Source organism: Taudactylus pleione, unplaced genomic scaffold, assembly GCF_031769625.1.
Source record: "Taudactylus pleione unplaced genomic scaffold, aTauple2 ptg000918l, whole genome shotgun sequence".
Taxonomy (NCBI): Eukaryota; Metazoa; Chordata; class Amphibia; order Anura; family Myobatrachidae; genus Taudactylus; species Taudactylus pleione.
Window position 1 is genome coordinate 4,891,201 of NW_028285319.1, and position 72,089 is coordinate 4,963,289.

Below are 72,089 nucleotides of genomic sequence, written 5' to 3' on the forward strand. Positions count from 1 at the left end.
TAAGGGGCACTACTGTGTAACATAACAGGATATTGTGGGCACTACTGTGTAGCTTATTTTTAATTGGCGGAATTACTGTAGTGGGTGAGATATAATATATCTAGCCCTCCATGTTTCAGTTTGATACTGCCCCTAATGTTAATTTTTATTTCCCTTTAATTTGTCTCTACATGCTATCTGGCACACTTGGGGGTTGGGGGCGTGGCAGCACACACATGCTCTGGGCACCATGGCAACACACTGCACCACTGCATATATCATAGGAGAGCTCCAATAAACTTAGCCAGAAAAAAACAAAGATACTGTATATAGGTCACTCTTAATCTGTGCTGAATAAAATGGTGCAACTTGGCAACATCAACCTAACTCTTTCAAGCTTCCTATAGAACACCTATCCAATGGGAATTATCCAATGTTAATCAATCCCAGCAGAGTACCTTTCCCAGCAGATAAACATTCTGCTATAGTGGCCTGCAGTTTCTCTACCTTGTCAGAATGTAGTTAACAGCAACAGTCAAAATTATCTAATTTAATGTCAAATTATGAAAGTCTGTGGTTTGGATCATGCACAGTGGAAACCCAGAAGACAATAACAAAGTCTACAAAGAAAGAAGAAGCTCAGAGCAGTGGGTGGAATTGCTGATGCAAAGGAAATCATCAAGATAATGAGAAATATCAAGAGGTCTGGACCCAGCAGCAACACACCAATAAAGGAAGGTGCTAAAACATAAAAAAATGTACAGGACACTGAAAACTTCATAGGCAAGCACTTCTCTATGTACAGTATTATTCATCACCCAGGTAAAATCCAATGTACCTGAAAGAGTTATGATGCAAGGAAAGCAGACACAAAGCCAATTCAATGTCCTATTTAGCCAGAAGGAAGACCACATACTGGGTCCTTACAAATCCAGCACTTCATCAAAGTACTGAAAAGTGACCTTACAACACTGCACTATAATGGCATCTTTAGCAGATGACTCCACCGGACAAAATCAGCATGAATTTCCGATGCATCTTTTTGGGAACAACAAAGACTGATAATAATTTGACCCAGCTAAAATTCCTTGTCCTTCACATCTCACATTTCCACATCCTTACCCACTAAATCCATAAACATACCACCATCTTGCTTATAGCAAAAGTCTTCATCATAAGGATACCAAACCATAATCTTGTGGGATTAACACATGCCATGTATCTAATGTAGAAGAGCAAGACTAGCAGCGTCTAACCCTGAAACAGACAAAACAAATAATAATAATAATAATTTACAATATGAAAAAAAACACAATTTATTATATGCCAATGTAGGTGATTATATGCTTTTTGCACATAGACACAGTCTACTGTAAAAATGTAAAATTACGAATAATATATAATGGCTTAATTGGACAAGGTATAAAGGTTCTATGTAAATTATAAATTATGTGCTTAGTAGAACCAACATCAGATTTATTTTAAAAAAGGCCAATATAGAGCAAACCTCTACTAATGTTTTTTCAATTATATAACTATGCTGTATCTAAAGATGTTAGTGCTAAAAGTCTATGAACACTGATCAACCACAGCAAAATTAGAGTATAAAGTATGAGGCATACCTGTGATCGATGCTGGTGCTTTATTGATGACTGTAAGGCCGTTAAGAGCAGGCTAGGGCCTCATTACTGGTGGGATGTGTGGCTTAATTGTGGGCAGGTGTTGCCATGTCCCTGGGGAGAGGGCATCATGAGCCCCTCAGCCTGGTGCAAATCCAGGGGGGTGCAATCAGTGTGATCGCTCCCCCTGACAGGCAGAGGAGACTGCTGCTGCTCAAGGGCAGCAGCAGTCTCCCTGGTCTCCCACTGCAGCCCAGCATAGAGCAGCATGTGCTGGGATGCTGACAGGTAAGAGGGGAGGTGTTAGACTCGAACCCCCATCAGGCCCATACAACAAGCCTGGGCTCGGGTAATTAGTACCCGCTCCCCAAACTCTCGGCAACCCTGGATGACTGATGTAAGAGGTGGAGAGGCAGATAATATGCCACTTGTAGCCGCACTCACTAGGGTGTTATCTCTCACCTATATTTATGTTTTTAGGGTGTTGGCAGACCCCTAGGTTAGCAGCCTCTCAAGTAAATATCCTTACTTAGAGGGCACTCTTGATTGTTCTTACTTCAATATGAAATGCAAATGCTTGATAACATTGGTATGCTAAGTCGGGCACATCTTCAAGAAGCAAATATGCAAAACCTGCCAAGCCAATTGGAATGTGAACTAAAAGACTCAAATCAAACACCTTACACTATGCCACTTTCATCTCCATCTTTGCCCTATCTGTAAGATCAAGCACATCTAGGAATTTGCCCTTCCTAATACTAACACACAATTTGGGCCACAATCTATGCAACACAGCTACGTTGTCACAGCGCATGACCTCCAACAGTAGTATTGCCACTAACTCCTGCTCCTGCTGTTATGCAACCTGCAAGAATTATGTTCGCTTCAGCATTATGTGAAGAGTCATAAGAATAGGAAATACCAAAATTACTCATACTCAACAAGGAATATGAAAGGGTCTCAATTTATATACCTGGATGCTTTCCAATAGACATCTTTGCTGAGTTACCAGACACAAAAGTCAAGACTTTAGAATCTGAATCTGAGAAAGAGGACACAGAGGATCTGTAGCAGAAATGGTCTCCAACCAGACAAACTGGAGGCATAGCAACTAGAGCAGTCATTGCAAATGTACCCATATATGAAGATGGTAAATGCTGCAAAGGTGAAATCCCAAATATACTGTATCTAAGGCCTGTAGGAACTGGTCTGCGAATGGGGCTAACTGTGGCTGAATAAGGGTTAAGGAAGGCAACATGTGAAGCGCAGGAGCAGCAGTAACTGATTCTGTAACAGCTGCCACTGAAGTTAATAATAAAGGGTACCAGCAGACTTGTAAGGGAAAACAAACCCCAGTCAGTGCAGACAAATTGACAACCTGTAAACACTGGAATGAAAATTATAGAATTATGTCAGAGGAGCAGTATGAACATCAGGGTTAGAGGTAGCTGGTGAGCAGCTGACTACATGCTAAACTGAACTACTATATGCACACTCATTTTAACCTGAACCAGGGAGCTCCATTATAACAGATGTGCATACCTGCACTAACTTTGGTCTGAACATGGGTGTACAGTAGATATGCCATGAGCCCCAGAGGCATCAGACATTGGCCCCTAGACTAAAACTAAGGGGGTTACTTTATCTGGCTATAATTTTTTATTAAGACACAACAGCATTTCATCCTCATTTAAATTTCTACAGTACACTTACCTGCATTTTAAATACTATCAATTCTTATAATAAACACCATACTCTGAACATAAAGATACAATCATTGTATTAGGTTTATGCAAAAAATAATCTCTTTATTCAGGAGTCCAAAGCAAAACTTTACTATTATCTTTAATATTAATACTCTCTATAATAAACACCACACCCTAAACACAGAAATACTATTATTGTACTAGATTTATCCATAAAATAAGCTTTTTACTCAATGAGTCCGAAACTTTATTTCTAATTAAGCCTCAATGTGTCTATGCCATTTGAGCCACAGTGTGTTTTAAACTATGTTTTACATCCAGTAATATGGGTTATAATCTGTTGTGCTTTTTAGGATTGATCCAAGTTGCATACTATTTCTCAGTGGGCTGTCTAAAGTATCAGGTATCAACCACTTGCTTAGACCAGCCCACCACTGCCTTATAGGAAGCTTTGTGCCCAGTGTTTCACAGGCTCTGATGTGATCAAGCTTCCTGAGAAAAGCATGCAATCTTTGAGCTGGATGTCCAGGGTTTCCGTATGGCTCCCATGTAACCCAGCACCTGGAGACTGCAGAATATTACAAAGCTATAAGCACACTGCCTCCATGCCATCCACCTCTCCTCTCCAACCACTAGGTACTCTAGCTGGTATTCTCATCTGGCAAGCACTGCTATCTGTACCTTGCAATGTGATTTCACTCAAAGTGGAGAACCAGAGATTGCAGGAACAGCAGAAGACAACACTCTACTCCTTGCTTTCTTCCTGTGCTGGGGGGGGTCTCATTCTCTCATTTCCCCGCTCACTACCTTGGGTAAACATGTCAACAGTAGAAGGGTTTCCCTTTATATAGCACAGGATTTCTTCTCTTTCTCTTTACTGCACTGCATACCAATTATTGTGCACACCAACAATGTTATATTATTATGCACAATACAAGCTTTGAATCTCTCAGGAATACCAGATACCTCATGCTATCAAAATAAATGTGTGCATCACTAAATTCCCTTCATGTGCAGGAGTTTGCAAACAGAGGAATTGCTATTTGTGCATTTTACACCAACAATATTATATCATTATGTATAGCACAAGTTTGGAATTCAGAATGTTTTTTATACTAGAAAATTGGGTGCAAAGAATAAATAAAGTTTCCTGTATGACCCCTGAGCAGCAGAGAAATAATAGAAGAATTAACTTTGTTTAACTCCTAAGAATGGTTTCATGCTAGCTAATTGCAAGATGCTGTATCTACTCATAATGTTGCCTTTTTGTGTCCTGTCATTTCAAGTGATTTAGGAAATTGATGTAAAACTTGGCTTATGACACCTCTGTTGAATCCATATACTCCAGCGCAACATAGATATAATGAGGTGCACATTTTCAATAGGAGTGTTATAGAATGCTCCTCTGGCCAATAAAATAGCAGATTAAGGTGTCTAGATGAATCCAGAGGTATACTCCTTTATGCTCCCAATAAGGTTGGAGACATTGTAAATGTATGTTATATACTTCACAAAATTTCGTTAACAAAAAGATAGGGCTGACCTTGGCAATATTGAAACATACAGTGATAAGCCAGGTGTCCCTTTAACATCTGAATATATGAAGTAAAAAGGAGGGAAATGAGGTTAGACACAGGCTTATCAGTACAACTTCAATTCATGTAGGTGAATTCTCAAGTCCTAAAAATAGCGCAATTTTTTTGTGGTGCAAATTTTATAATTGTTTTTTAAATCATCTTACAATTATGGAGGTTCTAAGGGGGGGGACTGGACTGCACACCCTAATATTAAACATAATAGTAAGTGCTGCCATGCTGAGACTTGTAGAACAATACAGGGGACACTGAATGCAGATGCACACTCTAGATACTAAAAACAATGATAGACAAAAAATCCTGATAAACTCTACAATTAACATGGAGTATAAGTAAGGTTCTTAGTACATGTTTTGCCAAAAATGTTTGCCCATTTACCTCATCAAGGTGAACCCCATAGTAGGATCCCTAACATCCCTAATACTAACACATTACATTAAATATATCCAGGACTTACCTGTAATTGTGCTCATTCTAATATGTAGATAGAAATGCAGGAACCTGGGCTGGTGATTAAAAACACCTGAGGGCAGATAGGTGGGGTGCAAATTCCAAATAAAAGGAGTCTCAACCTCCAAGTGTACAAAATATACACAAATATAGTAGTAAGGGGGGGGCTTGGACTGCACACCCTAATTTTAAACATAATAGGAAGTGCTGCCATGCTGAGACTTGTAGAACAATACAGGGGACATTGAATGCAGATGCACACTCTAGGTACTAAGAACAATGATAGACAAAAAAATCCTGATAAACTCTACAATTGACATGGAGTATAAGTGAGGTTCTTAGTACATGTTTGGCCAAAAATATTTGCCATTCACCTCGTCAAGGTGAACCCCATAAGATTGGTCCCTAACATCCCTAAAACTAACACATTACATTAAATATATCCAGGACTTACCTGTAATAGTGCCCATTCTAATATGTAGACATAAATGCAGGATCCTGGTCTGGTGATTAAAACCACCTGAGGGCAGATGGGTTGGGTGCAAATTCCAAATAAAATGAGTCTCTACCTCCAAGTATACAAAATATACACAAATATAGTAGTAAGGGGGGGGGGGCTTGGACTGCACACCCTAATTTTAAACATAATAGGAGGTGCTGCCATGCTGAGACTTGTAGTACAATACAGAGGACATAAAATACACACATTATGGAGGTTCTACTGTTCTTCCTAAGTGAGGTGCTGGCCTTATATAGTATCTCCTTTATGTTGGTAAGCATGAAAACTTTACTCCAAAAATGTTGCTCTAAGAATTATCTAAATTATCATTAAAACATGTTTGATAGGTTAACTTTGTTTTGAAAATTTTATGTTTTATTGTAAAGAATGTTATTTACTTGATATAATTTAAAGTCTTGCACAACATGTTTGCTTTTTATGAGTAATATGTGTTCTCTATAGTTTTTTGAATAATAAAGTATGTATTATTTGCCTAAACACAGAATTTTTACTTAATGGAAAATGGAATACACTAAACTATGGAAGTCATTATATCACACTAATATCTTTTCGGAATGTTTCCCAAGGTCAAATCCTCTATGCATTCCTTCCCTATATCCTCCTTGATCTTCACATTCCATCTTGGTAGACTACAGTAGTTAAAGTGGATGTTTATGGTGTCTCTGTTTGGCTGCTAGATGTAGATATATTTGGTCATGGAACAGAAAGTATTGTATTCACCCTGATTGTAGTCTTACAATTGCTGCACATATTTGATTGGTCATTAAATGCTGATTGCATTTTTTCTCACATATAGCTTGTGTCATGACAAGCATACATCTATCTATTCTTTTCAAAGTATTTGCAAGTCTTGATCTGGTGAACTGAGATGTATTTGCATCAATTTTCTGAGTAATGCTTTTAAAATTTCAGGTTTGCTTATGTATGAAGTCAAACTCTAATTTTCTAAAATCCCATACTTAGTGACCATCAAAGGTTATTTTTCTTGTTGCTGCTGAATAGGCTGTTGTCACTATGTGGCCTCATTATTTTATGGTTTAGTCTCCTCTGTAGGGTGTTGCTCCTCTGATGTAATGAAGATGTCCTCCTGTTACTCCTCAGGCTGTAATTGTGGTAGCCATGTTTGGATGGGATGTGCCGAGATTAACAAATGTATAAACATTACACTGTCCAAATTTTATTGAAGCAATGCAGAAATGTTACAAACAAGTATTATTAGATATAAAGTAACATACATATGTGTTGAAAACATGTAACTTTTACTATAATTACATATGTATAAGTACAACTTGATGTCAGATTTACAACAAGGTAAATGGTCATCAAGACACATCCAATGTCCAGTAGCAAGATACATTTAATCAATACTAATTACATTGGATGATCTCTATGATGAACACCCATAAAGCAGTACAAGCAGTTCTTTTCTTTTCTTTATGGAAAATCGGATCCACCTAACATATATGAAACACATGGAATAGTTCCTCTCTATTTAGTTTGAAAGTAGGTGGATGAAGTTGTATCCATATTTTTAAAACTGTTTTATAGCAGCCAATTTCAAGGTTAGGAGAAGCTTATGGCATCAATTGGATACATGAAGTTCCCATGATGCTATCTTGAAAATTGCCCATTCTGGTGTCGGGAACATAAGTAATTAAGTGTTGCACTTCATGTTTTTTGAGCTTTAGCCAGAAAATTCTTACTAGAGGACATTCCCAAAGGCATTGGCAAAGGTTTGCACCTGCAAGGTTGCACAAGGGGCATGCAGAATAGGATGAAAGACCCATATGAAATCTTCAACTAAGAGACAAATAAGTGCAATGTATAATATTTAAGAATAGTTCCATATAGGTACAGTAATAGCATTGAGAAGACAGCAGGAGTGATCACAGGTATTCAGGAAATATGGTAACCATTGAGTAACTCCAGTCTAAACCTTTGAGTGGTCAAATGTTTTCCTCAAGTGATAGTACTACTAATATAAAGTTGAGCTCATAGGAAGGCAATCAGGTAACCATTTATCATTTGATACAAATCAATAGCTTCCAAAAATATTAGTGGTCTCTTTAGATGCATACGGAGCAGGTCTTTGATAGTCAGCACTACATTAAGGTGCCGAACATTAAAGGGATGAGAAGCCATGCCATCTTGAAAATCTAATTTGTGAATAAAGGGTAAATGTAAATATTTATAAGGGTTCAGTCCTTCTTTGTCATGGTGGATCCACAAAAGTGGATTTGCGTTTACTTCCTCGGAAATCTCCTGGTCATGTTGGTGGGGGAAAAATGTCAGATCTGAGTTTGGAAACAATTCACGGTATATGGAAGTGTTTTCATAATTATCTTTGTTGTAGAGTCAGTCCCTAAGATATCTTTGTATTGCAGCATGGCTATAGTTATCAATGTTAAGAAGATTCTTTCTACAATTACTCTTAGGTTGGTATAACTTATGTGTGGCTATTTTATGCCTGACACCTCATCCTAAATTTGAAAAGGGAAGCTGATTCCAACCTCCAATCAACTGAGTTACATTTAAACCATATAAATTTGTGCTGGATGCCAAAATGTGTAAAGCAGAACCTGGACCACATTTCCCCAGCTGGAATGGTTGAGTCAGTCAGGAAATAAATAATAAAAACAGAGACTTGTTTTTATTGATTTGAAAACTAGAGATTTGGCCACAACTAATAAATGTATCCAGAATTTGTGTTAGAGAAGACTGTGGATTATTTACAGTATGTAAAGAAGAAGATCATCAGCAAATGCCATCAACGTAACTTTTTTGTGTAGTATGCATATGCACCAAAAAACAGACTAATTATGGAGTAGACAAAGAAGTGTATTGAGAGCCAGATTGAATTATAAGGATGAGAGTAGACACATCTGATGGGTGTTCCAGTGCATCTACAATTTCTTGTCTCTAAGACCATTCAGCAACAAACACAAAGATGTAGCTGTATAAAACCATCTGATCAGTCATATAAAGTTAGGGGCAAAGTCTCTATGTTCTAATACCATGAACAAGTGTCCCCAAAGAACCAAATTAAATGCATTGTAGGTTTCAAGACTAAACAGGATTGATTACGCCTTTGGGATTTGTGTCACTGCCAACACTGCTGAAATTGCCATATGTATCCTATTGTCATCCTCCACAGAAAAGATTATCTAGTGAAATATTTGGAAGAATTAAGTGCAATATAGTAGCCATTATTTTACAGTACCTTTTAATATAGCAATTTAATAAAGTAATGGGACAATAAGATTTAATCTCTTGTGGGTCTTGTTCAGCTTGGGAAGTAGCTTTATGTAAGATTCATTAAAAGAGGGAAAAGAGGGAGTATCTCTCTGTATCGTGGTACTGCATAGAGGTCTTTGAGGGTAGGGACCGATTTGAATTGGAGGATTTAATAATAGTCACTGGATAGTATGTCACCTCCAGTGACAGAACCCTCCAAAGTTTTCTCCTGGTAATGTGTCAATTTAGGGATATTAGCCTCTTAGAAAAGATGTGTCTACAGATCATAGTCTATTGTGGATCTAGAATATAAATATGTGTAAATTTAGTTAAACAAATCAAGAATGGTTTGTTATCAAGTTGTCAGCATTTGATTAGCTAGGTTTCAAATGGAAACAATGTGTTTATGTTTCCACCATAGTTTGGCATAATAGAAAATAAATATCCTGATGTGTTGTATATAGGAAAACTCCTCTTTTGTGAAACTGCATTAGAATATTCCTGAAATATCAGAATATTGTAATCAGAAACCTCAATGGATGCATTCTTATGGAATGTAATTAGATTGTTTTCCTTATCACAGACAAGAAATGTGGTGATCACTGGATGGAATTTACTGGTAATGCTACTCCTATCTGGTTCTAGCTTTACCAATGGGGATCAATTGACCACTGGCTTTTTCCTTCCATTGCTGACTCTTTTTCGATATTAAATAATGTTTTCAGCAACAGGTCTGTTAATGGTAACAATTGTGTTAGCCAGCTCCTTCTTTGCAGCAGTATGCAGGTGAAGCAGGAGCGGCTTTCACATGCGGTAAGTGTCCCCATAGTACATAAACCTCTGAGTGACTTGTAGAAAAAAACACAGTGCACTAACCTCAACAAGTTGTAAATTGCACGTGGCTGCACTTTTGTGGCTCAGTTCAGCCATGCCAGCGTGGTCTATCACTAAGCACCTTCAAAGAAATGCATTCAGTGCAGCAAAGTGGAAATTTGAACTCGTCAGCTCCACAGAGATTTTTTGAAAGCCAGAGAGTGAGTTATTCTCCTCCAGACATAATATATGGAATTGGAAACCAAATATGTGCAGCATGTGCAAGAAAGTAATTTCTTTTGGTAATGTATAAATGCAGATAAATGCTGAGTAATTGCATATGGAAGGCCTATTTTACCAAAAAAATATGATTTATCAGCATTAGACACAATATTAGGTTACAAAACAAACATCAACAAATGACATCATCAAATCTATCCATTGTTACTGCAACAAAACATAGAAGCAGTCATGGTAAAGTGAGGTAAAAAAACTACAATTTGATTTTCTAATGATTTTCAAAAAATTGTTTTATTACATTTTTATACTGTACAATTGCTCAAATTAGTAAAAGCCACAAAATGTAATAACTGTAAGTACCTAAACAACAGAGCAGCAATGGTTTAAAATTTGAAAAGGGTCAATTGACCACCCTCTATAAACCTAGTGTTAACTTAAATGGAATTGTGAGTTTATTCCAAAAATACATTCTCATCTTAATTTCATTATCTAATAATACTTGGCCTTTACTGATATTATGAGATTTTTTAGTCAATTAAGTATTACAATTACTTTAATGATATTGTTGATGTGTATGTTTTTTGTCAGGGGTGGGCAATAAGAGGACCTCCAGCTGTTGTTGAACTGCACATCCTAGCATGCCTTGCAACTGTTTTAGGATGGTCAAATAGCAAACCTGGGCCAGGGGATTCTGGGATGTGTAGTTCTACAACAGCTAGGGGGCCGCTAAATGCCCACCCCTATTTTATGTTCTACAATCACTCCAACCACTCTATTACATTCCCGCAACTGTGTAATTAATAGGGATGTGCAGGCTCGGATAGGTTCGAGTTTGCACGTGGAGTTCGGATTTTTCCCTCCAAAAAAACGGAACTCAGAACGAGGCAAAACGTCATCTTACATGGACGAACATCATCATTCCTGGTCTTTTGTCCAGGAATGATGATGTTCGTCCATGTAAGATGACGTTTTGCCTCGTTCTGAGTTCCGTTTTTTTGGAGGGAAAAATCCGAACTCCACGTGCAAACTCGAACCTATCCGAGCCTGCACATCCCTAGTAATTAACAAATTTAATTTAAAATAAATGATTAGTTGTGATATTATTTCTTTAGAAGTTGATGTTAAGATATTATAGGTACAGTGAGACAGTCATACAATGGAATCTAAATAGTAATATAACAGAACAAGTACTTAAGTAACATGTATACTTTTAGATTAAAAAGCATTCTTATCTAAAATCCTAATGTTTTTTTCATATAAAACTATGCATATTACTTAATTACTGGCCCTGTATATACTATTTTATCACACTGTGGGGCAGATACAGAGGTAACTCACACCCATTTCCTAAGCATGTTTTTGCATTTTGTATGTACTTCACATGTGTCAAAAAGGGCTGTGGCAAATACATACTTTGTAAAGTCATACACATTTCATTACATTTTATTGGGTAAATTTACTGTCCGTTTTGTTTTTTTTGGCGATTTTTCCATCCGTTTTGCAAGCTGACCATTTACTAAAAGCAAAATCCACAAAAAAAATGACAAAAAACTAACTTTGGAAAGATTTAAAACATTGGTTCGTTTATTATTATTTTACATAGTCAAGTTTAAAAACTGCAGATGTACTTTACTAAACATCAGTTTGCAAACTGACCAAAATGCATTGGCTAACCTGTCCATATAATAGACTACCACCTGACAGGTGTGTTTGAGTTCTAAAACATATTTTATTGAACAAAACTTCACCATGATGCTTATAAAAAGGGACAAAGCAATGTGGTGCGCTGTGCCTGTAGGAATTATAGCCTTTCAAGGTTACTCTATTCTTAACACTAACCTAAGATATACAACACACCACCATCTTACTGAGGTAAACCAAGAGGCAGAAACAGAGGACCAAGTGCAGCTTCATGAAGTACCATAGATTCTACACAGGCCTATGTTCTTCAGTGGCCAGTTAAATCTCAATTCCTGTGTCTGATTGCAAGGTCATATATTTGTTCCACCTCAACCATACTAACATAATGAACCTGTGGTACCTTATCAAGTATCATATTGATCCAGATACTACATGGTAATTTACTGTATCAGGCCTGTTCAAGCTTCTGTGTGCTCTGCATTTTTTTCCACTGACTCCTTCTAGTCAGTTACATCTAAACTGCTGGGCATATCACAGTCAATTTTCAGTAACCAACTCACCCAGATCATGGCAGCTACTAAAAAACCCTGTCCCATACCTAAATCTGTTTTCCCAGTCAGAATCACAGTGGCCTGAACTAAGGATAGCTTTTTGTATATTATTTAAGGCATGCCTAATGTCCTAAGAGCTGTAGATCGCAAACACATTGGGCTCAAACCACCTAAGAATAGGATGGAAACTTACATCAGTAGGCACTACACCTATTCCATGAATGTGCAGATGGTGTGTGATACAATATAAAAAAATAATGAGTGTAGTAACTGGTTATTCTGGTTTGTGCCTTGATGACTGTTACTTTAGACAATCATCCCTCTATGTGAAGTTAGAGGCAGAAGAAATGCCAGAGTAATGGTGACTGGATAAGTAAAATATTATGTTGGTTTTCAATTTAAAAAGGTATAAACAATATATGAATACACTCATTTTTTTTAATCATTCAGGCTATTGCTGTTGCTCCTGGCTTCTAACTCCATTGTCGCTTCTGGAGGCTCCTGTTAAGTATAAGTACAGTATAATGAGGCAAATAAAGAAAAATATATAGCAGATGAAAAAAGAGGCAAACCTTTTACTAAGACATGACTACACACAACAAAACTAGACAAATCACAACAATTCTCACCAAAATACTCTCCAAACTCAATTTTCCTACCATCAACAAACTCAAACCACATCAATAGATCCTAACAATGTGCTGGGGTGGTTTGGGGATTTTTTATGAGGGGTTTGTGATGTAGAAGTTGCATGCTATATTTTCTGGCCCATAGCAAAGCACAAGAAAGTGTTTGTCGGTTTTCGGTCAGTTTTCATTTCTAGCTTATGTTGGTTTCCATCATTACAAAACTGACAGACATAATGCCAGCAAAAACCTACAGGCCTTGCTGTCAGCTGTCTAAAGACACTGAAAACTAATTGATAGTAAATACACATTTTTAGACACAAACATGCCATCTATACCCTTCTGTTTCCACCAGTTTGGAAAACCAAGTAAAGCCAATGGTTAATAAATTTACCACTAAGAATCAGAAGTTGGTTGTGATGCATTCTTCCTAATTATTCTTCTTAATTATGTGGTAACTAGCTTTATTCTGTTTGCAAAATTTAAGAGTTAACATTTTTTTGAACTATAATAATATGACCAAAATAGTGGAAAACATTTCTTAAAGTTTAGACATTTTCACTGTATATTCCTGATGAGAACAATATATTAACGGCTCCAGTATCTAGTATGATAGGCAATAAAATCTATTTAGTTTTAAGCATCTAAGAAAAAAAAATATGCTGTGAGCCTTTTCTTAACAATTACTCTCAAATACAGGAAAACAATAAAATGTTGAATGCAAGTTTGAGCAGCTGGATTTATAGTTCTCTTTAGGTTGTTACTGAGTTCAAATGATTTTGTCAATTGAAAAGTGACTCTGTGATTCTGTATCTTGTTTCCAGTCCAACAACGGGAGGTAAGCAGAATTTAATAAGAAAATAAAAATCTGTCTATCCTTTAGGAAATTGAATCAAAGAATAAGGGTAATAGCTGGTAAATGTGCAGGTTAAAGTGATAGAAAATATATAAAAGGTTCATGATCAGGGCAAATGGCTTACACCTTTCATGTTTTCTTAGAATTGTTATAATGCTAAAGACAAAATACTGTAAAGTTTATAGATCTAATTAATATTTTATTTCATTTCCAAAAATCAGTTCATACTGTAACAAACAGACAAAAAATATATATATTGAAAAATTATCTCTTCTAATTTTCTGGGAGGAAAAATTGCAGAGAAAATATGGTGATAACAAAGCAAGGGCAATACTTTGTTGTGTCTCTCAAAACAGCAACTGATAAACGTCTATTAGGGGTATATTTACTTAAGTGCTGGTTTTTAGAAGTGTAGATGTTGCCCATAACAACCAGCTAGATTCTAGCTATTATCTTCTAGGTGCTAGATAAATGATAAGTAGAATCTGATTGATTGCTATGGGCAACATATCCACTTCTAAAAACCCACACTTTAGTAAATGTAACCCTTACTGTGCAGTTGCTATCTCAAGGTCTGTATGACAGAAAAAAAGGTTTTCCCTACTATTTCTCTACTAGAACTTATCAGAGACTTTTATTCACCAGCATATTGTGCTCTATTGGTTCAAACTTACACGATAATTGAGGAAAGACATACCTGTTTTTTCATATTAGCACTCTTAGGAGTTTGAATGCATCTAACTTGACTTATTATATGTGCAATTAGTCTAATGTGTTAATTTTAATATATGTCTATAGGATAAAAATTTATTTTTCATGTATGCTAAACTCCTGCATATCATGATTCCCACATTACAGACACAGATCAGTGCAATCCTTATTTTTCTGTATACAAGTTATGGAGAAGCCTGCCTAAAAGTTTTCATAACCAAACCAAAATCTCTATGGCATAATGCCCTCAGTCAAATGCATAGACAGAGACAGTCACAATGACTTGGATATCTTTCTAAGGATTTTTATGTTAGATAGCCAAAATGTTTGTGTGGAACTGTTGCTCTGGTCAGAATTTGATCACAACAATTATTACAATAATACAACTGATTTTGCTCCATTCTTTGTCTTATCCAGATGCCATATTCTTCTTCCCAAACTATCTGCCATCTTCCAAAATTCCACAATTTGAAAATAACCTCTTTACAGTTTTTGCAGATAACAAAAGACATCCTATCCCCAATTTACAAATAGGTGATAATCTACTCAAAGCCTATGCCTTCAAGTTCCCAACATAAAATTTGTACCTCGCTACATTGGTCCCTTCAAAATCTGCAAGTCACCAATCCAGTAACTTTTGAAATTCATTTACAGACTCATACACTAAGGGCCTGATTCAGAGCCGGACGCTATTTACGCTCACTCGTTCAGAAAAAGGGGCCGTCTATTTAAATTGAGCGCTCGCTCTTTGCGGTCTGTTGACACCTCTATGTTTGAGCGAGCGAACGAAACATGTGCTCGCTATTTTGTAAAGACGCCCCCTGGCCGCTCACATTCTACCTCATCTCCGCTAATTATTAGATTAATCGAGTACATCGAAAGGCATCTGAACTGCTCGCAGTGCTTGTGGTTGGATTTTCCTACTGCAATCATGCGAACAGTTCAGGCTAAGAGACAACCAAGTGACGTGGCCGATGACGCTGCTTTGGTAATTATGCACACCCTTAAAACACCCGTTTTGACCATTTGGCACGCCTGCGTTCGGATCACCACTCCCCGTTTTCAAGCACCTTCCCCTGTTACCACCCACAAACGCCTCATCCTGTCACTCAAATTAGCAGGCACTCGCTATTTTGCAAACACACGATTTCCAACCGCACTGACTGGTTGGCGCATGCGCATTACGATCCATACGCATGCGCAGATGTGCGAACATCGCTCGGAGCGAACGAGCGGCCGCTTATGAGCAGCTCTGAATCAGGCCCTAAGCCTCAATACACCATGTGACATGAGACGTATGTCAATAGTGAGCCGTGCCGAGCAGTGTAGCATAGCAAATTTTTATTTACATTTGCATCTTATTATCATTACAGATGCCACAAAACACCAATGATTCTGTACCAGAAACTCTGGGCTGCTACTTTGATTGCACATGAATTTGTTATAAATATGTACAAAGTCGCAGATGAAACACAAAGCAACTTGGTACATGATAAAAAGCCACAGACACTGCATTGTAGCACTTTGTATACAGATTCAGACTCATTCGCACATACGTGTACAAGTGCCACTTATCGAATTTAAACAGTGCAGTCTTAAGCGGTTTTGTTGCATCCGGTTGTTTAATTTGAGTGACTTAGATGCACATTCAAGTGAAAAAGACAGTCTCACATGACCTGGCACCTCAAGAAGAGCTGTATGGCACAACTGCAGTAATAGTATATGAGGACACATCTATACCAGGATTTTTATGGGTACTCAACTTATTCATGTATTCCTTTTTTTGAAGTATATTGTCATTAATTAGTTTCCCTCTAGAGTTTACCACTAGTCCTACTCTAGCACTAGATTTGCAAGCATGCTGAATTTGAAGTTATCTAAATTCTGGTCCGCTGGAATATTCTTTCGTGAAATCTACTGACATTCATGTTTATTGACTTATCAAGCTATTACATGAGAATTTTAATTTTACTAGGTATTTGGAGTACATGCTTAGAAGCACTGAATCGTGTGTACCGGCCATCTGATATGTTGGCCCATCGGTGTGGGGGTCACAGGTAACATTGCTGGGTACACGCATCGCTTAGTGTGTACCCAGCTTTAGTCTGCTCTCTCTGGTTATGGAGGGTAGAAATGTACCCCCCATTAGTAACAGCAGTCATGTGATTAATGATGTCAGGTTGCCTACTGATTCAAATCACACACTCTATTAAAACTGTGTGGGTGCTGAGAACATTGCCAGGGTATTAAGTCTCCTTTACTCCAGCATTTCTGTGTATAAGTACTTATCAGATTTCCCCTGTACCTTACCTTTGACTCTCATTCCTGAATCTTCACTTATGATCTTGATCTTGGATTATCCTGACTATTCTTTTCAATTCAATTAAAAAACATTATTGTCATTGTTCAAAACAACAAAATATTTTGACAATGAAATAAAATTTGTGATACTCCTGACATCCTAACACAGAAAACCTAACATAAAATCTAAATACAAGCATGCTAAGCATGCTTAGTTAGAATTCATTTTAACAATCATAGAAGGGAAGAACAAATACTGTATCTCAGCCTGGTTGTGACAATCTTAATGCATCTACAGTATAACGCTTCCTAGAGGGTGTCACAGTCCTGCGGCTTACCCTCCAGATACGCCACTATGAGAATTGTCACCCGTGACTTTACTGGTTACCTCAGCACATGTGGTTACTCAAACACAGTCACTGCCACTAGCAAGGGGAACTTTAGGGCTAAACACAAGATAAGCCTTTGCCATTACCTGCACACACAATTATGAACACTTAGGAAAATAGGTAACATGGGCAACACGAGGCCTTGTGTGTAATAACACAGAACCAGAACTAGAATTTTAAGTATTTAATTCCAAGAATATCTTCAAAGCTTATGTTACAAACAGTTACAAAGATGATAATAATTTTAAAAGGTTCCACCAGTTACTCACAATTTCAAGAAGCAAAAGAAAATAACAAAGAAATAAACACCATTCAGATCACCTGGACAGGGCCAAACAATGGCAGAAGTGAGGTATCTTCCTAAAGGCATGATTGCACCCTGGCATGTCTTCACTTCCTCATATCAAACACACATTTTTATGCCCTTTCACAGGCTGCTTTTGGTCAATCCCCCCTTGGGATAGTATTAATCCTTCCAAGATCAGAATTAATTGTTTAGGTGACTGTAATACAGGGTCTCCTGGTCACATGAGCAGGGGTTAGTTAATTACTTATTCCATCATGTTTGAATGTCAGAGACCAGGCCTTTGTCAACAGACGATTTGACACCTTGCTGGCCTGGATGTCTCTCCTTGGACTGTAGGCCTGACCCCCATGTTGTGTTATAAACAGACCCCAGTCCTTGATCAGTGTTCCAAGCCAGAAAACCACAGATATTAACAACTTGTACATTGAGGGCCTAGTGGCTATAAGTGAACACTAGCTATTCAATTACCTCCCAGCCATCTGTCAAACAATTTGAAAGACAATATTTTTCTACACAATATACAGGAATAGTTGCAGGGTATAAAGATGACATGTTCATAACCAGGATTATGCAACAGATAGCAATAAAGAAAACACACTATGGTTAGATTGGCTTCAGTCAGTGAAGATGCTGTTTGCCTCCTTTAGGAGGATACTTATGAAAGCTTGAAAAGAGCAAAAGAGGAGAGAGATAAAATACCAACCAATCAACTCCTAACTGTTGTTATTCAAATACAACATCTAAACTGAGTGTTACAGTAGGAGCTGATTGATTGGTACTTTATCTCTCTATGAGATTTGATACATCTCCCCCTAAGACTACATTTAAAATATATGTTGCCCAAGAAAAAACATATATGGTCTTTTATGTTTATTGATATTATAACTTATCTTCCTGTCCATTCTCTGAAACTACACATTGGTTTCAATATTATTATCTTGTAACACCAGGAACCTGAGTAGAGGTCAACAACCTGTGCTTTCACTGTAGCATAATCCCTCCTACAGGTGTCCTGGTAAAAATCAGAAGCACATTAGACTCCAAGGGGTAAATTTACTAAAGTGAGAACTTTTGGAATTGGGGATGTTGCCCATAGCAACCAATCGGATTCTAGCTATTATCTTCTAGAAGGTTCTAGATAAATGTTAAGTATAATCTAATTGGTTGCTATGGGCAACATCTCCACTTATAAAAATTCTCACTTTAGTAAATATACCCCCAGATCTCTGATACAGGTAGTGACAATCCTACTAATATTACAAAAGCCTCAACATTCCAGGATGAGAGAGTTACAATTGCAATTACAGTATTATGTTTTAGATTGAAAGAGCTAATTCATTTTCAATGATATCCATGCATTTTTGCACAACTTGATTTTATTTTAACATAGAACCATTTTTTTTATTTTTAAAATGTGCTATTCTGCCAATGCAAAATATGTCTTTTTGATCTAGAAATGTTACTGATATTTTGAATTTTCTATTGAAAAATACCATTTTACTCACATTATTTTTCAAACTATTATTTTGTTCCCTGTGAATGTGAAACAAAATCTAAATGTTACAAAGGATTACAATTATTATCAGATACAATAAAAATACCAATGATGAATCAAACATAAAGAAACACAATCAGTATAAATGCAATTTTATTTAATCATTATTATACTCTATAATACGTATGTGCTATGTTGTGGGAATTAACTATTTAAATATCAGCATTCAAGACAAGAAGCAAAGTCTGTTAGCACTTTTCATAGGTAATGCAAGGTCATGTTTGCCTCAAATGATGCATAATGCTAGTTTTCCTGATTCTCCCTGGAAATCATTTTTTTGGTCAAAGAAAAAGACTCACTCAATGGTTATGTGCTATCTATAAACTATAAAAATGACAGTAGAAGATTTGCAAGACATCTTGTCTGAAATCCCAGCAACAGATTCTTGTAACCTTGGACAAGTCACTTTGTCCCACAAAAATTAGATTCTAAGATCAAATGGACAGGGAAACAATTCATAAGCTTAGTCACCTGTCACCTGCTTTTAAAGTAGAGTTAAAGTATATAGAAACTGATTTTAAAATCCTATACCAAACTTTGGGCCTGATTCATCTTAGATTGCAATTGCTACAGCGTACGCAGGCTGGCCACGGTGCGCATGCGCAGGCTATCATTGCGATGGCACTGCGATCATGTTTGCAGATACAAAGCCATCGCAGACTGAGTGATGGAACATCAGCATTTGGGGGTGGTGATGTGGGAATGATCGGAGATACACAGGCATGCCTGTCCATTTGAACGCCATTTCCTGGGTGTGCATAAATTAGCCACTGCAACGGCATTCTCAACCTCAATACTCACTGCGTGCGACGAGAGTTGCAATTTCTGAAACATTTGAGACCTGCTGTATTTCAACATGAGGGTCCGATGTTACTCGATGTTACTGATGTATACGCATGAGTGCAAGGTCTTCGGATGTGAGAAAGTGGTAGTGGTCATCTCTATGCTGGCTGAGCAGTTGCAAACATTATCATAATTCCGCAGCAGAACTGCGTGCGTAATTGCAGCTGTGATCGCAATAGTGATCCATAATGAATCAGGCCATCTTACTGTTATCTTCTTTATCATTAAGATATTAAACAAAAGCCACAGTTCAATATGATTTTTCTCTTAAAAAGCTAGTACTTTTTAAAGTTTTGACTACAGTATATACCTTTAATCCTCTGCTATTCTCAATCTATATCACCTCTAATGGCAAACTAATCAGCTCTTTTTGTTTTCAGTGTCATCTGTATGTGGACAATATTCTCTACTTTACCTTACTGTCATATGTGCTGGTGCATGTCACTGAATGTCTTTCTGCCATTTCATCTTGTATAGCATCTCGCCTCCTCAAACTTAAGCCTGTATTCAATTTGAACCGAACCGCATTAATTTAACGCGGCTCGGACTTTCCGCCTGGCTTCGCCTGATTTGTAGGCGTTAAAGTATCTCGCGCGTGCAAGCGTATCCCCGTATTCAATTTGAAATTAGGCAAAAATGGCACCCGGCGATACTTGGACCAGCGAAAAGAAGCGGGAATTTTTGGGAAATAATTGAAGGACCCCCCTATAGATGTCCAGACCTCGGGGATCACAATGGGTACCCCCATTTTTGCCTGCAGAAGAAAGTTGGGGTTTTTAAATAGACATGGCTGGTGTTTTTTCCCGACTTTGAAGAAGTGATGCAGAAGAGCATTTACTTTTTTTTTTCATTTTTAAAAGTGGTCCCATCAAATTTGGGGTACATGAAAATGGGAACTAGCATATTTTAAGTCCCTAAAAGTAATTTTATAAATTCTGCAAAAATACACCTGCCGCTACTCTGCGCAATAAAAAAAACACCTGCCACATACTTGGGGACCCCACCAGTATTAATGTCGTTAATTTGGCTTTTTGTTTGACAAATTTTTTTGTCACCCCAAAATAGTTTTTTTTGTTATTTTTGGGGTGTCCCAATTTTTTTTTTTACATTTTTTTGGAACATTTCATTTTAAGGGGGCATTCCCAAAAGTACAGGCTATTTTTTATAAGCCTGCACCCCTAATCCCCAAATCTAAACTTTATTTCACTTGCTATAGTTAATTAAAAAATTATCCCTATTTTCTAAAAATGACCCTTGACCCATTTACGAAAAAAAACATAATTTTCAGGAGATATATGCCTGAGACCTCCTTAAAGATGTCCAGACATGGGGGATCACTATGTTACCCCTGTTTTTGCCTGCAAAAGAAAGTCAGGTTTTTAAATTGCTTTTTTGCTGCCGCGGTTATTAGAATTCTGGACTTCCTTCAGGAGATAAAAATGGGGATACCCATAGTGATCCCCCATGTCTACACATCTTTAGGGGGATCCCTGGAATATTTCCCAAAAATTCCCGTAGTGTTGTACCTATAAAAAAATGAATACAGGAATACAAGTTGAAAAAAAAAATGACATAGGGTTCCCCCCCAAATGCCAAACCAGCCCCAGGCTTGGCAGCCAGTGGTGGTTTCTAAAAATACGTAGGGTTCCACCGTATTTTAGAAACCAACACCAGGCTGCAGGGACTAGTTCTGGTTTTAAGTATAGGGGAAAAAAACATGGGGATCCTCCTTTATTTAAGACCAGCACCAGACTCAACCGACTGGGGTGTAATGCCACTGCCCAGAGACCCAATCACTGGGGCTCCAGGTCCACAGTATTACACCCCAAGTCAGTCAGCGCAAGCCGGTGATCTCGGGGGAGTCAGGGATCCCCCAAAAAAGGGTCCCCCTTCTCCCGAGCACCACAGGCTTACCCTGAAGCCTGGGGCTTTTCCCCATACCCCTGGAGCAGTGGGTATGAGGGAAATAGGGTAATAAATAGGGGGGCCAAATAATGTAACACTATTGTACTTTACAGTGGAACTACAAGTGCCAGCATGCCTGCCACTTTGCACTTGTGGAACAACAAGTGCTTGCACACATGCGGTACATGTAATTTCACTGTAAAATATATAGTTAAAAAAAGACAAAACACACACACCATGACAGTATAACTTTATTACACACACCTACCCATTCACACATACTAACCTATACCGGATGAATCTATCCTCTTCTCCAGTAGAATATCCAAAAACCCACCTCCCACAAACACCTGCAATCAAAAAAACACTTGGGGCATACTTGGGGAGTCAAGTTCGCTATTTTTTAAGTTTGTACCCCAACTTTTTTTTTTTTTTCACCCCCTTTTCAAAGTCAATTTTTGGGGTGCCCTTAATTTTTTTTTTACACAGATTACCTTTGGTGGACTGTCTGAAGGCTGCACAGGGGTTCCCAAAATGTTGCACCCCAAAACCCCAATTCTGCACCTTTTAACGCCTGCCATTCATAGGCGATACTTTACCGCCTATTACATTGCATTGACTTAACGCCTAGGCAGAAAGTTTTTCAAATTGAATACGGAGGAAAACTAAAACAGGCGATAATGATGTCATCGGCGGTAAATTACCACAAATCCGGACTTAACGCCTCAAATTGAATACGGCCCTTAATATATCCAAAACAGAATTAGTTATATTTCCACCCACCAGTAGTTGTTACCAGCCTGATATCTCTATCACTGTTGATAACTCGACAGTCAACTCCACCCCACAAGCCCACTGATTAGGGACCTGTTTCAGAGCCGCTCGCAAGCGGCCGCTCGCTCGTACACCGAGCGAGCAAGAAAATAATAATGTTTGTCCTCGCACGGGCACTCACCTGCAAACAAATTGATGCCCATTCTTCTACAATGCTCCTCCTCTAGTTAGCAAGCGATAGAAGCTACCGACCGAGCCACTCGTTGTTTGTTTATTTGTTTGAGATGGTTGCGCTCGCTGTTTTTTTTGGTGTGGCAAACATGTCATGTTTCGATGGTCTATCTGTTTAACACAGCATTTGTTAATTGCTTGATATCAATTATTTAATTAATTAACTTAAGTGATGGGGAAATGTTTATTTTGTTATCATATTTTTTTTTAAATATGTTAATAAACTTTATGGTTAAAAAGACATTTTTAAAACTGTTTTTTTTTGTTTAAGCCTTCATTGTTTTTTTTTTGTTTTAGTTTTGTTTATTTCTTGATAATGTTTGATGTTGTTAAGTGCATGTTCTAAATAGAATATTATTTGAAGGATGTTAATTTTTGTCTCTTAACTTTGCAATTGCAACTAAACGCCTTGAGCCAACCAGATATGGCAATATTATGTGATATTTCTGTCAAAAGATTAATGCAGTATCCAAAAGAAGTTAGCATATGTGAACTATGGAAAATAACTAGCCAATCATTTTATTTTTAACACATGTATATTTTGTGTTTACTGTAAAACTCGCCATTGCCATCATGAGAGCGGCAGCATTCACACGCCGTGAGCTGGACATTTTGGTTCAAGTAATGGACCGGCGCTTGGGCATTCTAGCCACCCCCATCCCCAATCGCCAAAAAGAAAGGCATACGCGGACGTGCGCCATCGCCTTCATATGGCAGGTTCCAGAGGAGCATTGCTCAATTAGAAAGGCGTTGGTCAGATTTGCAGCAACGCTCACCTGCCCTTCTAGCGACTTTGCGGATGCATATATGTCACCGTAAGTATGGATTTTAAAACTGATTACTTTGCACATACATTGTTATGGGGTTTTTTTTTGAGGCTAAGTTTCCTATATTTTAGTGTAGTGTAAATATGTTAATAAGCAGTAATGTATGTTGCACCTATTGTACAGTATGGACCTACTGTACTTTCTATTTTTTGCAGTATGTAAGCTAGTTTTGAAAATTTTTATTTATAACACTAATTCTTAAATGTTGTTGGATGCTAAATTCATGTTGTATACAATATAAATCAATACCAAAATCAAATGTTTACCAAATATATTACTTCACTTAGGAACACAGCGGAGACAGAGAGTGCGTGTAAGAGCACGCCACAGTGAAAATGCAGCCAACACTCCTCCAAACCCCTCCCCTGGCCACTCCTTCCAAATTACCCCTCCCTCCCCTGCCCACTCCTAGCAAATTACCCCTCCCTCCCCTGCCCACTCCTACCAAAGTACCCCTTCCTCCTCTGCCCACTCCTCCCAAATTACCCCTCCTAACCAGCTCAATCCTCCTAAATTGCCCCTCTCTCCCCCTCCCACTCATACCAGATTACCCCTCCCTCATCTCCCCTCTTCTCCCATTGTCTCCTCCCCCTCCTCCCCTCATGGAAGAACAGTCACCACCGTCAATGGCCTTCGCATGGAATGCAAGTAATCTGTACTTGAAATGATTTATAATGTAACAATATGTCCTTTATTGTAACTAGCATGTATGTGTGTAGGGCTACATGGTAGTGTTGATAAGGTTGAGCATATAATAATCAAAAAACAGGTCCTTGTTGACATAACCACAATTGTAAATTATCTTAATTAATAACGTTCCCAATAATATTGTGCCTATGTTTTGATGGTGTAATCATTATAATTGTCTGGTGCTACAGGTTTGTATTAGACATTTTTTATTTTCATATGCCTACACTCTTTACAATGTGTTAACAATTAAATACAAAGAGAAGGAAATCTTGGCTTTGGTGCATATTGAAGCATACTTGAGGTGTCACCATGTTATTTTTAGCCATGAAAAAGGTTAATATTTGAAATGTATCCACAGTGGTGGATCCGTGATGCCTTTACCCAGAGCCCTTGTTTTGTTTGAGCAAACCACTATTTTGACCAGCATCATCATATGCTCTATACTATTCCATGTTGATTGTTGATAACTCATAACTAAAAATTTATGGTCAACATTATAATTTGGCCAAATTCACTTAAAAAATGTGTATATGGTGTGAGTTTACACACACATAACTATTACACCTTGTGGTTTTATTTACTGTTTGACTTTTTGAACATTCATTATTTCAAATGAAACATTAAGCTTCAGTTGTAATTTATTAATTATGTGATATGTGCCATGCCACAGCCCAACACATGCCTTTTGTAGCTGTTACTGTTTGATACATTTGCCATTATTAACACTTGTCTATCTCTTATTTAATATCCAACATATAGTGGCCTACCCTCTGTTACCTGGCACTTTATCATGAGGCCATGGCACTTTCTGTTTTGTTTTTGTTGTTGTTTGCTACTCTTTCATTTGCAAGGGAGGGCACAAATGCAAATTTGCACCCTGTTCTGGAAATATTTTATTTTCTTCAATGTGTTTCTTACCATAAATTGAATGTGTAGGACTTGGTTTTGTTAACTTGTAAACAAGGCTTCCTCCATTTTTTTTGTTGGGGCTAAGATAATGGGAATGTGGATACATATGTATTTTTCACACTGTTTTTTTTATTTTGTGTTTTTTTAGTGTTTGGCCCATTTTTGTAAACAAACATTACTACAATGTGCACCAGCCCCTGCCCTGTTTAGACCATTTAAAGCTTGCAAACTTTTTGGCATTTTTGGATGTGTACTTATCTTTCAGCTAGAGCTCAGCTTCATTGCCCCCCCCTGATGTTTTTTTTTATTTATTTTGCTTCCCATTTTTTTGTAAGGACGAATTTTCCAAACAATAATACTTTAATATATTCCTACAGATCCATGGATGGTGAATGCTGTCCTCATCCAAGAGCTCCAGGTAATATTTGGCCCACTTGGATGCATGTTTCAGAAGAATGATTTCTAGTTTAGAGCAGCCTTGATTTGTTTTTTTTTTTAGTTTTATGTTTTTTTTTCATTATTTTGATATTTGTACCACAATTACTTATTTTGTTACTACCACAGAGTCCTTATTCATTGTTAGGCAAGTTTAAAATCAATGTGTACAAATATTTTTGTATTTTTATCTTGGTTATTTACATACTTCAAATATTACATATTTATACATACATTTCTAATTCAATGGCTAACTGTAACACCACATTTGGGGTTGTTTTGTAAAAACAGGGGTGATTTTGTTTTGTTAAAAATAGTTTAGAATCGTGCATATATTAAAAAAAAAATATTAAAATCCTAAACAGGTTACCCCTACTACCCATATCTACCATATGTTCCTAAAGCATTTGTAAATCTTATGCCCTTAAGTGTTTAGTAGGATTTATTTTGCTTACAAAGCCTGTCTAGGCTTAGACCCACTTGTAATAAAAGTGCAATCCATTTTACCTCCAACACACATCTACAAATCAAATTTGTAAAGGGGTGTTCATATTGTTTGCCTTAACATGCCAAACATCCAATGTATGTAATTAACATAAATTACATCCAAACACACAAAAATGTGCTAACAAATAAATTTGGAAAAATGACAAAACACCAAAAAAATGTTGCTAATAAATAATCAAGAACTGGATGAAGATGGAGCACCACAACATGTTGGTCCAATACATCCAAAGTGTAGGTTTGCAAAATGCAACATACAATGGTATTGATAATGTGTTGTACATGTTTTTTGGAGGGGAAAAATGGTGTAGGGAGACAAAAATATATAAAAAAAACATTAGTAACATACATGCCATTAATTCAAAAGTAAAGCATTGGTAATCATCGAAACAGAAATGTCCAAAATATGGTACAGAAAACATAACACATACACTACAATGTGAAATACATACCTGAAAAAGCGAGCAACCACAGCATTGCGGATGGCCCCCCTGGACACTCCCACACTACCTACATCATGGGGGTAATCCTCTGGAATGACATCCTCTGGCTGCTTTGGGACTCAACTCCTTATGGTAATGTTATGAAATATCCCACACAGAACCAAGATCTTGGAAAACCATAGCCGGCGAATACATTAGTTCGCCACCAGACTTGTGGAGGCATCTGAATCGGCCCTTTAATAGGCTAATACAGCGCTCCACCACCTGCCTGGTGGCAGTAAACATGGCATTATATTGTGTTTATGGCCCTGGTGTGGGGGCCAAATAAGGAGTCAGCAGCCAAGGTGTGCAAGGATATCTACTGTCTCCTGCACAAAAAGATCCAGACAAATACATCACAGAAAAAAACAGTGAAATGAACTTCATTAGACTAACACAAACACATATTTTATTACCCAGAAGCCACACATCACCAGCTTGCAGTGTGGATAATTTTCACCAAATCCCTGAATGCTGAAGGACAAATGCATCATGTGCACTTCCTGGAAATTTGGCATTGAGGGACAGAATCTGGAGGGAGACATCACATACCACCATGACATTAAGCAAATGGTAGTGTTTGTGGTTCCGATATATATGCTCTTGCAATGCAGGAGGCTGAAGAGCTATGTGAGTGCCATCCACTACCCCTATGATGTGTGGAAAGCAAGCAATGTCCATAAACTGCTGCTTTACCACACCAAGGGCTACCATATCCAATGGCATACTAATAAAATGTCCTATATGCTTCACAAAAGCAGCTATGATGCACCTCAGGATCCTAGAAAAGGATGGCTGAAATTTGCCACCCACCAGACCCACAGTGGTCTGGAAGGACCCTGAGGTACAGAAATGCAACACCAACATCAACTGCATTAGTGTTGGTATTGCTGTAGGAATGTCAATTTGACTTTCTAGATCACTCTCTATTAATGAGAGTGTCTGGATGGGAGGTAGTAGGTTCTTAAGACAACATCATCTGGCATTCCAAAAAAGGGTGACACGTGTTCTATATATCTGGGGCCTTGCATGCCTCTTCTGCCTATGCCTACGAGGAGGATCAGGTAAATAGGGGTGTGAGAGCAGTGACACTGCCAACTCGCCAACATCTCTCTGAAATGTGTGAGAAAATTGTATAATGTTGGGTGATAATGAAATAATGCAGCTACACACTTAACTTCCTTTGAAAAAAAAGGAGTAAAATAAGAATCATACCAAAGCCAAAAAAACCATGCCTTTGGAATTTTTCCAAATCAAAATAGTATTTCACACCAAAAATAGGGCCTGCTTTAAAAAAAAACACAACAAACTAAAAAACAAAACAAAAACAAAGGCAACCTCAACACTTCAGATACATGCAGTACTCCTATGTACTTACCAGGGACAACAAATAAGTAACCTGGGGATAACTGGCAGCCAAGATTAATAGAACCAGCAACTATAGAATTAAAAAAAAAACATTTGTTAATATACAAAAACAATTACTGGAAAACATGTCAGGATAAAGTAACCTCAACACTACAGATACATGCAGTACTCCTATGTACTTACCAGGGACAAAAGCCAATGAAATATTGTGCAAACACTCCAACAAACACCAGCCAACAACCATCAATAAAGCACAACTAATGGCCCAAACACCTCAAACTTTGAAAAACTCCTGCCAAAATGTATTCACAAAAAAAAGCATACACACAGCCTTTGGCACCCAAACAATGATGCATACAACCAATTATGCGTAAGCATCTATAAATAAAGCTCAAAACAATACTAGTACTCATGCTTTCAACAGATTTCACAACATGGACTCTGAGGAGCATGAAAGGCAGCCACCAGCTGAATTAAGTAAGTTTATTTCACTATGTTTGCACTTGACACTAAAATTAATGACAGTATGAATTAAACATGCTTCACAAAGTAAACTACAAATGTACATTTTCTATGTATAAACCCTCAAGATGCACAAGAGACTGAGGAGGAGGCTGGCACAAGCCAAGAAAGGCCGAGGCATGCGGTGTTGGTTACCTGTCCATACACTCCAAAATATGGGGGCAGCACAGAAGGAGTAGATATGGGACAAGATAGCCAGGGCTGTGAATTTGGAGGGGATCAGACACCGAACCAATTGGAGGTTCGCAGATGGTACGCTATTGCGATTATTAATGTTGTTTGCTATTTGAATGGTAAAATTATGCAGATTAATGTCAAGACACATTTTTCTAAAAACATTGACAGATGGACAGACTTCAAGTATCGGCTTAAGAAGAAGCTCGCAAATATGGCTCACCATGCCATGGGGAAAGGTGGTGGTTCCACCCCTGAGTCCCTGAAATTAACAGCTTTGGAGGAGACGGCTCAGGGGTGTGTGGAGGAAGAGGAGGTAGTTGGTGTGTCCCATATTGGCACAGACATGCCGGACTTTGCAGCTCCACATGGTCGAGAAGGGAATTGTTTATTTTTAAACACCCATGCCAAACCAACCTACCAAAAAAACATAAAAATAAGCCTATCTGATTATTCCAAATTTGCTTCTTTACAGAACCAGAGGAGGAACTGCTTGCTCCTGAGGTGAGGGCTGGGGCCAGCAGATATGTAGGCTCTGCTGGGGATGACCCAATTTCTCCATCTGGGGACCCTGTGGAGCCCACTCCTGGGGCACCAACTGCCCAGGTCTTGCCCCTCCTCACTGAATTGGTTGACAAGACTCAGCAGAATACAAATATTCTGCTGAGGATGGAGGCCACTCTGGTGAGCATGGATGGATGGCACTCTGCTGAGGGTGGCGGAGGCCCTGAGTCATCTACTGCAGCCCATAATTGGTTGACTGATGCCCAGAAGAAGGTAAACCAACTTGCCATGTTGGAGCGAGCCTCCCTTCCTGCAAATCCATCAAGGACCACCACTTCTGGCAGCCCATCAGCTAGCCCCCAAACTATGGCAAGCCCTATGCCTAGGCCAGAGCCAATACCATCAAGCTCTGGCCAGGCCAGTTGGCGTGTCATATGCCAGTCGACTGTTGCAGAGCTGAAACTTCAGCCAAGGCATAAAAAATGCAGCAAATAGCACTGGCTATCTCGTCTTTCATCCATTCATGTGCAGTCCCATATTTTTTTATAACCCATACCTCCATCTCCTTTCCTGTAAATTTTTTATGTTTTTTCATTTTATTTTTAAATGTAATATTTTTGGACCAAAAAATGTTTGAAGCCATGAATTAAAATGGCCCCAAGTCTTATTTTTACCAAAAAATAATAAACTTTGAAAGAAAAAGTGTGTGAACATTTGAATTTTTACATTTATATTATACTTTAAAAATATACAGGGTTAAAAAACACATGAAAAAGGTATTTAAATTTATAAAACTGTAGGTTTAAATCAAAATCTAAAAGTAGCTTAGCTATTTTTAAAAAACACGTTTGCAAAGCCAAGACTACTAATTTGGTTAATTAAGCTAATTCGCAAACGCACCTGAACAATTGTTCTGCCAATTAACCCTGTTATTAACAAGAGCTTAGACGATAATTAGGTGCTTGCATTGTGTGGTTCTAAATAGCAACATCACTCGTAGCATCAGTTACAATACATAATATCGAATCTACTCTGGGACTTGGGGGAGCCCATACCCTACCACAAGCTGGACGATCATCCTGACCTGAAACCCGCTCGCAGAGTGACGAGTTGCTACTTTCGCTCTTCTATGTCACTCACAGCAGGTAATGTATGTACGCCCCTAAAACGCCGTGTGAACGGTGGGGCACGCCTGCATTGTTAGACCACCATCCCCGTCAACACCCACAAATGGCCCTTCCTGTCAATTAACTATCAGAAGTCACTTCCTGCTTGCAGGCCATACAAGTGAAGGAATCTGTCATCACAAGGAATTGTCCGCAGAGGCGCACAATGAAGTGCTCGCATGCGCGGTGTGGTAACATTGGCTGCGTATGAGCGAGCAGCCACTTACGAGCGGCTCTGAATCAGGTCCAAGGTGTCATCCTTGACACTGAACTGTCCTTTGTTCCTCACATTCAATCTCTCAAAATCATGTTACATATTATATGTTTACACTGTACATCTAAAAAACAAATCCAAAATTTGACCATTTCTTAAAGAAGACATTACAAAAACTCTTATCTATACACTCATTGTTTCCCGCTTTGAGAATTGCAATACTCTCCTTACTGGTCTTCCCAAAAACAGACTCTTGCCACTATAATCCATTCTAATGCAGCTGCAATGCTGATCTTCCTTGCCAAACATCCATTGTCTGCTGATCCCCTCTGTCAGTATTTTCAATATGAAACACATAAAGCTATTAACCAAAACACACCAACATACATCTCTTCACTTATCTCAAAATATCTTCCAACCCGACATCTCTGCTCTGCACAAAATCTGCGTCTCTCATCCATGTGCATTACTTGCTCCCATGCAAGGTTACAGGACTTTTTTTGGGCTGCACCCACTCTGTGGAATGCCCTCCCATGCACAGTAAGACTTTCCGCTAGACTCCAAGCATTCTAGCTTTTCCTGAAAACTCATCGCTTCAGACAAGATTATCAGATTCCAGAACCACCCACATAACCTTATGGCTTCCCTATCTAATCACATCCCTTCTTACAGTCCACACATAACCTCACATATTATCTCATTCTTCATTTTCACATCTTCCTAACCCTAGGCCTACTTTCCTGTGTGACTGGATAATACAGCTGACCAAGAACCTCTGCAATCTGGCTGGACCAATTTGCAATATGTAGCACCTATCCTTGTGTATCAACACCTATTTCCATATAGATTGTAAGCTTGTGAGCGGGGCCCTCTTACCTTTATGTCTGTCTGTTACTACCCAGTTTTGTTCTTGTAAAGCTTAATGGAACATGCTGCACTATATAAGAAACTGTTGATAAATAAAATAAATAAACGTGTACTCTCAGAATATATTTAATACAAGAGAACAATTAAAATGTAATCATACTATAATAAAAATCAGAGCCATAACTATACATTTTGGTGCCCTGTGCCAAAGAGAGCATTGGCTCCCCCCCTCCAAATTTTTTAAATAGGGACATGATAATGCATCTGAAAAAGGGCCATGGCTTCATGGGGAAAGGCCATGGAAGAGATAAGGAAGGCCAGGAGATGCCGGGGAAAAAATAAAAGGAAGCTACAAGTGAGAATGATAATAAACAGGAAAATTGACAGGCCCAAACAGATCCCCTTCCCTGCAGTACCCTGTGCCATGGCACTAGTGCATTACCCTAGTTACGGCCCTGCTAATTATATATCACTAATACACATGAAAACATATCTATAATGACATGTAGATTACTCTCAGTTCCTGGACCATATAAATAGCAAAACAACATGCTACTAGCATGAATCAGATTAATTCTGCTTAGTTGTAAAGCAAATATGGAGCTTTAAACTGTATAATTATAATCATTTACAGAGTCAGAGTCATAGCCATGTGTATACGGGTCCTGATGTGGATTTAGTGGTTGATCTTTTAGAAATGATTCTCACCAAAAATTTGTTTATGCACAGGGATAAATTGTTCCTACAGCTCAGTGGCGTAGCGATGGAGTTGAATGTGGCCCCATCCTATGCTAATGCATACATGTTTAAAAATGAACAGGATATTTTCTTTCAAGACATCTATATATCTGGTAGGATTTTTTTCTATGCCAGGTATATAGATGACATCTTTTTGATTTGGGTTGGCTCTAAGCAAGAATTCTTGGACTTTATTGAATTACACAATCAGTCTTCCAGTCTGATTAAGTTCACATTTAACATCAATGGTTTCTCTGTGAATTATTTGGATGTCCACCTAAGATTGGAGGGTGACAAATTAGTCACATAATTATTTCTTAAACCCACTGACAGAAATACACTATGGGAGCTATCACCCCGAACCGTTGGTCTACCTTTCTCGCAATTTATTCGTGCACGCAGAATCTGTAGCAATGAAAAGACTGTGTTGGAACAGATTGATAGCATGTATGCCAAATTTCATGAGAGAGGGTATGCAGAAGACATTTTGTCTCAGGCCAAGAATAAAGCTTTGGCTATACCCAGATCGCGATTACTAGAACCTAGTAAACCTAAAGAAAATATGGGTCATAGGTTACCATGGGTCAATCATTTTCATACTAACAGTGATCATATTAGGAACACTGTCCAGACTCTCTGGCCCATTGTAGGCACAGATCCTGATTTAAATCTTCAGGATACCCATACTATGCCTTGCTACACCCGTGGACGTAATCTCCACAATTGGTTGGTTAAGACAGACATGAGTAGAATTGACAAGTTACAATCTCAAGGTTTTATGCATCCCAAATTAGGCTGCCATAGATGCTTGAATTGTCTTACTTGTCGTTCCTTAACAGTGGGTAATACTTTCAATCATCCATATAGTGGTCGTAAATTCTCCATTCGCCATCATGTTACATGTACCACTAAGTTTATCATATACATGATTACTTGCCCTTGTGCATTAGTATATGTGGGAAAAGCAGATAGAACCCTTCGCGAAAGGATGGAGTTACACCGATTGGCCATTCGTGCTGCCCTAATATCGGGTGGCAGAGACCAACCGGTGGTGCGTCATTTTGTGAATTGTGGCTACAATCTTGCGATGTTACGCTATATGATTATTGACCACGTTCCTAAACCTATAATTTATTGTTTTCTTTGATTAAATGTAATTGTCCTCTTTGCTTTCAGTTATGACCACTTGTCATATGAATATATTTGGCCTTGTTATGGTCTATATGATGAGAGTATCCATAGCGTTTGTCTATTGTGACCTCACACCCACTGACCTCAGTATGGTCGGTTTCTTGGCTGTCATTAGGTTTTATAGATAATGCTATTATATATGTTTGCTTTTGTTAGGTTGTACCTTTGCTGTTACATTTGTGTTATTTTCTATTTTCACATATATTTATTGAAGGATGCTGATAGGGCTGACACCTTACCTTGGTAGAACTTGTGGTTTTAGAAATACTTTTCCATATTAGCAGTGTCATGATTATGACTTGCGTTTGTTATGAAATTTACATTCAAATTATCTGTACTTGGAGTAATGATTGTATTTTGTCTATTTTTTGTATGTTTCTAGTTTCGCTACTTCACGGGTTTCCAGGGCAACGGGGACGCCGGCTATGAGCGGCTCCCATCCTTTCGGCACTGACGTGTGATGCCCACGTGATGGTCGGGTGGTGTGACGTCATCATATGGCGACCAGTACCGGGAACCTCTGAAGGTTCAAAGCTCACAAGGTGTTATGTGAATATAAATTTGCTGTTTGTTCACATGTTCCTTTGACCTTGATAATGGGGCAATAAAGGGCCCTGAAATGTCGGTGCGTGTTCCTTATTTGCGTGGAGTGCCACCTATCTGGATTATATATATATATATATATATACACTGTATATGCTAAGTATGTCCCTCTCCCTTTTCCTATTGAAGACCCAAATATACTTCTTAGTATTTTTGGAAGATCCCTCAGCCTTCCACTATTAATATAATGCTTGGATACAAACGTGGGAAGAATCTTAAAGACTGGTTGGTACACAACGATGTTAGTTGTGGACCCACGAATACTGACCACTTTCTCACTAAGAAATCTGGATGTTACCGATGCACTGGATGCACCACCTGTGGATACTTGGAGACTGGACCAGATGTTGTACATCCGCACTCGGGGAAACGTATACCCATCAAACATGTGTTGTCTTGTACTACCAAGTATATTATCTACATGATTCGCTGCCCGTGCGGATTAGTCTATATAGGAAAAACCACCTGTACAGCCCGGATTCGAATGGCACAACATCGAACTGCAATCAGACAGGCCCAGGAAGGGAAGGAAGTCGATCAACCGGTGGCACGCCATTTTAAGAACCTACGACACTCCCTGTCTTCTTTGGTATACAAAATAATAGATCACATTCCACCATCCAAACGAGGGGGTGACAGGGAGAAGAAGCTTCTTCAACTTGAGACTTTCTGGATCTACAGGATGAACACAGTTTCTCCATTTGGATTGAATGAACAACTCTCTTTCTCATGTTATCAGTGAAGGAGACTTTCTTGTGACTAGAGCTCTCTTACTCTCCAGTACTTACTGGGTATTTCCTTACCCTCTGTGGCCCAGCAGAGCTGTTTTACATCCCAGTTATTGGGGTGACAGCTTTCATGTCAGTTGTCTTGTTTGGCTTTTGTCCCTTCCCTACTCTCCCTTTCTCCCTTGGTCGTGTTTGGCACAGTTGGCCCATTGGCTGTGCATATATTCTGGATTACTTATGTCATCTTTACTACCATTCTACACTGGACACGCCTTATACCGCCCGATCTTTGAAGCTAAGCAGTGTAGGCCGGGTTAGTACTCGGATGGGAGACCATCTTGGAACACCCGGTGCTGTAACTTGACTATATCCTCATTTGCACCTTAGCCAACACTTCCACTGTCCTTGTAGTCCATGTCTTCCCCATGTTTTGTGTTCCCATTTATCGTCTTTTCCTTATGTGATGTACACATCTGTACCGTGCTCAGTGTGCACAGCTTCATCTATGCTTTACTACTTCTGCAGGTGGCCACACTCCCCAGCGAGTATCCAGTGGTGTCAACACAGACACTCTATCCATCCCTACATTTTGGTCCTGTTATTGCCACAGCCTCATACTTTTGTTGGCTGTATCTAGATAGTTTGTGCCACCCCCATAGGTCTAGCATCCCTTCATCCAGGTCCCTTCCCTTTCATTTTCCTGTGTCCATATCTATCACCTTTGGGCACATGCACTCCCTTTCCCTGCGGTTGGCTACTTTAGTAGCCCTCTGACAAGTGTTACATTATTTGCACGTCTCTTTCCTTGTCTGGTTTTATTTTTTATTTTGTGCACATTATCTGTTGGGTCACATGTCATTGCACAGTATTTAATTTGTTTACCTGCCAGAACAGCCATGCGTATACTTTCATGTTTTTTATATATACATTTATTGTGGACTCATGATTATGCAGACCCTTTGGTGTCAATATGTAATTTTGCCGATTTTGGTTGATTTTTGTCTCATTACTGTACTCGCAGCGACCGCTACATTAGAACCGGGTTGCCATGACAACCCTTATGTGCGTCCTGTGTTCTTAGCGGCCGCGTCACTATGTATGCGCCGGTCCCTCTGGAGTGATGTCACTTCAACGGCGGGCGGCAAGGCAGGATGCACGCTCACATTATGGGATGCTTGTGGGTTTAAAGGTATGTGTTGTTATCACGTTGTGCTGTTCTTGATAAAAGTCCAATCGACTGAAACGTTGAATCGCAGACCTGTGGAGTCGTGAGTCTTATTTTTTTTCAAGTCCTGAGAGTGCCGCTGTTACTTTGTTTATATGCCTGGTTATATAACCACTTTGAGGGCACCCAGGCCAGTATTTCAGTTCATGTGGAGTGCCAGCGTTATCTTCTTATATATATATATATATATATATACACTGTATACGCTAAGTATGTCCCTCTCCCTTTTCCTATTGAAGAGCCAAATATACTTCTTAGTATTTTTGGAAGATCCCTCAGCCTTCCACTATTAATATTACCTTGGTGGCAGTAGGTTATGGTAAGTGTACAAATGAAGCACAGTTCAAGTATTTAGAGAAGTTCCTTTGCTTCCTTTCAGAAACTGTGAGTTCATTGGGATTCATGTTAAAATCATGTAAAAACCATCTCATCCACTTTTTTTTTTTAAATAACATTAACATAACAGATAGCAACAAGCACTGTGAAAAAAACCCCACAAAAGTAACTACACTGACAACTCCGACACTCATCACACAAACAAATTATACTGACAGGATTTAAGACAAAAAAACAGCAAACAGTAAGACTAACAGTTACCAAGCTACTAAACAGTTGGGAACAGAGTTATAAAAAATACTAGGTAGTAACATATAGAGAATTTGGTAAAATGGTCCTGCTCACAATCTCACAATCTAAAATTGTCACTGTTTTAAAAGCTAAAATGCATTTTTGTTGATACTTATCATCCCAGATAAGGAAAAGGGCACGTTTTTTTAGTCTTGTTGCTGTATCACATTAGTAATCTATATATATTAAATTGACTTCTATTATGTACTGTAGCTTTTAAATTATATGAGAACACACCTTCTGCCACTTACTGTAGAGTTCTTCTTCACCTTCTTACATGTTACATTTAATTTATGGTATGTGTTTGATATTGTGACATCTCTTTATTACATAAATATCAAAGATGCAGAATAATTGCTTAGGTGATCAAATGCTTATTTTATTTAACGTGACAAAATCTGAAAATTGATTCATTGTTGTAGATTAACAACTACCCACCCGCAAAAAAAAATCAGAGAAGAAAGTTTCCCGCTAAGTATAATTGACAGTGAAAATTAAATTTGAAAGGTTAACAAGCCCTTAAAGATTGCAGTCTCCAGAACTAAATTATGTTTTATATAATTATGAGTCCTGCTAACAGATGGTAAATCTTTCATTGCTTTTGCAAGATCTTTTCATTTCTAATTTTAAAACAAATTCTATGGATTCAAGATAATTTTAAGATGCCCCGGCCCTAGCTGAATTGCACACTTTATGCTTGCATCTATTTGTATTTATATATCTATGGTTACTGTATCTTACTGTATTTGTCTTTCTTGATAAAAACATTCCCAAACTACAGATATCTTCATAAAATCAATAGCATATAATAGAAATTGACTGATAATGTGTTGTTATATTTGTAAATATATATATATATATATATATATTTATATATATATATATATATATACAAATATATATATGTATATGGAAAAATGGGGTGGAGAGGGCATGCACCAAATAGTGTGATAAATTATAAACAAGGGTGCTCAGGCTCAAGTGAAAATGTGCATACCAAAAATAAATTCTTTAAGGCTTATCTGAGAATATCAGCAGGATGCAGATAATGCTGGACCCGGATTTCTGGTGCCACAGAGGACCTTAATGAAGACGGCTCGTATCAGAGCCAGACAGGAGAGAGAAAATATAGTGCAGTATTTTCAGTACACAAAATATGTTATTGTTTGTTAGTGTGCGTACCAGATAGATTATTGTATGAAGGTATAAAGATGTACTCTCTTGTTAATCATCCGTATTCCGTTTTCCTCCTGCCTCAGGATTTTTCCACAGACAAGGATGGTGGTCTGCAGCTCTCCTGTCACATTATCCTGCAGATACACAGTGACACCAGGACTTCCGCTTCTCTGATATGAGCCGTCTTCATTAAGGTCCTCTGTGGCACATATAATGTATTAGAAACAAATAATAGAAATAAAATAAATGACACATCTAGTCATGTATACAATGTTGCAGCCCATGTCTCCTGTGATTATGATTTATACCTCATGGAAAAATAATTGGGGAAAATACATGAACACTGCTATTCATAAATGAATGGAAGCAAGAACCAAGGAGTTTCAAAAAGGACAGATAAATGGTTAAATACGGTGTGAAGGTCTGGTTCTTCTGCTTTCCCAGGTCTTCAAATTGAGTGGACATGGGATGAGAGAGGAACACATGGCAGCACCGTTGGAAACAAAAGGTAGTTGTGGGGGACAGTGCGCCCGTGTATGGTGTTAGGTGGGTGGAGTTACTTAAAGTATTGCAGGAGCCGGATGCACCATCGGGGTAAGTCGCGACTCACCTGAAAGAGAAATACATGACTTGAAGAGAATCCATCTCAAAGGAGCCTGCCGCCAACACTCTCCACCTGCAGCAGGGAAGTGTCAGATAGACAGTACCACAGTCAGGCTTGTTCACGTGTGAGCCTAGGTCTTATACATGGAGAAGTAGAGGATTTTACTGGGAATTATACTGGCACAAGAAATATTAGAGGCATCACTCAACAATACCAGAAATGGAATAACAAGATAATGTAGGTACTCCCATAGGGCCTGATTCAGTTATTAATTTAAATCCAATATTTATGTAAATCTCCATTGTTTTATGATCTGCACATGCATAGGAGCCACACTTTGCATGTGCAGATCTAGTCCTGCAACACTGGCCACAGTGCCCCAAAAGCCGCAGCATGATTGACATTCTGCTGGCATTTGGATAATGGGAAGTGTACTAGAAAACAGGTGCATGTCAACCCATTTTCTGGGCATACTGAAGCCAGTGGTTGTATCCTGGGTTGCAGCTGCACTGGTCCTGGCCGCATGATTTTGGCAGACATCCTGAGTAACTTCAGGGTTACTTAGTTGTCCAAGGTTCATGCAGTTGACCCCATGCAGCAGTTTATCAGAGAAGCCGGCAGTGGGTGTCTTTTTACTTAAGATGCCTCCTGCTGCTTTTGCATAATTTCATACAGCTGCTGTGCACTAATATGCAGTGGTGGCAAAATTACCATCTATATCTGATTCAGGCTCATAGTCCATAGAAGGTGGAATGGTCCTACAGCAGTGTTGGCTAACCTTGACACTCCAGCTGTTGTGAAACTATATATCCCAGCATGCCCTGCCACAGTTTTAGCATGCCCTAATAGCAAAACACTAGCAGTATATACTGGGTTATGTAGTTCCATAACAGCTGGAGTGTCAAGGTTAGCCAACACTGTCCTACAGTATGTCCAAGCTAATGTCACAACATACAGAAATCTAGGAGTGGACACTGTCTACAGTGATAATTTGGAGCATGCTACCTCTATTGAATAGTCCGAGTACAATGCAAGAGGGCTCTGCATGTGGCATTCCAAAGTATAGTCAGATTCACACATTTCAGAACCAGAATCAAAAACAGTTAAGGAGCCTAAAAGACAAGACAACTGCACTGATTATGGGCAGCCATACATGGGCTGCCCTAACTAAAAAGCACAGAGAGCTAATCAGAAGGCTCCTAGGGCTCTATTTACTACAATCCATACTGGGAATTCAGATTGTAGAGTGATATCACCAACTGAATTTACACTGGCAATTCAGGCAATATCACAGGGATTTACTAAAAATCCCTTGCAGTGACAGAGCTTGCGATAAAGCTCTGTCTCTGCGAATCCACTCAGCAGCTTTATCATGGTATTTTCACAAAAAAGTGCCCATGCATGCGCCCCCGGCCGCTGCTGCTACCCCCCCAGCACTAAGCCATGCCCCCCACAATTGTGCACCCCCCCGTGACCCCTCCTCCCTTAATTGCACTTACCTGCATGATCCGGGCTCCGGTGATGTACTCCATGACTCCGGTCAGCTGAAATCTCATACTGCACTGGGACCCGGTCAACTGATGACCGGGCTGCAGTGCAGGTTGGGAGACCAGCTGGCCGGAAGAAGGATATCACCAGAACCCCTAACTCCGGTCCCTGGACTCAGGTAAGTTATTTTTTTTTTTTTACCATTTTTTTTGCAGTGTATCAGCGTGTGGTCTGTTTAGACCACACAGCTGATCACTGGGGCCGGCTTCGGGCTCTGCTCTGCATGTTAGAGCAGAGCAGGAGTCCGGTAACTGGGGTAGACCCTGGATAATGCCACCTCCAGATGGCATTATTATCACAGGACGTCCCCAGGTATTTTTTTCACAATTTATTTTTAGTAATTTGCACACAGATTGCATTTCCCATTACAATTATGGGAAATGCGAGCTGATTACTAAAAATAAGTGATACTTAAGGGTTGGAGTAGAATTTTACGAATTCTACTCCAATTGCCCTGTAGTAACTTTAGTTGAAACTAAAATAATGTGAAAAGGGTGTGAAAACATGCTTTTTCACTTTATTTTAGTAAAAATAATGATAATAAATAGAGCCCCTAGAGAGCTAAGCCCATATATGCTGATTTTCTGCAGTGTATTCACAAGATCACACTGAGAGCATCTGTGACTTCCAATCCTAACAATAAGAATACAGTAAGTCAAACTTAAATTTTTTGGTCCTTTTTAATGGGAATGGCTCATTGAACCATCTGCCATCTGTCAACTGTCTCATTTCTCTCATGGCTAACTAACTGGTTAGCTGACCACACAATTGTCATCATCATGCAGATATGGGATTTATCTCAGAAAGAAAGAAAAATCAGGTTTTTTTTTGAAGAAAGGCATTTTGCAGACAAAGAAAGTGTAGAATTGGACATTCGGTGACATTGCACTTTTTGGCACCAATTTTTTCTGTAAATGTACAGTAATGTGAAGAACTGTCAGATTGAAAGTCAAATTTAAAATACTGTAGACAACTGGTTTGAGTTGCATTCCTTCTGTGACTGTTGTGAGGTTCATTGGTGTGGGGAACTGATGACAACTAGGTTTTGTCAATGATAACTCAATTTAGCTGACAAGACTGTTATTGACTGGAACAGTTACCAATGGACGTTTGTGCCACAGTTATGGTGAAGCTTCCACAACAGAAAATCGGAATAGATCAACTCATCATTGAAGTTGACAAAAGCCTGTTTACGAAGGACAAAAACAATGCAAGGATGATTCTTCCACCACAAAGGCTGTTTTGGAGGAATGTGTCAGGAAACGGATTACATAGTCTTTGTTGAAGTACCAGAGAGAAGTGCCAAAACTCTATTAACTGTGATAAAACAACAAATTGCTAAAGTATCTTTTATATATTTGGATTCCTGGTAAGCCTATAAAACAGATACATTGAATGAAGATCAGCATCTGAAAGTGAATCATACTGTAAGTACAATTTGCCAATTACAAAACTAGTTTCCACACACACAATACGGAAAGAATGTGGAAATCTCCAAAATTGCATATTAAAAACTTTGTGTAACAGCACAAAACTCTCGGTTGTCCACTTTAGTTCCTATATTACAAAAAATAGGTGACAACATTCTGTTTGAAGCTATTTTATTGGCAATAAATCAATTCTGGGGATTTGAAATTCAAATTTTGTTGTCAGCTAATCAGCCAGCTAACAAAGGGCCTGATTCATGAAGGGAGACAAGGGAGAGAACGCACGCACTTGGCCTCTGCATGTATATGCTTATCAATGCATATGCACAGCAACCGCAGCACAAGGATGCAGACGCCCAGCAATACATAATGCCGCCCATCTCCCATTACTCAATGCTCAATCTGTAAGCAGTATAGTGCAAACATCAGTAACATCGAGACCCATTGGACCCAGACACACAATAGAGGATGACCTGACCTGGTGCAAGATTTTGGCCACTTCCTGCGAGCATTGAGTCATCTGGCAGCGTATACTACCACACTGCTTTAATTATGCACGCCCCAATAACGGCGTTCCAAAGCACAGGTACGCCTGCATTTGTCCAACCACCCCCGTCACCGCCCACTAACAATAGTTCCTGTCAATCAATACCATTAAGGTCAGCGTAAAAAACTGCACGTAGTCTGCGTACCCTTACCCGATTGTACTGGATAGTTAGCACATGTGCAGTGGGATGCACACACATGCACAGTGCGAAAACATCAGCCGAGTGCATGCGTTGCTGAATCAGGCCCAGAGACAGTTGTCATATGGTTCAATGAGGTAATCCCATTAATAAGTATGTACTTTTTTATCAAACCTTTTTAAATATATGGGAAATGTATCAAGAAGTGTAAAGAGCAGAGAAGTGAAATGTACTTGACTGATAAATACTAGAGATGAGCAGGTTCGGATCTCAAAGATCTGAACCCACCCAAATTTCGGGGATCCGGGCCGATACGAGTGCAGCTCAGATCTCCCTGCCTGCCCCGGATCCCTCACCCAAGGCAAAACCTGGCAACCCCGCTGTCGGGTAGTGAGGTTTTATTTTGAGCGGGCTTAACGCTTATTGGCTGAGAGAGCCATCTGTCACAGCTCTCAGCCAATCAGCGTTAAGCCCATTTAAATGCACTAGCAGAGAGAAAAAGATGGTGCCCACCATCCCCCATTGCCTGACACCCCCGGCACTCCCCGCTGCCAACACTGCCAGCACCCGCACTGGCAGCATCCCCCGCTGCCAACACCACTGCTGTCGACACTGCTGCCCCACGTACTGAGGACACCGTCAGCGACCCCCACACTGCTGACACTGCTGACACTCCCACATTGAGGACACCACCAGCACCCCTGCACAGCCGACACTGTCAGCACACATGCACTGAGGTCACCGCTGGCACCCCCGCTCTGCCGACACCACTGGCACCATGCATTGACAACACCCCTGCACTGCTGACACAGTCAGCAAACCTGCACTGAGGACACTGCTGGCACCCCCGCTCTGCTGACACAGCCAGTAAACCTACACTAAAGACACCGCTGGCACCCCTGCACTGCCATTCCATGTCCTGAGGACACCACCAGCAACCCCCACACTGCTGGCACAGCCAGCAAACCTGCACTAAAGACACCGCTGGCACCCCCGCACTGCCGACACAGCCAGCAAACCTGCACTAAAGACACTGCTTGCACCCTCACACTGCTGACACAGCCAGAAAACCTGCGCTAAAGACACCGCTGGCACCCCTGCACTGCTGACATCACCAGTATCCTTCACTGAGGACACTGCCAGCACCGCAGCACTGCCATTCCATGTACTGAGGACACCGTCAGCAACCCCGCTCTGACGACACTGTTGTTACAGTAAGTGCACTATTAGTGTATCCAACTCACACTGTGTAACACACTGTATCCATTTTGGAAATTAGAAGCTGAACTGACACATGTTAGTGCCACCCACTGTGTCACTTAGCTTAGTCAGCCAGCTAGCTGGATGCAACCTTTTGGCCTTAACTAGATGAAGCAAATAATATTGTGAGGTGGTAAAAATTGATTGGAAATTACTGGAAATTATTGTTATTGAGGTTATTTATACTGTAGGAAAAAAACAGGACCATTTTATGTGATTTTAGCTATTTTTATGATTTTTTAAGAAAAAAATCCAGATCCAAAACCAAACCACGAAAACAAAACACCAAGGAAAAAAATCCAAAACCAGATTCAGATCCAAAACCAAAACACGAGGGTTGGTGCACATCTCTAATAAATACTACTTGGAAGCTCAGTAATTGCTATGGGCAACTTCTCCACTTCTCCACTCTTTTCACTGCTTCATGCATCTCCTACCCATGTAACTTATTAACATTCTCCTCCATTTGAAAAAGATAAAGCTACATTTCACAGCTACAGTAGTGTAAGATTGTGTAATGAAGTGTAATGATATGAGGATAAGACTAAGGACTTATAAGGCTATAAGGTTGATAAGAGTACATATTGAGTTGTTTGGTGATATACAGTGATACTAACATATGTAACACAAAAAGCTCACATGGCAAAGTACAGCAGGTCAAAAATTAATTTAAAAAAATGTAATACAGTAAAAAAAAATCTAATTATTTTTCTTTAAACTGTAATATAAAATGTAATTGCATAGCAGTCATGCCATACGTGTCTTTTATGATCATTTTTTTTTCATTCATGCTATAGGAAATTTGTATTGTGCAATAAACAGAAATCTTTGATATACACTGCTGTTTATCCACACCCACTTTTAAACTTCTACTGCCATTCGGTTTCATTCTAATTTTATTTTAATAAGCATATGCGGAACTTTGCATCATTATATATGAGAGTCCATTGTAAGTCAAATTAATCAGATTCAATGGGAATCTGAAAAGGTTGGTTTGAATTTTTATATTTACTACACAGTATCTGTACAAATTAAGATACAGATTGAAAAGACAGGAATTTAATTGTTTCCTTTAATTGCAAACAGGTTTTTTTTTTTAGAAATTATTAAAGCTAAGGTGCCAGAGTTATCATCAGATATCAATAAAAGCTACACATTTCCCTCTTAGTTAGTGAAATATAAAAAAAATCTCCAGTTGTGGGCATAATAAAGTTTGTGGTCTGAAAAAATTAATAAATCCCCTTTCTTTGATCTTTTTTTGCATTTTTTTAAACTGTTGCAGAGTTTTCAGACCTATATAAACCAATGGAAAATTATCCTATTTGTGTCCCATGGTTATGACTTTAACGGCACAGCAACTTAGATGGAATACATAACTAGTCATAGGAACAAAATGGTGTCAACAGTAGAGACTTTTATACCAATATTCAAATCATTGTGATGCACAACCATGACATTTTGCTGAAAATACGCATGTAGGTGGATGCTAAGTACATCCATAACCTCAGCAGAAAGCTTATTAATACATAAACAGATTAGACAGTTGTATGTGCTTGTGCGCTTGTGCAGCTTCTCTTGCAGCAGAAGCTGCTTTTGGTATAAGAGGTCACCAGCCTCAATGACGGAATTTAGCTTTATATGGGGAATACTCAGCAGCACTCAACCTTCTAGTTAAGACCAATATGTCTATTCTGTGTGTAAGAAATGACAAATGACAGAGGACACTGTGTTGGTAAAATGAATAGGCAAATAGGACATAATCACTAATTTTGGTACAATGCCTTCCACATACTTAATTGCAGACTTGCAGATTTTTTAAAACTTTTGCACAAAATACACTTCTCATCTCTCTTCACAGATTTACTTCTGACAATCTGTGAATATTTAGAGTCAAGCAGCTTGGTCTAAAGAGGGTATTATTGCATTTTATTTGTCATATAAATTATGGGTGTTATTACACTGTTTGAAAACTTTGGATATATTATCTAGTGCCTACATATTATGTTTTACACACACACAGACACACATATATATATAGTTGATAGAAAGATACTTAGAGAGAAAGATAGATACAGTGGCCCACCCATGTGCTGATAGTAAGTCGTTGGTAACACTGACCAAATGGTCAGTGTGAATGGGCCGTGGAGTCTCTGATTTGAAATTTTTGTTTAAGCAAATCACTCAGGATGTTTTCTAGTGTTTAAAACTGCACTGATCTGAAGGCACAGGCCAATATGTACCAATCGGGGGCAGGCAGAACTCTAACGGAAAAGCAGTGAGTCGGAGGATCAACTGTCACACTACACCTGCACAGATAGTTACTGATTCACCTGCACAGATAGTTACTGAGTCAACACGGGCATGACTTTATAGGAAATATGAGTGAAGACATTCATTATAAAGTGAGACAAGCCAATCTTGAGCTAAGGTTACAATACACTGATGCAATATTCAATCAAGCTCTCACCTGCTTGGATGACAAACTTTAACAGATGGTAGGCAATACCATCAGCTAGGGATTCCAACTCCTGACAGAAGTAACACTACCATTCTTAGTAAAGACATGTTATGTGAAACAAGCTATAATGTTGCACAACTGCAGAAATTTGAGACAAAAATCAGCCTAGACTGGTGTCAGATCAAAAAGTTGCATATAACAGTGCTAATTTTATGGTAACAAGAAAAACTGGATGTATTGTCTTTCTAGATGCTCCAGGGGGAACAGGAAAAACATTCCTCCTAAATCTAATCTTGGCCAAAGTTTGCAACCAAAAGCAGATTGAAATTGCAGTTGCCTCCTCAGGTATTGCAGCAACATTGCTTACACAATATTGTTTACACCACAGTGTTGAGGTAACAGTGTCTAAATACTCTAAATAAATTAATAGATAGGTCCTTTTTAGGGTTAAAACCATGTTAGCAAATAGTGTGGTCCTTTTCAGGATCAATGGAATGAGTTTATAGATGAGGACAATGTAAGAAATTAAGAGACAGTGTGAGTAATGATGAGAGGAGGATGCTGGCCCGGAAAGCATCCTCCTCTCCTCTGAGGCACCATTTTTTAAATTGGCACCACTGCCAAACTTTGCTGAATGGCTGGCAGGGACTGGATCCTCTGGGATCCAGGTATGGCCCATACCCATTACCTCCGCCAGGTCACACCACCAATTCATGCTACCTCCACCAGGTCCTACCTCCACCATGCTCGCTACCCCTGCTGGGTCCCGTCGCTAAAGCCCACTTCCTCTGCTGGGTTCCATTGCCGCTAATGCCCACTACCCCCACTAGGTCCCACCAACACCAATGCCCACTACCTCCACTAGGTCCCACCACCACTAAGCCAGCCTTGTTTGTGAAGCCAGGTGAAGCTACTGTACACCCCCTGCAGCTACTGAGCATGTGCAGCAAGTTGGAACTCCCTATCTGTATAATGGGGCATTTGTGGGCTAACAGTTAAAAAACTAACTTTCTCAATTACCTGAACCCCAAAAGAACCTACACTGGAAAAAGAGCTATCTAATAAAACAAACCCCAAGTCCTAATGTGTCGCCTGCCCTGAGTTATGCCTTCTTAAATATCCCCTATAGACTAAAGCAGAAAAGTGGTCCTAACTGGAACTGGCAGAAAAATCTGACAGTTTAGACTTTAGATTGTTCCCAAATACTATTTTTTACTTTTTGCCCTGAAATTTGGCATGCAGCACCAAGTGTCAGTCCTACCCATCCATGCCAAATTTCAACTGAGTATGTTTAATAGATTTTGAGGTATACCTCCTAAAAATAATGCCCCCTCTCAGGAATTATCTGTGGGAGAATTCTGTCTATTTGATTCAGCCTTAATATAATGGCAGAACCATTCCATTTTACATATATCTATCTATCTATCTATCTATCTATATATATATATATATATATATATATATACTGTATGTGTTCTACACTACACTGAGGTAGTCCACTGTGGGTGTGGTATGAAAAATGGACCTTCATAATGTCAACACCAGAAAGTTATGTCGACTTGGGCTTTAGGTTGAAATATGTTGACATTAAGGAATGTTGACATGGTTAAAATGTCAACATGTCCATAAAGTAGACATAGTTTTTTTGATTATTTTAGGCTAGCCCTAACCACTGACTCTAGCCCTAACCCTAAACCTAACCCTAATCACAAACTCTAGTCCTAACCCTAAACCTAACCTTAATCACTAACTCTACCACTAACCCTAAACCTAACCCTAATCACTAATTCTAGCCTTAATCCTAAACCTAACCCTAATAACCAACTCTAGCTCTATCTCTAAACTTAACCCTAATCACAAACTTTAGCCCTACACTAAACCTAACCCTAATCGCTAACTCTAGCCCTAACCGTAAACCTAATCCTAATCACTAACTCTAACCCTAACCCTAATCACTAACTCTAGCCTTAACCCTAAACCTAACCCTAATCACTAACTCTAGCCCTAAACCTAACCCTAATATCTAACTCTGGCTCTAACCCTAAACCTGACCCTAATCATTAACTCTAGCTCTAACCCTAACCCTATTCACTAACTCTAGCTCTATCCCTAAACCTAACCCTTTTCACTAACGCTAGCCCTAACCCTGTTAAATATCAACGATATGAACATTATCAACATTTTAATCATGATAACATTTAAACAATGTCATCATAATGCTTGTCCATGTCGTCATTCTGACTGTCGACTTTTAGTACTTGTTGACATTCTGATGTCAACATTCTTTCTGTCAACATTCTGAATGTTGACATTCTGACCAGATCCCATCCACTGCAAATGAAATTACAAATTAATATTACATTAAATTTTTAAATTGAACTTCAATTATTGCATCTGTAGTTTTAAATAAACTAGTTGTCAAAAGTATGGCATTCAAATCAATTAGTAAACACAACCTATATTCATTAGTTAAAAAATTCCTGGATTTTAAAAGTAAGATGATCAAGCAATTGTAGAGAGAAGTAAATTACACTGATTAGCTACAAGAGAATTACATTTCGTAGCCACTAACCCATAATCATATGTTTAATGTACACATTGATAATATCTCAGTACGTTCCATTTTATTACACTAAAAAGAAAAATAATGCAGAGAAAATAAGCTTGTTTTTGTCTGTTTACCAATAATTCATGTTTTGTTTTGATAATCCAAAATAAACACATAGGCACAGTCCATTCCATCTTAGCTGAAATTCAGGCTTTAATTATAAAACACATATCACTAAACCCAGGTAAAACTAAAAATCTGCAGTTTTCAGAAAAGTGTGTGTATCAAAGTTAGCAACATGCAACTTACTTGAAAGGATCTTTCTGTGATTGCCTTGGAAGAAATGCTGTGCCCTGATAAAGCTACAGGCGTGAATGGAATAGCTTTTGGCTGTACCTCTGGGCTACTAGCTTTGATACACTTACTTTGTTGAACATTACATTACAATGTATTCTGTATCACATAAATGTAAGTATTTGCTTGGTTTAAAAAAAACAAAAAAAGAAATATGATAAACTCTATGGATTAGCATTTATGGTGAACTATTTAGATAGTATATGTTAACTTGTTCCAAAAATATTCCTCCAGACCAGGCCCACCAAGAGCCGCAGCGGGCACAGGTAAAAGGGGGCATGGCCTATTCGTGGGAGGCATGGCCACGCTCCCTTCGAGATAAAAACAAAACAAGTTTTGGCTTGATTGCTCCCCCCACAGGCATAGGAGACTGCTGTGGCTGCTTCTTAGCAGCATGAACAGTCTCCCAGTGCGGCCCAGCACACAGCAGCGTGTGCTGGGCTTTGATGTCAGAGGAGGGGAGCGGTGCCGGTAATTAGTACCCACTCCCCCCCTCTCGGCACCCCTGCTCAAGACATGTCTGCTACCCATCTACTTTACCTCCTAGTTCTGTGATAACATGTACACAGGGGCACGGTTGCTATCCCAGGGACCATATGCACTGACTATACCAATTTTACTTAGAAAACTGACTAAAAGAATTTTACTTAGAAAAGGGGAAACCAAAGACTGTAAGTTAGATAGATGTAATAGGATCCCCCAATAGCACATGATAGTGATGAAAAGTACTGTCAAACTGCTGTGGGAGAATTGTGGAGTCTAATGCAGTGGCAAACGCAGGATTTCTAGGGGGGGTTTCCAAATGCTCAATTTTAGAGTGAGTGTGGCCAGTCCATGAAGAGGGTAGAATTAGTACTAATACAGCTTTAATATGTGTCACACATAGTGTATTGTGTGTCATACTTCCAGCATATACAGGACCAGTGATCACAGTAACCCAATATATGTGTCATACATAGTGTATTGTGTGTCATACTTCCAGCATATACAGGACCAGCAATCACAGTAACCAATTATATGTGTCATACATAGTGTATTGTGTGTCATACTTCCAGCATATACAGGACCAGTGATCACAGTAACCCAATATATGTGTCATACATAGTGTATTGTGTGTCATACTTCCAGCATATACAGGACCAGTGATCACAGTAACCCATTATATGTGTCATACATAGTGTATTGTGTGTCATAATTCCTGCATATACAGGACTAGCGATCACAGTAACCCATTATATGTTACATACATAGTGTATTATGTGTCATAATTCCTGCATATACAGGACCAGCGATCACAGTAACCCATTATATGTGTCATATATTGTGTATTGTGCGTCATAATTCCTACATATACAGGACTAGCGATCACAGTAACCCATTATATGTGTCATACATAGTGTATTGTGTATCATAATTCCAGCATATACAGGACCAGCAATCACAATATGCCATTAGGTGAAGCAGTAGGTCCATCTTGCCTGAGCTGAATGTTTTTATTTTAGATATGGGCACCATTCCAAGAACATGCAGCACTAGTAAAATTCTATTATTTTACTATTTCTATTGAGGTAATGGTGCGGGCTGGGGATGGTGGTTTCCAGGTAGATGGAAACCCCCCCTGCATTTGCCTATGTAATGGATTCATTTATGAAACAAAGTTCATATATCCAGCTTGTTTGGCTAATTGTAGCTTGTGTACATAATCTGTCAGTGATGCATTTTTGAAACTAATACAAACAAAATATTTTTGAACTCTATATGATATATGACCTAACCCTTCAGGTAATAAATATATACATATTTCAGCACATTTTAAGATACAAATACAAATACATTTTATTGCACAAAAAATATTTTTTTCTTCAATTAAAATATTGACAATAATATCAGTGAATGAGGCAAGTACTAAAGTTTCGCCACTATCCCTGCTATTCATTAATTACTATTTTTAAACAAAGGTTGTAAGTGCAATAACAGAGTTGAATACATAGGGGGCATGTAAAACAATGCAACCAATCAAATTCTACTTAACATTTATCTAGCACCTTCTTGACAATAATAGCTAAATTCTGATTGGTTGCTATTGGCAACATCTCCACTTCTAAAAACATGTACTTTAGCAAATATACCTCTAATAATCAAGCGTTAGTGATGTTATATGAGCTGAAAACTAAAGCTGTATATTTAGAGGGGGAATGCTATTAAGAAAAAAACTCAAAATTAACCATGAGGTATCTACAGGAACAAAAGATTAAGGTATGGAATGGCATTCATAGTCTTCTGAAATACTATTGAAAATCTGTGGGTAGATTGAAAAATGCAAAAATTCAGTGTATGCAAGAAGATGTAAAGCTAGGTACACACTGTCAAAACTTTGATCGGGATGACAAATGGGGCAGTTTTTTGGCAAATTATAAAGCCCCATTATCTATGCTACACATTAGGCAATGCTTTATTAGAAGTTACCAATTTTCTACCACACAAAAGGGATTTTGCATATGTCTGCCCACAAGTAGGATGACGTAGTCAGGGGAAAACGTAGAAATTTGGGCAGATTATCAAGAATGCACACACTGCTCGATATCGGGAGATTGAGGCCAAGATTTTGTGTCTTGACTGACTGATCGTTTCAACCATTGTATTAGCAAAATGGCAAAACATTCATGCCTACACACTATCTGGTAAATCCTTTTGATCACACGATTATTGGCAAATTGGCCCAATAATTGTTCAGTGTAAACCCAGCTTTAGCATATTACTGAGTCAGAATCGTTTGAGGACAAGGAGGACAAAAATACTTAAACAACAAAAGACGGTCCCTAAGCTAGTTTTATATATATATCTATCTATATATATATAGAGATATATAGATATATATACATTATATACAGTGCAGCATATATAACAAACACATATACACACTCATATACACAGTTTAGTGTTGCATGCTGTAGAAAGTTTCTTTAAATTTCTGCTGAAGTTATCAAGAACAGCAAGTGAAAACAATTTAGTTACTTTCAATTTGAGCCAGCAGATCCAATCATACCCATGGTGAGATGTTTGTGTTGAGTTATAGGAATGACTGGCCTTTAATACAAATGTTTTTTCCTTTTTTCTTATTTTTTTTGCGACTGTCACAGTCTTGTGTACAGTATGAGAAAAATAGCTAAAGCTATGCAACAATACAACTGCCAATTTTCAACTTAGTTTCCACAAGCATATTAAATTATTTTTAAAAAATCCAAAAATATTACTGTTATCACAAATGAGCATTATATGTTTTCTTCAAGTTTGGCAGGGTAGTAATATTTTGTTAGTTGATAGGAATGGTAAACACCAGCTTAAATTGCACATGTATTTGTGTGATTTGGTAAAGTAGAAGTCCATACAAAATGCAGTTTTGGTGGTATTCACTAAAATAAGTTCTACTTAACCTCAGTGAAGCATTGCATTGTATTTAATCTTATCTAAATCTTCACCCAAAACTTTCTATATTTTTCATTTCTCACAGTTATACGTTTAATTGAAACTATCATTGAATTGTAGATCAATCCGCACAGTGGAATCAGTATATATAGCTGCCGATTCTCATACTGACACCAGGAGCCCGACAGGAGGACATCCCAACAGGGGCACATAAGTACCCTAACCCTAACCTTCCCCAGGGGGTGCCTAACTCTAGCCTCCCTATGGGGGTGCCTAACCCTAACCCCCACTTCCCCTAGTCTAACCCTAACCTTCCACGAGGGGATGCCTAATCCTATGACCTTCCCAGGGGCGTCTATAGCTAACACTCCAACTTCCCTGCCACTACAACCTAACTGTCCTCGGATTACCTTGTTCGGGATGCCAGGCATTGGATTTTCGGCGTGGGGCTAAAGTTAGATGTCGGCAATTCAATGCCTATCTTTAGTCCCTGGTCCACCTTCCGCCATTGGGCTTCCGACGGCCTGCATTCCGGGTGGCGGTAAATTATCCACATTCCCAGCAGTATGTCATGTGCCACAAACTGAAATGTTTTGGTATTATTTTCTCTCCATGAAAAAGGGTATGAGCCTTCTTAAAACAGTGTTTGATAGCCCATTTCAATGTAAAGTTAATTACAATCATCTTGATTTTTATAAGTCTCTTCAATGTTCAACAGAGAGCAAAGTCAATGAATCCTGTGTTAATTTATATTGCCATATGAAATACATTGCACAGTGTATCTTACCTGAAATAAAATTACTCATGATCTCCCTATTTAATTTACAGTACTCCAATTTTCAGGATATAAACTTTAATTAACTTATTAAGATTTTTTTAATGTAAATTAATTTCTTGTATTTCTCATAGTGCCTTTCAACAGTGTGATCATTTACAAATGTGTATGTGCTAATGAATATATGATAAGGTACAAGCTGGGTACTATACTCTGGTTGTTCAAATAACCTAAACAGAAAGGCTATTTCCTTTCAATTATTTTTATTTTCAGGTAACAATAACATGTTCTAACTTGTTTTAAACTTTTTTGAATAATATGATTTATTTGCTCTTTGTGAAGTTCCTAAGTTGTATTAAATAATGTATATGCACATCCAGACTACATTTTGTGTTTAACAGAGTAACAAGTACAGTGAAGTCCTGTTGTATAGTTGGATATATGAGGATCTTTTTTGCATAAAATACACAATCAGTAGCAGCTATGGTTTGTCTTCATATTTAGTGCTTATTTTGCATCAGGAGTTGTTCATCTGCAAGAGATGCTCATATATGCAGCTGGCATATGCTGGACTATATCACATCCTTATGGATTCAACACGTTGGTTGAATACATGTGTTTCCATGACAACCCTTTTGTTAAATACTGACTACACATCCCAATATGTTACCACACATATAGCAATATTGATGGGGCTTGGCATGGTACATAGCCATTCAATTACAGTTTCGCTATTTATAGGTACTGTTTAGCATTTAAGCAGGGGGAGACTCATTCGCTCAGATGAATTTTGTGATCATAGTTACATGGGCATACTGAATCGTAAGTTGTTTTATTATACACTTATATATAAAATTAATAGCTTACATCAGTATATCTGCATTTTTGTGGTTAAAGTTCAACATATAATGAGCACCTAATTCAGGTGCACATTCTGTTGAAACTGAATCCAGAATAAAGACCTCCAACATAAGGTTGCTATATGTCCCAGTTGTTCCAGGATTGAATTGGAATTGGGGTTTGTGTCTTGACATCTTAAAAACAGTCTTATGGATGCTGAACATGTAGAGAGAGCTTACTAGTGCTCTCCCCATTACAGGTCAGCACATATCTCTCACCAGCTGTATCCTCCCAAAGCTAGACACACTGGTCAACAGGGCAACTCTTAATAGTTCTAAGCACCCAAGCAACAAGATAATGGACTGTTAACATTATACAACTGGGCACCTGTCAGTAAATACTTATTAACTGCATTGCTGTAATCCACTGTCTTCCATATCAATTCCTAATCTGTCTAACTCAATGTATCAATGCATATCACTGTATTGATACAGTACATCATAAAAATGTGCCCTGGATTTTTATTTTTGAGATAAATCCACCTTACCCCAGAAGGTTAAAATACTCTACATCAGCATGGTGTTATGATTTGCAAGAAGCCAACCTACAGTATGTATCATGAAATATCAAGGTCATTTTACAGTTTCAACTAAATTATTGGGAAAATTACAACAGTAAAATCTAAGTATGAAAATAATGGGCCTTATGCAGAGTTGCAAGTAAACAGAACAAAAAATACATCTGAATAAAAGGTCAGAGTTTTTTGTGACCTCTTTAGAGACAATTGCAAATACAGGTCTGTAGATCTACTTTCCTCCCCTGACCTCTCCCCCCTCTCCTCACTCATATCTCCAAATGTCTCTCTGCTATTTCTTCCTGGATGTTTCAGAGCTTTCTTAAACTTAACATATCTATGTCTAAGTTTATCATCTTCCCACCCTCCTGCATAACCACACTTACCACATTTCCATTATTTATTGATGGCACAACCCCCAAGTGTGCTGTCTTGGAGTTATCCTTGACTCCTCCCTCTCCCTTCAACCACACTTTCAGTACCTCTTGCAGTCCTGCTGTTTCCATCTAAAAATATTTTCAGGATCAGATCTTTCATCAACCTAAATGCTACTAAGACCCTTATCCACTTACTGGTCACCTCCAGATTGGACTACTAACCTACTCCTATCTGGCCTCCCTGACTCCCACCTCTCTCCACTATAATCTGTCCTCAATGATGCTGCTTGGCTTATATTCCTCTCTAAACAATCTTCTTCTTCCTCCCATCTTCTAAAAGCCCTGTACTGGCTCCCCTTCCTCTTCAGAACCTGATTCAAGGTTCTTACACTCACTTATAAAGCCCTCACCAAATCCTCGCCCATTTACATCTCAGACCTCATCTACCTTCACACTCTAGCCCTTCAAATTCATTCAACAAATGCATGCTGCCTCTCCTGCCAACTGAATACTACCTCCCACTCCCACCTCCAGGATTGTGCCTGTTCTGCCCTCTACCTCTAAAACTCTTTCCCTCTCCTATCAGACATCCTACCTCTCTACAAATCTTCCAATGGGCTCTCAAGACCCACTACTTTATCAAGGCCTTGCAGCACTGATCCTATCCCACTGCTTCATACTCCTTCCACACTTTCTACCACATCTGTGTCACCCCTGTCTTTCTGTCCCTCCCCTTTAGAATATAAGTTCTCATGAGCAGGGCCCTCTTTCCTCATGTGCTTCTCCTTCCCTTAATTATACAATCATCTACTCATAACTCCCCACAAGGGCACCTACCACTTGGTTGCTAATGTCCTGCTGCTAATTTGAGTGTTATGATCGCTATTGCGGCAATGTTTCTAAACCAGGTCCTTGTCCTGAATTGTTTTGTACTGTAAGTCACCGTTTTCTTGTTTGCTCATTTGTTTATGTACTTTGTAAGGCACTACAGAACCTTTGTGGCACCATATGAATTAAGGAAAGTAAAATAATAGCTGTGGTTTGCTAACCTTGCCTGTGGCTTCCTCTTCTTGACATACCTGGGACTAGGGAGAGTGGGTAGTGAATAACTGGACCTGGGTCACTGTTTTGGTCTGGGATTGTAGGGATGTGTTCCCATGCCCCACATTGCCATGGTCATGCCCCCACTTTGCCATAACCACACCCCCAGAGCAGATGCCAATGCTCTTTGCTGTCATGCAGCATAAACAGCTTTGAGAACTAATACACATGTGGGTGTAACCATGCCTTCTCCTATGGTTCCACCCCCCAGAACCAAGGCGTGCCAGGACTTTTAATTACCCTGTCTGGGATTGATGTGGTTGGAGTACTATAAGTGGCATAGTTATACTGTGAGTTCCAAAATTCCTAAAAATTACATACAATGGAGTCTCTACCAAAAAGCTGCATTTGAAACATATTGTACCTTGGTCACATCTGCACATGTACTGCTTGTCTCATGTTCAGACTGGCCAACAGGGGTACAAGGGAAATCACTGGATGGTGGATCCTACTGCCTGCAAGCCCACCTACTCCTCTAGTGGTCAGGTTCCAGACTGTGCACCCCTTAAGCATGGTATCAGGAGTGCACATACCCATGGTAATCCAAAATTGGTTGTCAGATATGCATAATTGTTTGTCAAAGCATCACAGCCAATTGGATATGCCCAATAGTGGTTAAAGAGGTTAAAAAAATGTTTAGGTTAGCAAAAACAGAAACATATAATGTCATACCTGAGTTATACAAAAAGGCCTTTATCAGGGAACAAGTAATGGGTTAAAGCCTTTCAGCTGTTCTGCAGCAATGGAAGAGTTTTGCTTGGGCCATAAAACACCACTGTTGTACTACTGAAGACTGGAAGAAGGTCTTATGGACCGATGAGTCAAAAATTAAAAAATTCGGGATTATCAGGGTTATTGGTGAATGGTTCCACAGTGCATATAGTGGGTCATTCAGACCCACTCATGAGCGGCAGTACGCTCGCAAGTGGGTCAATGTTCCCCACTGCGCATGACAGAGGGAGCTCCGTCGTGCGCATGCGCGAGACCCGGCGAGCGACAGGCTTTCCATCGCTCGGGGTCTCGCACCAAAGGGGGCGTGCTGTTGATGTTGATTGGTGGGCGTGCTGGGGGCGTGCCTGCCAGACGGAGGCGTTCCCATGGGAACGCCTACCGTCTGAAGCCAGCCCCACTGACATCACTAGTGATGTCAGTGGGAGTGGTTTTGGCTCTGATAGAGCCAAAATCACTCCAAGGGCTTGTGGTTGGGAAACCCGACCGCAGGGTTTCCCTCGCAAGTTCGATGGTCACGATGGTCAAGACCATCGCGACCATCTTTTTGCATGCTCGTATATGCTGTGGGTGGTGACCCACAGCTATACGAGCGTCCAGGAGGACGCTCCATTTTAATGGAGGAGGGCCCTGATTCAGAGCAAGCACTCTGGTCAGAGCGTCCGGCTCTGAATCAGGCCCATAGTTTTTTATTGAACTGTGGTTTGGATAAGTCACTGCTTATCAAGGTGTTAAAGCCCAAAATTGAAAAGGGCAATGCTTTTAAGAGCAAATCAACCCAAGTAACACCAACTGTGAAACTTGGCAGAGGAAGCATGATGGTCTGGGGGCTCTTGTGCTGGATCCTGAGTCATCTACTTACACAGAGTCACAGGCACCCTGAAACAAATAGGCTTCTATAGCATTTTTAAGAACCATGCAATCTCTCTCATCTATGCCTATTTGGTTAAAGATTCATCCTACAGCAAATTAATAATCCAAAACATACCTCTTATCTATGTAAAAATTTCCTTTGAGGAAAGAACAGTAAGGTGGAATTCAAATTATGCAGAGGCCAGCACAGTCTCCAGACTTAAACTCCATTGAGGTACTTTTGATGAAGGGCGAATACAAAGTAAACTAACCTACAATTGCAGCACATTAGTGGGAACCTCTTCAACAGTGTTGGGAAGAATTTCCAAAACAAATTTTGATCTCCATTATAGAAAGAATGCCACAAGTGTGTTCAGTGGTTGTACAGCATCTGTTTAAGTTAGCTACTTTGATGAGTAAAAAATTTAGATTACACTTTGTTAAAATGTTTCTATGAATTAATTTTTATCTCCAATTACACTACTCAACAGCCATTTTGCATCTGACATTATATATATCAATTTCCACTTAATTATGTGCTTAGAATCCAAATATGCCATCAGAAATTTGATATCACGTAAGGTTTTTGAGATATTTTGAAAAATTTAAATAAAAAACTTAAGTATTTAAGCACAGTAAGTGCTCCGCAAGACTCCCTTCTGAATGTGTTATGGGGTGTGCATCCTGGCCAGACTCCTCATTATCTACTGTATGAAACCTGAATCAGAATTTTCCCTACTCATTATCCTCCATGTGCTGATCCTGAGGCAGAACACTCCACTTAGTGCTGGATGCCATGTTGCTTGTTGGATCCTGTCCCAGGTCCCGGCCGGCATGTAAATTAGGTAGTAAACAGGAAACTCCCCGGACTTTACCATGACCATTAGTAACTGATGGGTGTTCTCACAGTGGTCTGCTTCAAGATGGAGACTTCGTCTCTGTGTCCCAGCACTCTGGCTGATGGCTAATCACCATAAAGAGATTTGTGGCCCTCACACCACTGGGAGTGTCTAGTGCAAGTGGTGATTTTAACCTTTTAAATTAATGGTATTATTTTCTTGTGTTTGTTATTTTGTATCAATGGAGTACTTTTTTGTGCTGTTTGTAAGTGCATATGAAGTAATGGTAGCCACTAAAATTTGTAGATGTGTAAACCATCCTGCTAACTTTTGTTATGTATACAGTAAGTTCACACCAAAAAGTCAAATCCTATTAGCACCTTAAAAAATAAGGCTTACTTTGTGGTCTTGTAGACCAGGATAAAATATGGACACTCCATTTTTCTTGAATAACCTGTGCATTTAATCTGACAAAATGTTTGAAAGGAAATTGCCATATGACTGTCCCAGTTATATGACTGAATCTTTCCCAGTGGTATTGAGTGGTATGACTGTCCCAGTGGTATGGAGTGAGCCTAAAAACCACTGTACTGACAGTTATTTTTGTCTAACTAGTATTGCTGGGCATTCCAGTAGAATTAAGCACACTATCAAATATCCTGATTTGTCTTCAGCACTAAAACCTGTGCCTCATGAAGAAGGGCTGTCTGTTTCTGTACCTCATGTGTGTACCAGTGAATCAGAGACATCACAGGAAAGCAGGTCAAAAGATACAGAAATTACAGTGGAGTATCACCCCCAAACGCACCTAACATCATAGAATAGGAATAATTAAATGATTTAGTTCATGACTTGTAACCATCTAAACAACAAGCCAAACTTCTAGGTTCTAGGCTCCTAAAATGGTACCTTCTGGCTCAAGGTTTTGACAATTTCTAGTTTAAAAACAAGAAACTTTTCTTTGACCACTATTTTTTTTACAAGGAAAAATCAATGTTTGTATGTACTAATGTTCATGGATTAATGATTGAGTTTGGTCTTTAGCACAATACTAGTGAGTAGCTGCTGTTTATTAATTCCTCGAAGAGCAGTCTGAAAGCAGTGCAAATCCCCAATTTGTAAATCACACAGAAAATCACTTAGAAAATCTACATAAAATGCCAAATTTGACCTTTAATAAATATACCCCTCATTTGTTACTAAAAGGTAGTTGCACTGCTGTTAGGTTTGCAGGGTGGATATATAAAGTACTGCTGTTTATATGTTTATGGGACAACAGAAACACTAAAAATCACTATATCAAAGAAGTGGCCAGAGAGAGAAACCTATGTTACTGGAGATAAAAACATAAAGTACACTCAATTAATTGAGCCACAAAAAAATCATTTTGCCTCTACTTCACATTAAATTGGGCCTAATGAAGGCAGGCTTTCAGTTATCTGAACTATAAGTATCTTAAGTTAAGAGAAGCAAAGCTAAAAGAAGGCACATTTATGGTCCCCCCAAGTAAGGAAACTGCTTATGGATTATATATTTTATGCTAAATTGATGGAAATTGAGTATGCATCTTGGTCCTCCTTCAAAGCTAACTATGTGTTCATCGTGAATGAACTATTGGATAACTACAAGAATATGGGTTGTAGAATATCACTTAAAATTAACTTTTTATATTCTCATCAAGACTTTTTCCCTGACAACCTGGGTATTGTAAGTGATGAATAGGGAGAACGCTATCACCAAGACATTCTGACAAGGGAGCATTGCTACCAAGTACGCTGAGACCCTGAAATGATGGTGGACTACTGCTGGTTTAATTTTAGAGAGACCAATGAGACACTGTACAAAGAGAAAGCATCAACATACTATTTTCCTAAAGCAAATTGACTTTACATTGTATCCTTTATTAACAATTACATTACGGCTAATTTGATTGCTTGAAAAGTTAAGAGTTTTTGAAGTTTAGTACCTGCAGTTTTTAAGCAGTTTTGTATTTGTATAGGTATTAGTATTTTATAAATGAATATGATGAGAATATTTCAATTCTATAGAGATGAATTGAATTTTCACTTATCTTACTTTTTTCAGCTATAGCTTTTGCAGATTTTGTTATTTGTGTGTATCTAATAAATGTAATTTAAAATAGGATATTTCCACTGAATTTGGCATCCCTAAATTAGTCAAAAACACATGTTTACATTCCAAATGCAGAGAATTTTTTTCACATTTTGTTGAGTAGTGTTATTTTATTTTTTATGTTTAATTCCATAGTACATTGATACATTAAGCTGTGTTAATTTAAATTAAAACTGTAAAAATGTGGGTGTTCAATAGATATATAGATATACATATATGTATAAAAACATTTATTCATAGACATCGGATGAAGATGGACAGTACAATATTTAAAATGAAGCACCATATTTAACATTTGCCAATGTTAAAGGGTACACAGAAGTCAAAATGTTGCATCTTGCTGGAAAGCTATACAGAATTGTTTTTGTTACTTCTTGATAAGCAACATTGTAAGTATATGAAAATTGCCTGCCAAGCAGAGCATGTTTTTATCTGATATGATTTATTGCCCAAAGACTCACAGACATTGAATGATGAGGCAGTGTTGCAGCTACTGATACTTTCCCAGTTTATTTGAAAGCAACTGCTGTGAAGTAAACTGCATTAAATTTTTGTAACTATTATATCAAACTGACAAGCATTCATGATTACCAAGAGGCACAACATCAAGTTAAATAATTCAGTTCATGCTGTCAAGTGTTACATGAGTATATATAGTAAAGTCCGGATTGGGTAATCAATTGATTTAAAGGAACATTTCTCTATAAAATATGTCAGAACATTTTTCTTTAAAACTGAATTTCTAAAATTATGTCTGATTCTATATGTTGGCCAAGCAATAATATGATAGTTCAAATACAGTAGGAATACATATGAATTTCAAATCCATCTTAAAGAACAGGTCGATATATGTTTACAGCAAGGTGGAAATCTGAAATGCTTAGACAGCTAATCAGCAGAAAAAAGGCTCACATATGAGTAAAAACATAATCCAATAAAGTGCTGACCTAAACCTTAACAACATACAAACACAAACTGTATGCAATGTGCCAACAGGCTGAATGCAGTATAAGATAAGCATAAAAATAAAATGACTTATCTGTAGTGATGTTAATATATCATCATATAATAATCTCAAAAGCCTGTAAGAGAAATGAATCCCAATACACCGACTATTAATTGAAACTATTATAGGACATCATTTAATTCAAATCTAGTGTTTGCATGGTTTGTATAGTATAGATCCATTTGGATTATCTCTGAAGGAGAGATTTACCCCTGTCACCACCATAATGTTGCTGGACTATGTTTAAAGTCCCAGATATAACTATCTGCTGAATTGCCTTCCCTTCAATGGCTTGCCTAATATTGGCACTATGCAGGTCCATACATTCTTTGAATAATTATGTAGTCTTTCTAGTGTAGAATAAGCCATAGGGGCATCTGATATAATATACTAGAAAGCAACTTTAGCAAGTGAGTGGAAATTTTAGCTGATATTTTTTGCCAGATCTGGGATGTGAAAAATGCATTGCCTGCCTCAAGGTAGCTGCAGGTTGTACATCTCATACATTTGTTGTTCCCTGGGTTATGTCACATAAAATGTGCAGGCTGCTTAGGTTTGAGGTTGGTAATGTCATTATGCACCACTATGGCCTTGATATTTTTGCCTCTCCTATAGCCTGGCATTATGGAGGTGTCCTTCCAAGATGGTAAACTATTGTCTGTGTTAATGATAAGCCATGATACTGGAGGAGTTTGTGATGCAATTATTAGCCAAAATGATCTTATTGTTACCTTGTGTCTTTGTTGTCATTTGGAGTGTTTGAACTTTAAGGAGTGCCATTACTTTCTCTTTAGCCAATTTCAGGATTTGGTGATGGTACCCTTGTGTGATGAATTTCATCAACATGATGTCAATCTGTTTGATGGCATCACTGCAGTAACTCCTGAAGATTCTAAGGAACTGCAATTATAGTAAGCCTCATTGCAAGGATGGAGGGTGGTAACTTTCATTTACAGGAAGGTATTTTTGTCCACTGTTTTTTTGGTATACTTCAGAATCTCATTTTCATTTAGTGTAACAGCTACATTCAGATAATGTATAGCTGTATCACTATCTTCAAATGTGAATTTGATGTTAGCATCAGAGCTTTTGATACTTTCAAACGTGTTATCAAAATCTCCTTAGGTCTGGACCAAAACATGCAGATGTCATCGATGTATCAGCAATAAAATATAACAAATTGTGTGAAATCCAAATCACCAATGAAAAGGTCATTCAGCACCTCAAATATAAAGGGTTATTCATAAATAGGTGCTACGCGAGAGCCCATTTTGCAGCCCAGATGCTGGATATATATTGGTCCATCAAAGATAAAATAATTGCTTGTTAAGTTTAAATCAAGCAGAGTCATAAAAAATTCTATGTCTAGGCCATCATACAGTACTTGGAGTCTTAGATAAGCAAATGTCTGGTCACCTTCCTGATGTGCAAAGTTACTATAGAGGCTTACCACAACTATATTTAAAGTACACTCCATTGTTTCTTTGACAGAGGTGAGAAATAATGTAATTTAAGAATAAAAACTGTGGTATCCTTGATAAAGGAGGGTTTAGATTAGACCATCAGTTGTAGGTATAAGTCCAACAACTGCAATACCACATACTACAAAGAATCTCTGTCTGATATTGTCAATCAGCCTGGTGGAGTAACTGCAGTTTAGGTATTGTGTACAGTACAATACAGGTATTTTTGTTCAGTCTTGCACAGTTTCATCTTTCACTTTCTTGGGAATAATGAATTTCTCTATAGCAGTCACTGGGATCCTGTCAAGTTCATTATTTAAATCATCTGTGGGGTCCCAAGTCAGTTTTTCATACACATTTGTGTCTGAACACTATTAACATTTTCTAATTTTCCCATATTTTTTATTTTTCTTTGTTTTTCTTACTTTTATTTTAATATTATTATTATTATTATTTTGTTGTTGTCATTTATTTTATTTTCATCTATTTATGTTTTATTTTTCATGTATTTCCCCCCCCTCATCCATTATTCATTAGTTATGTCATACATGTTGCTTATGTTGCTACAGTAAATACAGTATGTGATATTTTTTTCTGGTGATAGTATCCCTCATGAGTATGCATGATACATCTGCTCCAACCTGCATGCCTACCCTGGTTACTGTTTAAATTGATCTTAGTCCTCACCACACTGACCCTGTCAGACAACTTAGGGCCTGATTCAGCAGCGATCGCAATTGCAACAACATATACATATCGAGTGGTTGTTAGCCATTGCGCATACATATGCACCACACTGCGATTACACACGCAGATAGGAAGAGTGAAAGACAGGCCGTGAGCATTTGGGGGTGGTGACGGGGGAGTAGTTGCAGAAACTCAGGTGTGCCTGTCTGTTTGAATGCTGTTGCATGGGTGTGCATAAATAAGCTACTGCAATTGCATATGCAGCTTTATAGCCTTCTGCGTGCGATGAGACTTGCAATTTCGGTGATGGGTCAGACCTGCTGTAATTGTGCATGATGGGCCGATGTGTTTCGATGTTACTCAGAGCCGGTCCTAGCCAAATTAGTGCCCTAGGAAAGTATTTGGGTGGTTCCCCCCAGTGGATTCCTGAAAAGAAATATGGCCTCACATAAGGGGCGTGATCTCACTGTGCGTGACCCCTTCCTCCATTGTGCTGTGCTCCCAGCACCCCTCTCCCAGCACAGATCACAGCACAGAATCCTTCACCAGCACTGCACCACTCACCCCTCTCCCAGCCCAGATCACAGTACCCAGCACCTCTTCTCTCAGCGTAGCACAGATCACAGCACAACACTCTTAGCACAGAACAGATCAGAGCACCCATCACCCTTCTCTCATCTCAGCACAGCACCCTTTACCCCTCTCCCAGAACAGATCACAGCACAACACTCCTCTCTCAGCACAGCACAGATAACATCACTCATCACCCAATACAGCACAGCACCCATCACCACTCTCTTAGAACAGTACAGGCTACAGCACTCATCACTACTCTCCCAGCACAGCACCCATCACCCTAGCCCTCAACCAGCACAGCACCCCCTTCTCCCAGCACAGCATCAGCACCCCTTACCTGACCCAGCACCTCTGTCTCAGCACAGCACCTCCCCTCACCCAGCACAACAACCCTCACCCAAAACACCAGTCCTCACCCCAGCCGAGCACTTCTCTCCCAGTACAGCACAGATCATAGCACCAATCATCCCTCTCCCAGTACAGCACCCAGTACCCCAGCCCTCACCCAGCATAGCACCACCCTCTCCAAGCACAGCAGTGGCTCCCCTCACCAGACCAAGCACCACTATCCTACTACAGCACTCCCCTCACCCAGCACACACACCCTCATCCACCACCCCTATCCCAGCAGAGAACCGTTCTTCTAGCAGTTAGCACCCCAGCCCTCTCCAAGTTTCAGACTTACTGTACTTGAGCACAGCCTGCAGAGGCACCTGACACGAGGTACAGCAAGCAAGGCTGGCAGGCAAAGTTTGGCAGACAATTGTGTGTGATGATTTATGGAGGCGGAGCCCAGAGCTGTGTGGTGTGACTCACTACTCTGAGATTCGGAAAGGGCCATTGGAGGAGCTGCTGCAGGTACTTATAGTTCTGAATAAGCCTCTGCCCATGTGCAGAAACTCATCATGATCATGGAAGTGGCCACCATCCTGGTGCGTGCCTCCCCAGAGCTGGCCCAGTGCTAACCACTAGCCACCATCCAGGTGCCCCACCACCAACTGTTCTGCTGCTGTCCACTCACTGTTTGATGCTGCCAGGCCTGATCAGAGCTCTTAGCTGAGCTCCAATTGTGGATGCTGTGCAGTCGCAGTAGCAGCTGCCAGAGTATCTGCCCAGCTGGCTGTAGGTGCCCCCACTGTGCCTTCCCCAAAGCTCTGCCAGCCCTAGGTGGGCTTGGATGTCCCTAGGCATTCTATATGCCTGTAGGCATTTGCTTAGTTTGACTATGCCTAGGGTTGGCTCTGATGTTACTGATGTATATGCAGGACTGCAAGGTATTACAGATGTGAGAGAGCAGTAGTGGTTATTTCTATGCTGAGCTGTGGCAGGCATTAGCATATTTTTGCAGTTGCATTGCGTGCGATTACTTTGATTCTGCCATACAGTCATTAGTTTTTTTATTGCGGTTTTGAATTTGTTATAGGGCACCGTATACATCACAGGGCCAGCCAGCTGCCATTGCCTGGCAAAGCTGCCACTGGCACCCATAATGTAATTTTTGGTTCACATGATACCACTTCTGGATGTACACACATAAGGGGTATGTAACTATATATGAGTAGTTTGGTTTTGCAGGAAACCAAAAACACATGATATTGGGCTTTCTGAGGAGAACCGAATCCCAGCTCAGGTCTTCCCGCAAAGTTCAGAACTGAAATGAGGCAAAACATAATTTTACTGTAAATCTTGGATCTTGCATATTCTAAATAGGATATAAGAGTCCTGCCTTTTTGACCTTGCATCATTTCACACAGATGAGTGCATGTGCTGTAGTGCTACAAATAGATGCCATGAGGACATCATTAGAGGGAGTAGGTGGATGAAATTGGTGGGAAGATGTAATAGACTGCAGGCATTTTTGTCACTGTGTACTGTATGTTTGTCAGACACTAGGGCCCATATTCAAGCAGTTTCACACCCCCGATACTTTTCTGCCTGCCGGACTTTTCACCTACAGTACATAGCGTGTTTTGGCCATGGAAAGTTATCGTGCGCACCCCCGCTATTCGCTGTATTAATTTCCAAAGGACGTGAAAATGCGTCCCAGCGAAACTCAAACAGGCGAAAAATGCTGTAAAAAATGGGGAAATCAGCCTGAGACCTTCCAAAAAATGTACTAATATTGGGGATCAATATAGATGTCCCCGATTAGCCATACTAAAGCTATTTGGGATACTAAAGTGCTGCACTTACTTCTAATTAGTGTCTTTGCACAAGTGGTGAAGAATAGCATTAAGCAGTATTTTTATGAGAAAGTTAGATTTAGGATTGTTTAGTTTGTCCCATTACTTTTGGCCCCTTAAAAAGTGGGAGGCACATATAGAAACCGTTGTAATTCCTATACCGTTCACCTGATTTGGATGTAATTACCCTCAAATTAAATCTGAAAGTATGCAGTTAAATCACATCTTGTTTGTTTCATTTCAAAGCCATTGTGGTGGTGAATAGAGGACAAAATATGACAATTCTGTCAATGTCCCAATATTTATGGACCTGACTGTATACACAGTATATATATATATATATATATATATATATGACGCCCTTTGTTTTTATTTTTCATAGATTTATTTGGATCATGTGTTGGATCCACTAACAAGGATAGCTGCTCCTTTATGTATACAGGCACCCTTTTTTGGACATTAATTTATTTGGACACTGTTATATGGATATTTTGAATTAGCACCATGGATTTTTTTATTTTATTTCATTGAGGTCTATCATATATGATTGCAATGCCAAAATATATTTGTAGGTTAATTTATAATCCATGTTTCAATAAAGTTGCATATTGTAAAGCAAGCAACATTCCCACTTATCTCAGCATCATGAAATAACACCTCACAATGCAGAAGTAAGTGCCCACAGCTGTTTCGATGCTGGCGTGCAACTTCCCCTTGTGCTCCACATCAAATATGGGGAAGTGGACTCCTTCTACTTTTACCTGCAGAAGTTTTCAGTCAATATGGTAGCTACAAACTAATTCAAAGTAGTAAGCTGACCCTGAGTAATAAAAGTTCACCGTCTATGTGAACGCCATCCAAATGAATGTGATTTTTAGGTTAACATCATAGACCATCTGCACACTGAGGGAGAGGAAGTGATGCTTATTCACAAACATCTTAGGCCTCATTTGAGGTGATATCCATGCAAACTGAGTACAATCAAAAGCCTCAAGAACATTAGATAGTACCAAGAACCTATAGAAGGCCACCAACTGTATAGGTATTGCACAGCCTAACACTTAGCTTAAGTGCCTAAAAAGTTAAATGGGCAATCTCTAACACTCATGAGCTCACAGAATGAAACGAGCCTGAGTCCACAAAATACAGGGCACACAATCATTTATGTTGCCCAGACACTGCATAGTTACTACCTGACAATAATTCAAGATCAACTGTCACAGGCTTACAATTATTCAGGAGCTTTGTTCTATTCAGACTAAACAGCCAAAACAACCTCATGATTTACGAGGAAGTCCAGGTCCATTCAAGATCTATAGGTATATTTGATACATAGCCAACATGGCCCTGGCCTTGATGTTGATGGTCAGCTCCACTCCTATGCTACTCCTCACTGAGAGTATGGAGCCCGGTTACATCCAATCCAAACTCAAGGGAAATTGTCTGTGGACTGGTTTATATAGGTTTTGAATGTTTTGTGATAAGCCACTTTTGTGCTGATATTCCTCAAATATTAGAATTCATCAATCTTGCTGTCCTGAGGCCCATCTGTTGTTTTGAAAGTTATTCTGGTACATTCCCGTTCAACTTGCTGACTATATCATGTGCTAATCTGTATCTTTTACTTTAGAAACATCTGGAGAGTGAGTTGCATCATGGTGAGATTGATAGAGGCATGATTTTAATGAATTTGCTTGTAGACTTATTCATTTACATTTGGCAACTTGAAACCAACTAGAATTATGCCAAAATCATGCAAGGTTGCAAAAGTGTTACTGCATTCTCCTCGCAGTGGGCTGATAAAACAAAACATAGCAGATGTAAGCAGCAGAGTGGGAGTCCAAGTTGAATTATGGCAGATTGAAATTGGTCATGGTAGTCAAACATAGTGCTTGGGCAAGGTGGTAGGGAATCAGTCTGAACTAGTCTAATCTAGTAAGCCAATGCCTTGCTTTCAATTTTTAGCAGGCCATTATACATAGGTGTATAAGGTCCTTGCTGGTGTGTGTGTGTGTAATCCCAGACCCTTCAGGCCTGATTGAGAGTTGCACATAAAGTGGTTGCAATTTTTGAAGTAGAAACGTATTTCCACCTGTACTCAGAGGCATCTGCATCAATGTGACCTATGCACCACCCCATCTATACAATGGTGAAGGTAGTTTTCATCATCATCAGCACACATTTGTACTATCCCTATACTTGGTTCAGGTGATCCATCTTTAATCGTATGGTTCTATGCACATGCTCTCCTCATAATAGCCAGAATTCTGTCAATACACCAATAGTACAGCCACTGAGCACTTTTTAAATAAATATAATAATATTTAGATACTAAACCATATATTGGGTTTTTGTTTTCAGTGGGAAATAAAAAAGATTATAGCTTTGTCTACAAACTAGTTGCGTAGTATAGTTCTAATTTTTGGGAACTGGCATGATAAGCCTGGAGCTTATCCTGGCATGAGGGACAATTGGTATGTTTTACCACTGTCGACTCTCCATACATATTGCAAAGACCATAGGAAAGTAGGAGGGAGATGTATGTAGCTGTAGAGAGGTGCTAACTATGATCACTATGGCACTGGCCACACTTACTCCACTACTCACAATTAGCCTTAATCACTTTCAGGTCCAGGCCCATAAGATCCAGGCCCATAAGTCTGGCCTTGTATGCCTATGCAGTATAGACATGGTGTCCTCTTTCATGAGATACTATAAAAAATGTGATACTTAGTCGTTGAGTTCTGCACGAAGTAACTGGAAGTCCTGGATATCTGGAAATGAGTAGAACATGAATAAGGGTCCATAAGGTGGTTGATGAGGAAGAGGAAATAAATGGTGTTAACTGCTAATGATTTATTTGAAAAGAAAAACATGATGAGAAATCTGAATTGAAACATGCCATATAAAGATTCTAAGTATAAGTCTATAGAGAGTAAGTAAGAAGAACAGGGTAAGGAAAGGGAAAGACAGAGATAAGAACTGGATGAAAGAATGATGGAGGTTGTAAGGCAGGTAGAGTTATTCCTACAGTACAATGATGTCCTACAACAACATTTTTCACCGCTGCTGGCCATACCAAATTTATTCACAAATATACAATACATGCTTTGCTGTATGTGCAGGACATTCACAAAATACTGTAGGCAAAGACATGGCAAAATTTGCTCTTTTTTATTGTAAACCTAGACTTTTTTTAAAATGCCATATACTGAATTATAGGACATAATCGACAAAAACACATATTGTCCATGTAATGTTTTAATAAATAAAGTACAAACGTTAAAATGAATTAATAAGGAAACTTTAATTTGCAAACAGCATTTTGCCATGAAATATATATTTTATATTAAGCAGGTGTGTTTGATTATAATGACATTCATTATAGCTCATTAATGGTATGCAAAATATAGCCTACATTAAAGAACTGAAAAAAAATATTATTTAATAACAATACCATTAGCAGAACAGGTCAAGCTATATTTGGTCTTGACCCTTCAATAATAATCATTTACAATAATTTTTTTCTATGATACGTTTGCAGAAGTATTTTAATCACTATTAATTTGACCTTGAGATTCTAAGATCTAGAGTGGATTTTGTAAGGTTTTGTACTGTACTAAAAATTACACCAAATCTTTGCAAGGGTCATTTCTAATTTAGGTAGTTTCACAATAAACTTTTCAAGTTGCTCTTATAACCTAAACAATCTACAATAAATGTCACTGCATAGTTACTAAAGGCCTTCATTGATCATTGAGTAATTACTAAATATAATAAGCATGATAAAATGTCATGATCTGTATTATTATCTAGGGGGTATTGCTGAGCGCAGTCTATATTATTATGCTTTACAACACTCCAGAGGTGAATGTGTAGGATCATCTTCTCCAATTAAACCATGTACTATCATTTTGTATTAAAACTATTGCTCTCTATTGACTTGTTAAGTAGAAAATAGAATCAAGATTTCATTATTAACCTGACTTTCATTTCCCACAGGTTATACTGAAGATTTAGAGGTGAATAAGAGTTTTCAAAAGTATTACACTAAGTAGCTGTGTCACAAAATACTCACATCGCTTGCTTCACATTATGAAATATAATGCTGTATACAGTATTGTTGTTTGGTACTATATATCTATATATATATATATATATATATATATCACATTTTGTATTGTTTCCTAAGAATTGGATATTCCTTGGTCACTTCTCTATTGTTTACATAATTTAGTACTAATTCTATCATTCTGAATGTTGGATTCAAATTTTAGTGGTTTTGCCTTTAGTTTAATAGAAATTCTGTAAATACGTAAACATTTATAGCACAGTATATTGAATGTATGATGTGTATATCCAGATGGCATGTCAGTGTCATGGCAGGTCACTTTTGCACCCTTGGCCAGCCCCCTTTCCTGCCTCTATATATGTGACTTTAAGACAGCATAGAAGAGGGGGCTGGGAGCAGTAAGCTGGACATGTCTTTAGGGTATGCTATGCTGCTCTCCAGGCACCCCGCAGTCCGAATACAAGTGCCACTTGGGCAGCCACGGTGCCATCCCTTTGGTTTTACGGCCCTGTGCCTTGTTGTTTTGCAGAGTGTGGGGATACATAGATTAAGGCAGCGGTCATAATGTCAACAAACAACATAATGTGAACATGTACTGTATGTCAACAGAGTACATGTAAACATGTTTATCATATTGACATGTGAAATGTTAACTTGTAACATGTAACACTGCCATAATGTCGACATGTTGACAATGTTAATATCTAACCATAACCCGAATGCTAATCCAAACCCTAAACAATAACCCTAATCCTAACCCTAACATCAATGTCAACATTTTCACTTTGTCAACCCGTCATATGTCTACATTTTGTCTATGTTGAAATTTTCCAGATGTTGACATTTAACCATGTTGCTATCATAACATTCAACATTCTGGTGCTAACATAGTGAATGCAGACCTAGAGTATATTGTCAGAAATCTGTATAAAGTGCTCAAGCTATGCCTACAGCTCCCATAAACTTTGTCTCTAAATTTACAGGGCAATATCAGATTTTGCCTCTGGGACTTATAAACTTTTAAGTCTTGTATAGCAGTCAGATTAATGGCATTTTGTTTATAGCTAGCTGCTAAAATAGATGCATGGAACAGTTTTAATGCATTTGTCAATGAAGAAGCATTTAGAGAATAAAATAATGACACCAAAGCAGCCGCAAGATTTTCATTAGCATTATCATAAAATCCCCCAGCTGCCACATAAGTGGGCCCCTATAGTGTTTAATGCCATGACAAAATGATAAAAAAAAATGTATTGTCTTTTTATATTACAAAATCAGTAAACAACTAATCTTTTTTTATTTTGAATTATATAAAAAAAACTAATGTAACAGGCTCAGTAAATTCTGTCCAACATTGTTCATCCAGCATTTCCATTACTGAAAACTGGATGGCCAATCAATGACATGTATCACTGGCAGTCAGATTTATGCATGTTACTTGTATATTATATTCAAATATTGTACATTTATGAGAATGTATCCTGAGATGTGTTGTTCAGTTTGCCTGAAAACCAAACACACCCGAACTTTGGGGCTCCGAGTTTTGAATAGAGTTCCGGCTTCTAGTACTTTTGGGGTTCCCAGTAGAACTGAGTCCTGCCTCTGGTCTGCTGTAAGTTTGGAACTTAAATTTAAAAACCAAATCTTGGTTTTGGATTGCATGTAAACAGGTCCAAATTACTTGATTTCAGCAGGTTTTTTTTATCAATTTAAAAAAATCCAAAATCAAAACCGAATCTGAACAAAAACACATGGGTCTGCACTCATCTCTATCT